General features: G+C 38.9%; 3 protein-coding genes across 5 annotated transcripts; 2 read left to right on the top strand and 1 right to left on the bottom strand.

The window, feature by feature from the left end:
- The first annotated feature begins 5,679 nt into the window (after nucleotides 1-5,679).
- On the top strand, nucleotides 5,680-27,756 carry rab11fip1b (RAB11 family interacting protein 1 (class I) b). Of its 2 annotated transcripts, XM_077243483.1 has the most exons (6): nucleotides 5,680-6,182; nucleotides 15,434-15,861; nucleotides 16,713-18,210; nucleotides 23,458-24,702; nucleotides 26,605-26,716; nucleotides 26,875-27,756. In XM_077243483.1, exons 1-6 carry the CDS (start codon nucleotides 5,833-5,835, stop codon nucleotides 27,079-27,081), a joined length of 3,840 nt encoding a protein of 1,279 aa, XP_077099598.1. In that variant the 5' UTR covers nucleotides 5,680-5,832; the 3' UTR covers nucleotides 27,082-27,756. The 2 variants fall into 2 exon arrangements, with proteins under 2 accessions (XP_077099598.1, XP_077099599.1); XM_077243484.1 differs by lacking the exon at nucleotides 23,458-24,702.
- Nucleotides 27,757-28,308: 552 nt separating this feature from the next.
- brf2 (BRF2 general transcription factor IIIB subunit) lies at nucleotides 28,309-34,437 on the top strand. Of its 2 annotated transcripts, none has more exons than XM_077243481.1 (6): nucleotides 28,309-28,479; nucleotides 28,726-28,875; nucleotides 28,966-29,025; nucleotides 31,993-32,314; nucleotides 32,395-32,572; nucleotides 33,697-34,437. In XM_077243481.1, exons 2-6 carry the CDS (start codon nucleotides 28,728-28,730, stop codon nucleotides 34,291-34,293), a joined length of 1,305 nt encoding a protein of 434 aa, XP_077099596.1. In that variant the 5' UTR covers nucleotides 28,309-28,479; nucleotides 28,726-28,727; the 3' UTR covers nucleotides 34,294-34,437. The 2 variants fall into 2 exon arrangements, with proteins under 2 accessions (XP_077099596.1, XP_077099597.1); XM_077243482.1 differs by having other exon boundaries at nucleotides 28,332-28,479; nucleotides 28,686-28,875.
- A 6,721-nt stretch (nucleotides 34,438-41,158) lies between these two features.
- prlhr2b (prolactin releasing hormone receptor 2b) lies at nucleotides 41,159-45,127 on the bottom strand. Its single transcript, XM_077242029.1, has 3 exons — nucleotides 45,049-45,127; nucleotides 43,075-43,530; nucleotides 41,159-41,868 (listed from the first exon to the last, which is right to left on the bottom strand). The coding sequence occupies exons 2-3, from the start codon at nucleotides 43,500-43,502 to the stop codon at nucleotides 41,232-41,234; spliced, it is 1,065 nt and encodes a 354-aa protein (XP_077098144.1). The 5' UTR covers nucleotides 43,503-43,530; nucleotides 45,049-45,127; the 3' UTR covers nucleotides 41,159-41,231.
- Nucleotides 45,128-63,131: the final 18,004 nt, after the last annotated feature.

Genomic DNA, 63,131 nt, shown 5'->3' with positions numbered 1-63,131 from the left:
TGTTTCTGTACTGTCGGTGGATTGTACGTCCCATTAGTTAAACCGCAGGGTCTGTCCATATTGACTTCCCTCGTCCACTTCACGAAGTGGAGCACACTTCAAAATGGCGGCAGGGATTCCCCCGAGGGTAAGTGTTTTGGGAAGTTCGCCAGTGTGTGTCTAAAAGTTGACTGGAACGCAGCCCTGCTATCAGAGTTCCTCTGAAACACTTCACCTCCCCAGCTCCTCCTGCCTAGATCTGCTACAGGATTTATGTGTCTATTTAGTATTTGTGCAGCAGCAGCATATCTTACATGCTCACAGCAGTGTGTCTGTGTGTCTGTTAGCAGCAGGAAATGTATACTTGCTACAGCAGCAGCAATAATCAACAGCAGCGGCAGTGTAGCAGATCTTGTAATACATTAACACTGCCATATTCAATAACATGCTATAACTATTTAGAGAGTTGTCATGAGAGATATCTCATTTATAGATCATAAAAGAACATTAGGATGTCTTGTTGAACTCATGCTCTCTGACTCTTGTCTCAGGGTAAGCTTTAATTATCCAGTATGGAGCACCGGTCCCGTTGACCCTGAAGAGCTCAGGAGAATAAGGAAGCAAATTCAACCTCAGCGACCCAGACGGTCCAACACTTTCAGAATACTACAGGAAGGACTAGAACGTGAGTATTTCATTTCACTCTTATCATATGATTCATTCTTGCATTAAAACCTCTCAAATAAAACATAAAATGTGCCTCATGTAATATAAATGCGCATGATTTGTGCAGGAACAACATCACAGCCATCTGGAGCGTTCCAGCACAATCAAAGGTTCCGCACTTTTGAGAGATATTTCCGTTTATTAATTTCAGAAGGTTTATTTTCCAGATATTTTCCGTTTATTAATTTCAGACCCTAAAACAGAGCACATTTTATGCTTTTTCACATTTTCTACTTTTTGTGTGTGCGTAATGTTGCTGTTTGAGCATGAAAAGCGTCTGCAAAAGCACAGTCACACCACAGGGAGTTATTCTCTATACAACACAGTGGTCCAGCCAACCAATCAGAGCACACTGCACTTTTCAGGTTGGGCTTCATAGACACGGAAGTAAGCAGAGCGTTACTGACAGACTGGGAAGAGAGGTCCTGCAACAATACAAAATATTTAAAAATGTTTTTTAAACATTCAAGCAAGAAAATTTTATTCTATTCTACTATTCTAGTAAACCCAAGACTCTAATCAAAATCAAGACTCTGAAAAAGGGCATAATATGACCTCTTTAAATTAAGCTTATATTTTTCTCAACAAGAACGAAAAGCGATAGTGTTTTGACATTTTGTCTAATTTTAAGTGTGTTTTAAGTATTCAAATACTTTTTGTGGCCAATGCATGTCTGAAATGCATAAAGATAATGTATGTTTAGCTCGTTTGATGGTGTCTCCTGATGCAGAACTGAGGACCAGAGAAGGACTCTACATGCACGTGGAGTGCTATACCTGCCGGGACTGTGATCTCTGCAGTCTCATGGAGCGAGGACACTTCTGTGTGGATGACTAGCTGTGGGAAACATTTTTGGCAGAGATGCCAGGCAGCTGATAGCCTCCACTTAAAACAATGATGACGAGCACTTGGATTCAATGGCATATTATGCACATTTCAGTATGTTCATTTGTATGTTTTAATGTTTTAGCGGTGTTGTTTTAGTACCATTGAGATGTTATTATAGTTTTTATTAACAATTTGAGTCAGTTTTAATTTTTATATTTGCCATTTAATTTTTATTTTAAAAGTTTAGTCATTGTTTTTTGTAAGTTTTGTAAGTTTTTTTTAAATGTCTTTATAATTTTTATTCATTTTTATTAGTTTTAATTTTGATTTTAGTTAAAGGGATATTTCACCCAAAAATGCAAATTCTGTCAGTATTTACTCAGCCTCATGTTGTTCCAACCCCGTAAGACCTTCGTTCATCTTCGGAACACGAATTAAGATATTTTTGATGAAATCTGAGAGCTGGATCACTCCTCCATAGATTTCTTTAGGGATTGAAACTTGCCAGCCCCGAAAAGTCATTAAAGACATCGTTAAAATAGTCCAAGTGACTACTGTGGCTCAAGCTTAAGTTTATCAAGTGACGAGAATACTTTTTGTGTGCAAAAACAAACAAAAATAACGACTTTATTTCAACTATTCATTTCCTTCTCTGTTGGCCTCTAGTCAGTTAACTTAGTTTGATTGTGTAGAGCTACATCACACGTAGGCTCACTATTGGCCGACGCTGGTCATGTGGGTGATGCGTGTGACGTACAACAACAGAAGCTTAAACCTGGTTCACACGGCAGGATAATAAGGCCGATTTTAGCCCCGATTTACCCCTTCCGACAATCTTAAGGATGCTCCAATTATCGTAAAATAATCTGATCAGATATTCCTGCCGTGTGGTGTGTGTAGAGTGCTCACGTCTGCTCGGAAGGATGTCGGGCCCGCTCCGATCTCAAATTGGGGATATCCAACATGTTGGATTATTTTGGCCCGATTTCTCCTCGTGTGTGGTGTCCCCCGGGGACAAACGAGCACGCAGCCTGTGGACTGTGGCGTGTAGCCAATCAGAAAGCGAGGTGACAAAGCGCAGAGGAAGCACCGTGAAACAAAGTCAAAACAGCCGGCGGCATGGCGCACCAGAAAGTCCGGTGGACGTCGGAGATGGATTCAGTTAAAAACAAACTACGAACTATCGCCACTGCATCCTCTTCGTCCGCCATGATTGTATACTCTGAAGTCACGTTTGATCTCGAGGGATTTTGCGAGATTTTCCGTCTGACCTGGGAATGCTCGGGAGTCAAATCGGTTCGTGTGTGATGTGTTGATTTTGCCGTGTGGCTGCGCACCACACACGGTACGACCAAAACGGTTAGACCCGTGATTTTTTATCGCCGTGTGTGGGGTCTCTCAGGTTTTGGAAAATCGGCCGACAATTTTAAAATCGTCCCGTGTGAACCAGGCTTTCAGTGTTACACTAGTGAACTGACTCGAGGCCCAGAGAGAAGGAAATGAATAGTTCAAATAAAGTTGTTATTTTTGTTGTTTTTTTGCGCAAAAAAAGTATTCTCGTCGTTTGATAAACTTAAGATTGAGCCACTGTATTCACTTGGACTATTTAAACGATGTCTTTAATGACTTTTCGGGGCTGGCAAGTTTCAATCCCTGAAGAAGCTTGTGGACTACTACGGAGGAGTGATCTAGCTCTCAGATTTCATCAAAAATATCTTAATTTGTGTTCCGAAGATGAACGAAGGTCTTACGGGGTTGGAACAACATGAGGGTGAGTAAATACTGACAGAATTTTAATTTTTGGGTGAACTGACCCTTTAAAGTCCTTTTTGTATTTTTTTTTTGCTATTAGCATTTAGCATTTTAGCTATTATAACCCTGGTTTTTAGCAAGTGTGTGTGTTTTTATGATGCTAATCAAAATACAGTTGCTCCAAAACTTTTATAATAGTGGCAAATATATAATTCATCTAAAGTTCACCTAAAATTAAAATTCTGTCTTATTCTACTCTACAGAACAATGAAAGTGGATGATAACCATGGCTATCAAGCTCAAAAAAGGACAACACACCATTAAAGCATCATAAACATGTCCTGAAATCTTCAAATCACCCTGTGCTGAAAATTAAGCTTTTGTTTATATGTCTGTGTGGTGTTTTTAATATGCTTTAAAACAAAACATATGCAAATTCAATTCAACACCATTGCTGAGTATTTTCAGTGAACCAAAGACAGTTTTAAAAACACGGTTTCTGACGTCACAAACTGCCTTGTAACCATTAACCAATCACGTCAGACGAATCTCTGAGCTGGTGTGAGTGAGTGGAGGCGGGGCTCATTTGCATATTCATAAAACCGCGTATACTAAATGAGGCATGGAGTTATACATTCAAGCTATTTAAATATTTCATTTAGGTGATCAAAGATAAATTTTAAGGGAAAAAATTATTGACTACAGGGGGACTTTAAACCATACAGTAGCTTTGTGTTTTTCATATGAGTTTTCTTTTGGGTTCCACATTATATAGAACGTTATGGTTTCAAAAATCCATTAGTAAATGATGAGAATTCAATTTTGGCTGAATTATTCCTTTATTGCATTGGTTCTTAGTCCTCTCTAGAGGGCAGTATTTTCTTATGATTTACTATTCCATTATAGTGATTCAATACATGCAGTCTGTGACTGAATGATAAAATTATGCTTTCAATTAGTCTCTGGCATCCCACGACCATAACATAGAAAAAAAGAGAGTGAGATTTCATAGATACTTTTTTTATATTATGAATGTATTTTTGCTGCTGTATTTTAGCAAACCATAGCCTGCAGTCTGGCTTCATTTTATTATGTAAAGAATACAATGATAAAGAGTTAGACGGCCGTGCCCTGTTAACTTCCACTCCCCGTGCAGAACTATGAAGGCCTTGAACGACGGGTTTCAGGAACAATACAAGCACGCATTATCCTCACGAAGGAACTGGTGTTTGTCCTCGTCATGTTTATCAAACCTGATTGACAATGAAGGTTCATCAGTAATGTATGATGGTTTTGTAGAACAATTATAAATTGTGATAAAAGTAAAGTCACATATAATTATATAATGCAGATTGCTTCAAAAGCAGCTTCAGTGATAAACAGGAAATACGTGTTGTAAAATTCGACACAACTTCAATTTCGGCTGTAAAGCAGCTGTACACAATGGTATAACTCCCACAAACAATTCTTTGTTTTGGAGGAATCTATCTCTATGTTAGGTCATTATACAACTTTATTTGAAGTAATCAGGGTTATCTCTGTTGATTTGCTCTATATATCAGAGTGCGCACTGTGATCTTTGCAGAAAAGTCTTTTAAGTTTTAAATCTCTTTTGCAATAAGAATAGAATTGATGTTCATTTGTGTTCCTTTTTTCATGAACAATGAGAACTGGTCACTGCCAGCATGACAATTTAGTATAATTGTTGCTTTATGACACTGTGTAGTTCTCCAATGTCTAAAGTTAGACAATTTAATTATACATCTCTATTAAGTGTCATAACTGAAAGAAGCATGAATTATTTTAAGCTACAAAATACAAAAGCTGTACTTGAGTGTGCAATGACAAGTTGTTGCTAAAAACAAGTTGCAAGAAGCATTAGTCATGGTTTAATTTAGGCAGTCATCTATATAAATCTTAGAAATTAGTCCATAAACCTTCCTAAGAAATCAAAATGAAAGTAGCCTATATATATATAGAGAGAAAGAGATATAGATATAAAGAAGCACAAAAATTAAGCCTTTTTCGGAGATGTTTTTTGTTGTTGTTGAGGAAATATCAAAACAAACAATACAAATTCAATACATTTCAAATGCTAGGGGGAGGTATAAACAGTATTATGGAATACTTTAAAGAATGTAGCCTACATGTTTGTAAAATTCGAATAGTTTTTTGTTTCTTCGAGGGCAATATTGACTCAATATAACGCTTTACTTCTTTTTTAAATGCACATTTATGAATGTGAAATGTACACCATCAAAATAAAAATAATAATAAAATAAGTGCGGGGTAGATTGTTTTCAGCTCTGCCCAATGAAACAATTATTCGTTAGTCACAACAGACCACGCCCACACGCAGTTGCTTCATATGAACGGGCGTGTGGGCGTGGCCTCAGAGTGACGCTCACTTTTTGCTTCACAGGATAAGTGAAACTTTTTCAGCGAAACATTAACGGACCTTTGACACAACTTCTCTTCTGGCAGGACGGCTCGCGCGCGTCCTTTTGGTTTTCGGTTCCAACGGAAACGGGTTAGGTTTTCACAGAAATGTCTCTGGCAGAGCAAAGCCAGCAGTGGTATCCCACCAGCGTCCAGGTAACGGTGCTCCAGGCGCGGGAGTTGCGGATCAAGGGGAAGAATGGCACCAACGACGCGTACGCCATCATGCAGGTGGCAAAGGATAAGTTCTCCACCTCGGTGGCCGAGAAGAGCGTCGCGCCGGTGTGGAAAGAGGAGGCCGCGTTCGACCTGCCGCTCTTTCACCCCAGTAACGCGGAACGCTGCACCCTACAGGTGTGTGTGATGCACCGGTCTCTGATGGGACCCGATAAAACACTCGGTCAGGCGACCGTCAACCTCCTGGAGCTCCAGGACAATAAATCCCGTAATAAGCCAGAGTGAGTGAACGTGACTTAACATGTATCCTGATGACTTGTGCATTCTTGAGTTCTGTTGCGTCACATGAAATGCATTACACTGAAAGATTTTATTACTATTATATATATATATATATATATATATATATATATATATATATATATATTATAGTAATAAAATCTTTGGTTCAGTGTAATGTGTATATATATAATACATTACACTGAAATATTTTATTACACACACATATGCACACACTCTCCACACATTTGGCAGAAGATATCTGATATCCTTCTGACAAACTAAGGCATTTCTCAAGTTCATGTAACTTTTCTCTGCTTCTTCTTATTAGTGTTTGAATGGTATTTCACAAGCATACTTCATTGCTGAGGGATGCCATCAAATCATCCTCATGTGGAAATAATGGGCTGAGCTTGGAGTTCTCTCATGCACTTGGTTATGGTAGACTAGACCGAAGGAAACAGGATTTTCCCCCTTAACCAGAACCGTCACAGACCTACATGTTTTCTTTTTAAGGTTATGAAAATCCTAAATGAACGCTAATCGAATGTGGAAACTCACAAGATCAACCCAATAATAACTTGTTGGATAGAAATTTCTATTTTGGGTTTATTTGTTCAGAATTTCAGTTTATCCAGTGTGATAATATGTGATTCTTGTTTGAGCATATTAGTTGTTTGATGTAAGACTCCATAGACTAGACTTGTTTGATGGAAATTCCACTGGCATTCCATTGGCAAGGTCTGGTGAAACCAACAAAAGATCTGGTCATTGTTCCATCTCGCTGTAATCCAGAGCCACACGGTGTACATTCTGCACAGACTTCATGAATAAATTAGTTTAGCTCTAGACATCCTTGTAACATCAGTCACGGAAAAACAGCAAAGGTCAGAACTGAAATTTAAAAAGTGGCACACAAATCCGTCACAGCATTCTGACCTTCTGGATTTGAAGAGCTTGCTTTAAAGAGCTTGTTTTTTCTTCACCTGCTCCCTGAATGACTTTCATTGTTTGCTTGTAAATGCATAAAGCTTTTGATTACACCTCGTCTGGTCATTTTCATTACGAGACCTAATTCAATCTCATGCACAAAGGCAGCCAGTGCAAGTCTGGCCTTCTGCCGAATAATTGTTTTACTCTATAAGTTCATCTCACTGTTGTTGAGTCAGAATGAAAACTGTTTTCTAATGAATTGGGCCACTAGAGAGCTTGGCTTCTATGCCGTCGGGTTCTTTTGAGTCTGACTGAGACGTTTCCTGTTGTGATGTGATAGTTTTAGTGTGTGATATATGTCCTGTTCTAGCGTGGACTGCTGTTCCCCTCGGGTCAGAGGAACCGGAAACACAGTCCGGTGTCTCGAAGCTGACTCGTATGAAACTGGACCTCTGTGTTTCTTGTAAACCGATCTGCCATTCTGATGCTGATTTTAAAGGATTAGATTTCCAATCTTGTGGCTGACTGACATCAACACTGTGTTATCGCTGGAAAATCTCATTTGACTATTCAAGATTTAATGCAGTTGTGCTCAATTGACAGCATTTGTGGCAGTGTCGATTACCACAAAATTAATTGATTTTACATCACATGTCCTTCCATTTCTTAAAAAAATATTAAGGTTGAATTGGGCCAATTTTTGGAGGACCTAAAAGTAGAAATGTGAATCTTTAATAAAAAAAACAACTCATTTTTGTAACCTAAATTATTTTTAAGAAATATTTTTTTGATTTTGTTGTGGTAATCAACTTTATGCTAAATTAAGCATAACTTGTATTGAAACCAGAATATTGCTTAATTTCCAAGAAGCTGATTCATTCTTTCTGCCAAAACTTTAATTTATTTCCTGTACTTCTCATTGCTGTCAATTTCACTGATCATCGTATCAGTATTTTCTTATCTACTGTTCTTAGTTCCAGCTTTTTCTTGTATCATAACATTAGAAAATGAAGGTCATTACTTCTAAAACATTTAGGCTATTTTTTTTGGTATTAGTTAACATTTATTAGTTAAGGCTCTGTCTGAGGCTGAGTCAGTTACACTGCTGTTCAAATGTTTGGAGTCAGTTGAGATGATGATTGTTTATTTATTTTTAAAGAAATGAATGACTTTATTCAGCAAGAATGCGTTAAATTGATCAATTGACAGTAAAGACATTGATAAAGTTATAAAAGAGTTCTATAATCAAATAAAAGCTGTTCTTTTGAATATTTATAACAATAATAAATGTTTCTTGAGCATCAAATCAGCATATTACTTCTGAAGAATCATGTGACTGAATGGAGTAATGATGCTGAAAATTCAGCTTTGCATCACAAGAATAAATTAATATTTAATATTAGAAAATGGTTATTTTTAATTAATATTTCACAATATTGCCGTTTTACTGTATTTCTGATCAAATAAAGGCAGCGTTGAGCATAAGAGCCTTCTTTCAAAACATTAAAATACCTTACCAACCCTAAACTTTTAAACATTAGTGTATGTGTTTTAACACCCCTCAGAACCTTGGTGTGTAACTCACACCCCTTCTGTGCACATTTAAGCTTTCACTCAGATTCCCCTGTTATATTGTGCAGTTATTTAAATAAAACTGTATTTTGGAGAAGGGCAAATATCTAACATCCCATTTTCTGATTGTTCTGTTTGTGCCCCAGTTCTCAGACTTAGACACATGTTCCCTGATAAGTTAACTCCAGTTCTGTAAGCGTGGCATAATGTCAAGGCTTGCCAACTGCTATAGACTTCAAAGTCAAGAAAGCACTTAGTTTTCTCTCTGTCATACATATAGAGGATGCTTCAGAGGATATGCCTAAAATATGCTAAAATATAAAAAATGCTAATACAGAAGCTCCTGAAAGGCATCAGCCGTTCCTTTCTGCTTGACCTTATCCACTGAGACTTTGACAGTAACACTTTCCTGATTCCAGGCAGAATGGGAGCACGTCTTCTATGACTGCTAACAAAGTTTTCGTTGTTGGCAGTCTGTTGTCTTATCTCCTTTGAATATTACAGATTCTGTCAGGACCACAATCGTCAAATACGATTGACAATTAGCATACAGTTTGGCTTGGCGGTATGGTTCTGTTCTGGGTAAGAACTACCTGCAGCCTAGCATGGATGAGAGCAGCGATAACCCCCCTTAGGGTAAACCGACTAAGTTCTCAAATGATGTTGTACATTAAAATATTGAATTATTCATGCTGGTTCTGTTCTGATTCAAAGGGGAATCAGAATGCCAAATCCTGACTGATGAGAGGAGGAGCTGGGGAGGGAGGAGGGTAATGCGCTCCTGACAAACGCAATAGCAGCTGATAATACTCAGGGCTCGAATTTCGGTGCGGGATTGCGGGTATTGCGCATCATTTTAATCATTCCCGCAGGTCTTGCGTTTATAATGCGGGATATTCCCGCCAACATTCATTCAATCTAGCATGTAGGCCTATAAGTAAATTTAACCTGACAGATTATAAGATCAAATCAGTCATTTTAAAACTTTCTGCGAGACGCAATTTCACAAACAGCGTGAGTGATTCTGCCAGTGCTGCGTCTTCTCTGTCTCTTAAAATAGGTTACACAAGGCGAGCCAATCGCGCTGCAGCTGCAGGCGGTGATTCTAGACTCTCGCGTTTCAGGAGTCGGGACATTTGATGGAAATGTCACTTGCACAATCGGGCCATTGCATAGTCACTATTGTTTATAATTTGTGCGTCTTTTTAAGTCTTACCTATTTAAACATTCAAGCGATTTTAACCCGCATAACAAACAGCTCGTGAGTAACATAACTGAGTTATTTTTCTTGAATTATAGCGCTTTAACGGTCAAAAGCACACAACGTTGTCTAAATTCCAGTCTTGGGGAGTATCCTCTCAAACTCAATCGGTTATGTCTTAAAAAAATAATACAAAAAGAAAATGCATGTGACACCATAATGAAAACAGTATGGGCCGTTCACGTTACGTCTTTTGCGCGTTCATCCTCTGCTGAAACGTCTTCGTCTTTATGGAAAACGCGGCTCATGATTGCTTAGCAACAGGGAGCCCTTTTTAAAAGAGGAGAAAGTGACGCGGACTGCGCTTTACACGCAACATGTGAACGTTGGATCCGTGCACTAGCTCTTAAAGTGAGAGTAGCCTAAAATGTGTCTGTCATTATTGTATATAAAACAACAAAAGATAGCTTTAATTGTAAGGAATCAGGATTAATAGCCTATGTATTCAAATTATACAGGACTAAAAGACTATTCCGTGTTATTTTACATTTGATTACTTTTTTCCGTTTCTAGCATTTCTGAATACTAGTGTTAGACCCAAACTTTTCTCTTTATTTCATGTATTTATTTGTGCTACTTTTTTCAATTTAATTCAGAGATTGAAATCAAGCTTCCTTTTGTTGTGTAAACTAAAAAAAATGACCCCATTGTAAAAACACAAATACAATGAGTGAGCAAACATTTAGCTAAACGTATTTTTTAAAAATTGTCTAAAAAAAACTCCCCCCTCAAATTAAAAAATCCCCCCCCATAAGAATGACCTAAAGGGGGATTTCCCACCTATTTTCCAAAACGAAATTCAGGCCCTGATACCGAAGAGCTTATATATGGATGCTGTGATAGGCTTCATATTCCTATAGGTAGATGTGGATCAGCTGAGAGTCCGCTGATGCCAGCTTGACTAACATGCGAGCTTGACCTGCCAGAACTGGCGGTACTCTTTATTTTTGTAATAAGTTAAATTGAATGTCTTTTACCTCAGCAGAAATAATTCAAGATTATGAAGACTTAAATGGGTAGGAAAACTGGGCATGTTGCCATCCAAGGCCACTTCCGCCAGTCTGCTATAGATAGGCTTACCAGAGTCAAATATTGCCTTGATTTCGTAGGAAATACTTCTTAGCACAAGTTTAGTCATAATGGTGTCGACTTGTACTGTTACCGGGTGCAGGAATTCCAATAGTAAACGTTTAGCGGGAGTGAGTTTCTTGCAGTTCCAGTGAATGATCCAGAGCATTGACGGCAGTGACTAAAGGCTGCAAAGAGTCGTAAATATGGAGAGAATTCTGCGACGGAAAAATCAGAAATTCAGTGTTTGTAGTCAACATTTCAAACTGGTGTGTTTTGCTTCATCTGGCAGACTCTTTCTGACCAATAAATTTAACGGCCCAGGTAACATGGACAACGAGTAAACCTTGTTCATTTACATACTACCAACATTTGTTTATTTTTAACCCGCTTTGTATCGTTACAACATTACACTTTAAATCTTGGTTAGTGATGTTTTGCTGGTTTGGAAATATCAATAAGTTCCTATAAAGTATCATGATTTTATGTTACATGACAAAACATGTCTGAGCAACATAGATTGTCGAATATCAACAACTAAGTGAAGCAAGGTCCCTGTGCTGCTGTGTGTGATAACAGTCCTGTCAGTCAACGTATTATCAGCACACTGGCACATACTGTATAGGAAGTCAAGCTGTAGAGAGACACACTGGAACAATGAGACATCCAGTGCTGATTCATCTGATGCTGCGTGCACTTCCTGTCTGGGCACAGCCTTTATTGAGGATCTTTCAGGGCGGAACATGAGTTTATCAAGAACTTTGCTTATTTCGTTTTTTTTATTAGCTTACCTGACACTTTCCATAAGGAGGGTACAAAATAGTCACTTCAACAAATGGTCCGTGAACCATCAGTCATATAAACAATTATATGAGCATGTTTTAATCTTCAATAAATTAGTGTTATAATTGTTTTACAACTTTATTACCACATGTTGGTTTGACAAGTGTACATTTCACATAAATTAATAAAAAAAATATTAGTTTGATCACTTTGTCCTATGCTATGGTTGAGCTTGACCATGTGACATTTGAGAATATAGAATAAGATTTAGCTGTCTAATAAAAACTATATAAAAAACAGTACAGTGCTTGAAATTAAGTTAACATTAACTGAAATTATATAAAATTTTAAAATCAATATTTTATTTCAGCTATTTGCCAAAGCAACATTTCTCTCTTTTTAAGTTGAAGTATTATAATAACTAAAACTAACTAAATACTAAAAAACCTAAAGAAACATATTTAAAAATAAAAACCTAATTCAAAGTATTAACAAACTATAATAGTATATCGATAATACTAAAATCTAAAAATTCCCAAAGAGAATTTTAAGAGGAACATTTTAAGAATATCTTTTTGTAAGGGATAAATCATGATAACCCTAACATCAAAAGTAAATATCACTTCAATGTATTATTTTAAAGTACATTTGTGTGTGTGTGTGCACATGGGTTGGGGGGCAGACTTTGAATTTTTTTTATTGAAAATAGCTTGTTTTCATGTATGGTTAATTTTTGACTAGATAATAGCTTATCTAAAAGGTCTCACAAAAAAACCCCTCTCAAACAAGGCAACACCCTGTTGCAACTTCCCTTCTGTGAACAGAACTGTAATGCAACGTGTGTGCAGTTGACAGCGATCTGAATGACATCACAGTTTGCATCAGTGCATTTCCATGGGTGTGAGGTGTTGTCCGAACATGTCGTGTCAAATGAGCACCTCCCAGATGTGCAAAGCCATTTCTCTTGTCATTGTGCAATTAGTTGGTTAAGCAACATCTATTGTTTAAGGGCATAATTGTGATTGCTTATGGTTCAGTCTCTCTAGGACTTGATTTAGCAACTTTCTGTTTACCAGACCTTTAACCACTTCTGTTTAATGCCTTGGAATTTGTGTTTTACACCATGATTTCAGTTATTCAGGTTCTTAGATTTATGTCTAGTAAAGCCAAAACTCTGCCATATCAAATATTAGATTATTTCCATGTAGTAAACATTAAAACATCCATGCTGTGATTCAGAAATGTAGTCAAGCGACATTAAAAGCCTGATGATAAAATCTTTAGCCTATTGCATATTCAATATTGCTTTGTTATCAGTACAAAATTAACCAACATTGTGACAATTTGAATGATAACTTGAAATTTGACATGCTTTTAGCTAATGTTTTTAGTTATAATATATGTAGGCCTAGGTATTGCTGTTTAGAATGATTTGTATGCAACATAAGTTAATTTAATGCAAATCAGTGTGGAAAATGAGACTTGAGTATTTTATAAAACTAAATTGGTGTAGAACTTGTATTACTTCTGCTTGGCAACAACAATCTATATTTTGATTTATGATCTAACCCTAACCCTCTGATACCCCACCCTTTTTGAGCCATTTCAAAGCAAATATATAAATATCATGGCCAAAATGTGGTTTTCAGCAATATTGTCCATTCTTACTAGCCAGTATATTATTCTCTGACGTAGATGTGCTGTGTAATGGTACTAAATGTTGTTGAGGCGAAGGCGAGCTGCAGAGATCATTTACTAATAATCCCAGGGTTAGATGCTTTATTTAGCTCCCGTGTCAGCACAGTATTATTCATCAGATAGACACAGAGTATTTAAACACACGCCCAACATGTTATTTTCTCCACAGTGTTATCATTGCATTACTCACTCTGTCCAGTGCATGTTCTGTCATCATGAACAGAAACCCATGGTTTCACAGACTAAAATGAGCTGATAACTGAAAAATATCTTCAAATACTTGGTAAAGACTATAGTCTCGTTTTGCCCACCTGTGTTGTCCAGGATATCAGATGGAGATATCCAGCTCCTGACGGGCAATACTGTGAAAATAAGGAAACAGCTGAAGCTCTGGAAGAGATTTGAGTGTAAAAGTGTTAATATTAAATTTTTTTTTTTTATTAAAAGTTATAACTCACATTGGTTGTGGTTCTTTTTATAAACCTTTACTGTTACTAGAGTATGTATTAGCCTAGAGAATGTGTGGAGAATTGTTTTGGATACTGCCGCCTGTAACCGGTAGGCGTGGTTAGCCTGGCCTCGTAAGGGCAGCAAAGCAAGTGCATTCTGGGAGTTGTTGTCTTTCAGCCACGTAAATAAAAAATACATGTTCTGCCTTTTCTCAGTCTAGAATGATTCAATTTCAAAAATAATTTCACATTTCTACTATATAAATGATCACTATTAATTACACATTCATCTTCCCAGAGCTGAAGTATCCCTTTAAAGTAGATTTTCAATAACCATCAACTGTTTTAAGTTCTGTGATCATCACCAGTTCTCCATTTCCCCCCTGGACCTCTTAGAAGAAAACAAGACAATTATCTCAGCGTTTCATTTCCAAACCCTGAAGTCAGGCACTCTGTCGTATTTTATATACCGATAATGGCTTTTTCCTATTTTGTCTAAAATGCAGTTTTTAATTTCAAAATGCACTTTCATTTGAGACCATTATACCTCTATGTAGTAGACTTTTCAAGTCATTGTCCTCCGCTAGTGTCCTTGAGTTACGATAAGACCGTCACTTGGTCATCGAACTGTAATGTGCCTTTCTGGTTTATTGCCATTGAGGAATGTCAACAATCACATGAATCTATTTACACAGACTTTGGGATTCATTTTATTGCCGAACCTTATGTCAGGCACTCTGTCATATTTTATATGGGGTTTTCCTGCAATGATTAAAGTTGTTTTTAAAGCAATACGTTTGGCTCTTACAAGGTTTTAGTGAACTGCCATTTTTCCTCGTAAATTCCTCATCTGACCCTAATATGCCAAAGTGTGTTTTCTGCCCTGAGTGTCCGTAATGTGTCATTCACAGAGCTTTCTCTAAATTGCTTTTCTAAGCCACTTACTCAATTCTCACAGCCATACGCTACTGCTTTTCCATAAAATGAGGGCTGTGTGCAGTTACAGCACCCTTGTGTCCTTTTTTTCCTCTGTTTTTTCATGGATCTAAGTTTGTTGTTTCTTACAGTCATGTTAGTTCAGTAACATGTAACATAATTTACTACAACATTCAGAATTTTTGTTTTTGTTTTGGACCCTGAAATCATTGTTCTCCCCCAGTGTCCTTCAGTTATAACAAGTTAGTGTCTAGGTCATTGAACTATAATATGCCACTCTGGTTTAGTCGCTGAGGAATGTCAACAATCATGTGAAACTATTTACTTGGACTTTGGAATCCCATAGCTTTGAGTGCACAACAACCTTGCAAAACTAGTCAGAATTGCAAAAATGACTGTAAGTGTAACTACATGGCACAACACATTCTTTTTCTATAATCTCATATTTTATCACAATCTTGCCTCTGGCTTTCTTTTTTCTTTCATGAGGGGGGTTCTCTGGGAAATGAAAAATGCTTGAAACTAAACATCCTGTGCTAATTGTTTCCAACAGATGGTTTAAATTGATGGGCAAGACGGGGAAAGCTGACAAAGACCGGGGTGAGGTGCTCCTAGATATTCAGTTCATGAGGAACAACATGACAGCCAGCATGTACGACCTCTCCGGGCAGGACAAGTCACGCTCACGGCTTGGCAAGCTTAAGGATAAGCTTAAAGGGAAAAAGAAAGATGGGATGTCGGATTCTGCTTCTGCCATTGTGCCTTCATTTGGACAGGTACTGACTGACAGCGAGGGTGAGGAAGAACCTGACGTCACACCTGGACCCAAAAAGAAGAATAAACTGAAGTCTCTCTTTGCACCCAAGCCGGGTTTGCACCGTAACATGTCCCAGTCCATGTCCACGCTTGCCACCCTGCCTGAAAAAGACTCGGCCATCAGTCTGAGCAGATCGTCTGGCCTAAATGTAGAGTCTCCTGAAGGTATCACCACAAAATGCATTTCTGCAATATTGATATATCTGCTACCATATTGTTCTTGTAGGTTGGTACAGTTTGATGGTAGCAATGCCAAGGTTATGGGTTTGATCATGAGGGTAATCATGAACTGATTAATTTATGCTCTTGTATCTGCCAAATGTAAATATTGATATCATCCATTATTAATTATACTGGTTTAGTCATGATTTGATTCCAATTTCAGCTAAATCAATTTATTCTAAAATTAAAACTATAAAGTATTTCCCCATGACATCAGGAATCAAGTCATTTTCATTTAAAATTCTGACCTATATTAATAGAGATCACCAGTCGACCGGCCATAAATTTAGTTTTATTTTGTCCGATCTCTATTCTGGACTTGCGCACAAACTGCATGCATTGGAATCATTTACTAACATCGCATTTGTGTGGAAATATTTTGAAGTCTGTAAACAGGGCGTTAGCACAGGACAGAGACGGGACACGCTGAAAACGGATGCGAAGAAGAGAGCAGACGTGCCAGCAGAGCAAATACTGTACCAGGCACAACAAGCTGTCTGTTCACAATGTTTAAAAATATAAGAAAAAAATATAATAATTGAATTGAATGCATTTTTTTCCCTCTTACCTCCATATAAAGAAGTGTTTATAAGTGCAGCACTGCTTTGTGTACAAGCGTTACCTAAAGAAACCGCTGCTGTTCCAGAAACGCCACCTACTGTCAGTGAATTTGCATTTTCATTCAGTCCGTCTGCTGTTTTTGTTTTGTGCAGGTGTCTGCAAAAATCTTTAAATTAGTGAAAAATTTCAGTGGTGGTGTTATATTATTGATTTATTTCTTTTTATCTTCAAAGGCAAAAGGAAATTTAAATTTCTGAAGCACAAGCGGACTGGAAGCTCTGACAGCAAGGTTTCCCAAGGGTCCGGCTCTCTTGGAACAGGCATGGTGCAGGGCAATGTGTGCATCAATGGCAGTCACGTCTACAAGAAAGAGCAAGAGAACAGAGCTGGTTCCACCTTCAGCCTGAACAGCTCAGGCCATGGGTCCATGGAGGACCTGCGCAGAGGTCATGACCAGAAAACCTCAGCGGACTCTATTAAAACCTCTGACCTGCAAACTCATGAGAACTCAGTGGAAGAGATGCACAGAAAACAAGCGGAACAGAGGAGACAGGAAGTGGAAGTCAGAGAAAGACTAGAGGAAGAAAGGAGACAGGCTGAAAAGGAAGAGAGGAAATGGATTGAGAGAGAACAGGAAAAAAAGAGATTAGAGAAGGAGGAAGAGAGGATACAGTTGGAAAGAGAGGAAGAGAAGAGGAAGCTAGAAAAACGGGTAGAGGAGAGGAAAAGGATTGAGAGAGAGGAAGAGAGAAAGAGGATAGAGAGGGAAGAGGAACGGAAACAGATGGAGAGAGAGGAAGAGAAGAGGAAGCTGGAGAAACAGGAAGAGGAGAGAAAAAAGAGTGAGAGAGAGGAAGAGAGAAAGAGGATAGAGAGGGAAGAGGAGCAGAAACGGATGGTGAAGGAGGAAGAGAAGAGGAAGCTAGAGAAAAAGGAAGTGGAAAGAAGGATTGAGAAAGAGGAGACAGAAAGGAAAAGGATTGAGCAGGATGAAATGATCAGAATAAAGAAGGAACAGGAAAGAATTAGAGAGTTAGAGGAAAAAAGAGGGTTTGAGGAGGAGAGGATCAAAGAGGAGAAAAGGAAGAGAATGGAGGAAGAGGAAAAGGCAAAGAAGGAAGAAGATAAACGGAGAAAAATGGAGGAAGAGGAGAGAACAATACTTGAGAATGAAAAGCTGCGAAAAAAAGGAGAGACAGGAAAGATTGAGATGGAAAGACTCACTGTAGAAGAGGAAAGACGACGGAAGGAAAAAGAAAAGGTGGAAGCAGAGGAAAAGTGGAAAAGGGAAGAGGAGAGAAGAATGATTCGGGAGAAGGAAATGAAAGAGCAAGAAAGGTTACGGCTTGAAAAAGAGAAGGTGGAGTTCGAGAAAAAGAAAATGGAAGAAAGGATGAAAGAGGAGCAGGTGAGAAAAATGGCTGAGGAAGAGAAGGAGAAGAGGAAGCTGAAAGAGAAAGAAGAAATGGAGAGAATCAGGCAAGAGAAAGAAGAAACGGAGAGACAGAGGAAAGGGAAAGAACAGCGGCCCGAGGTGAAGCCCAGGAGTGCTCGACTGAATACAAGTAAAAAAGCACCTGATGAGATTAACTTAGACTACACCCCATCCACGAATCCCTTTGGAGACCTTCTCTCATTCGACGAGAGCTCCACCAATCCCTTCGAGCAATCCACCGGTCCTCAACCTGAAGCCCTCAGTCGCTCAACTAAAGTGTCTGCGGTCAAGCCAAGGTCAGTTTGTTACTAGAAATCACAGAAGCTTGTGTCTTTAAACTACACCCTTCGGCATTATTCATGAAACACGAATAGATTTTTCATGTAAATCCTTAGTGAATTTATTCTTATATTAATTGTTGCCTAAGAATGTAGTTTTTTTAGTTTTTTTTTATAATTTACACAGAATATCTGCTTGTGTTACATGAATCAGCCCCTAAAACACATGACAATTTAGTAATTTATCTGTCCTCAGTGAAAGCAAAATGCTGTGGGAAGTGTTGAAATCAGCCAATCAGAACACTTTTTATGTTTAATATACAGCTACTGTATGTGGGGTAGATTTTGGACAAATGGGATTTTGCATAAACCGTTGTAAAATATAAATAAGAAAAATACTACACAGGGATTAAAGTTCTCCGTCGCTACGACGGATTTCCGTTAATTGCAGCGAGTCTATGACGGATTTCCGTCAATTGCAGGGTTCCCGTCTGTCCTTAATGTCTTAAATTCACTTTTCATAATGTTAAGGCCGTAAATGGGCTTTCATTTCTCAAATAGTGTGATAAATGTCTTAATTTTAGTTTGAATAGGTCTTAAATTAAGGAAAGACGAGGTGTATTCACCCTGCTGAGGGGGATGTGATAAAGCCTGGATCGGAGCGAAAGCACGTTCCTCTCTCCACTCTAACATTCTGTAATCACTTCGCTTATGGTCCAGTCCGGGTTTTCAATTCCCGCTCACGGAAAAACTGCTCCGTGTTCACTCAATTAATCTTAGTTTTGGAGAAGTGCCTGTCAGGCTACAGCTGGTTTGCTGCGGTCCGAATCCGAGCGAGTTTGTTCCCTGCGCTCCCCGCAGGGTTGGTCTGGTTTCACGTTCAACTTAATTCTATCGAACCCTGGTGCGTTTGCGTGCATATTACGTCAACGCAAACGTGCACGGCGCATGATAGAAAACAGAACGCGGGTCAATATTGGCCGTTTCTCAATACCAATAGGCTACGCAAACCTCGGACTTGCGTCCTTGATAGTTCGGACTTGGCAAGTTCGACTCGGGAGAACGAACTCCCGAGGACGCGAGTCCGGTTATTCTGCAAACGGATCCGCGCCGATCTTGGTTTCGTCACTCATCTCGCTCTGGCTACTCCGGTTATCTCTTTATGTATATTTTAGTCAACAATAAAATGAAATATGGTATAAAATACAACTCTGCCTCTTTTCATCAACAATAAAACGAAATATATACAAAACACCTCTTTTCATTTATAAATGAACATATTATCATAAACATATTAGGCCTATATGGCCACACAAATGTGGTTCAGATAACGCACATTGATTATCTTCACTCCATATATTTATAACAACACGCAATATAAAACACAACCCTGCTTCTTTTTGTTTTCATTTTAAAAATATGAAACATTATTGATCATTAAAACTGACAAACTTAACAAACAGAGACAGGGTTGTATCATTTTATTTTATTATGCATGTACACATACAAGAGAATGCATAGTAAAATATATAAAGAATATTTTATATATTTTAGAATATATAACATTACACAACCCTGTTGCTTTTTGTTAAATGTCAGTTTTAATTATCAATAATATCCATAAAAGTATAAGTAGCCTAATATGTAGGCTATAAGAAGCTATACAATGAGAAATAAAGCAAACAATTCAGTCAAACATTAGTCAGCTCTCTAATAGGCTACACAGTTAAAGTTAAATAGCCTAAATATATAAAGTTATGAAACTTCACTTTGCCCTCAGCCAAAACGATTTGCCATTAAACAAACTATATATTAATATAATTTAGCATTGTTTGGTCTTATAAGATAAATAAAAACATGCACTGAAAAGTTATGTAGATGGTTGATTATTTGTCAAGCTAAGTAATTTTTTTTCATAGATTAAAATAGCTTTTAAAATATGCAAACTGGCAATATTAAAGCGGTTTAAAACATCTCCCCTTAAAACGATATTGGTCTCGACTATTTAAATAAAGTTAAAGGAATATGACTTGGCCTGAAAAAAATTTTCAGTCAGAAGAATTTCTTTCACTTTAATCCCTGTACTACATTAAACAATTTTCAATTTAGTGACCACAAATTGACCAGTCAGTTGACTACTCAAGTCACCTTTATTTATAGTGCTTTTTACAATACAGTTTGTTTCCAGAAGAAAATGGCGTCACAGTCCAGCTTAAGTTCAGTGATGTTTAAAAAAGTTATTAATTTATTTATATATATATATATATATATATATATATATATATATATATATATATATATATATATTAGTCCTTCTCAAAAAAATAGCATATTGTGATAAAGTTCATTATTTTCCATAATTTAATGATAAAAATTAAACTTTCATATATTTTAGATTCATTGCACACCAACAGAAATATTTCAGGTCTTTTATTGTTTTAATACTGATGATTTTGGCATACAGCTCATCAAAACCCCAAATTCCTATCTCAAAAAATTAGCATATCACGAAAAAAGGGTCTCTAAACGAGCTATTAACCTAATCATCTGAATCAACTAATTAACTCTAAACACCTGCAAAAGATTCCTGAGGCTTTTAAAAACTCCCAGCCTGTTTCATTACTCAAAACTGCAATCATGGGTAGGACTGCCGACCTGACTGCTGTCCAGAAGGCCATCATTGACACCCTCAAGCAAGAGGGTAAGACACAGAAAGAAATTTCTGAACAAATAGGCTGTTCCCAGAGTGCTGTATCAAGGCACCTCAGTGGGAAGTCTGTGGGAAGGAAAAAGTGTGGCAAAAAACGCTGCACAACGAGAAGAGGTGACCGGACCCTGAGGAAGATTGTGGAGAAGGACCGATTCCAGACCTTGGGGGACCCGCTGAAGCACTGGACTGAGTCTGGAGTAGAAACATCCAGAGCCACCGTGCACAGGCGTGTGCAGGAAATGGGCTACAGGTGCCGCATTCCCCAGGTCAAGCCACTTTTGAACCAGAAACAACCAGAAGCGCCTGACCTGGGCTACAGAGAAGCAGCACTTCACTGTTGCTCAGTGGTCCAAAGTACTTTTTTTAGATGAAAGCAAATTTTGCATGTCATTCGGAAATCAAGGTGCCAGAGTCTGGAGGAAGACTGGGGAGAAGGAAATGCCAAAATGCCTGAAGTCCAGTGTCAAGTACCCACAGTCAGTGATGGTCTGCGGTGCCATGTCAGCTGCTGGTGTTGGTCCACTGTGTTTTATCAAGGGCAGGGTCAATGCAGCTAGCTATCAGGAGATTTTGGAGCACTTCATGCTTCCATCTGCTGAAAAGCTTTATGGATAAGATTTCATTTTTTAGCACGACCTGGCACCTGCTCACATTGCCAAAACCACTGGTAAATGGTTTACTGACCATGGTATTACTGTGCTCAATTGGCCTGCCAACTCTCCTGACCTGAACCCCATAGAGAATCTGTGGGATATTGTGAAGAGAAAGTTGAGAGACGCAAGACCCAACACTCTGGATGAGCTTAAGGCCGCTATCGAAGCATCCTGGGCCTCCATAACACCTCAGCAGTGCCACAGGCTGATTGCCTCCATGCATTGAAGCAGTCATTTCTGCAAAAGGATTCCCGACCAAGTATTGAGTGCATAACTGAACATAATTATTTGAAGGTTGACTTTTTTTTGTATTAAAAACACTTCTTTTATTGGTCGGATGAAATATACAAATTTTTTGAGATAGGAATTTTGGGTTTTCATGAGCTGTATGCCAAAATCATCAGTATTAAAACAATAAAAGACCTGAAATATTTCAGTTGGTGTGCAATGAATCTAAAATGTATGAAAGTTTAATTTTTATCATTACATTATGGAAAATAATGAACTTTATCACAATATGCTAATTTTTTGAGAAGTACCTGTGTGTGTGTATATATATATATATATATATATATATATGGAGTAAACCGTGATGTCATCGTCCAGCTCAGTTCAGTTCTTGTATAATAGTGTCAATGCAGGTAGATCAATATTATTGTTGAATATTAAATTAAATGATACATTTAATGTCCCCATCCCTCTAAGCATGTTTACCAATCAGAACCAAAAGGAAGCACTCCTTTTTCATGAAGTTTGTGGCTTGACAGACATCCAGCAGACTCTAACAACTCAACATCTTTGGAGCTTACTGACAGTCCATGTTTTTCATAACTCATTCATTTAGAATTTCACAGAACTGTTTCAAATCATTCTTCAAACATCTCCTTTTTACCAATTCTGCTGGAAGGCAAATCCATGACCTGTGATCATAGCTTTAAAATGAAAGGGATGGAAGTGTCTTTCAGTGTTTTTGTGGTATGATTAGACTCGAGTTCAGTGTGGTAGGGTCCATAACATCATGCTGCCATGATTAACACCGTCCTGTAAGAGCGTTTGGCATCATTATGAAATATGCAGTTGTGTGTGTGTTGTTGTGAGCGTGTCTGTTAGTGTCCTAAAAATGTCTGGCATGAGAAGCAGTTGTATTGAAACTTTTTCCAAGGATAATATAGACTTATACAACTTCTATTAGTCTTTCTCTATCATATTTTCTGAAGATGATTACCATACCGACTCAGTTGAATAACCCTTAACCAAATAAAATACAAAAACCTGAATAAACGAAATCTTTCTTACCGTGTTATCTGTTTATCTATTTATTTTCTGAGATGCTGAGATGCATTAATGCTGACAGTTATTTATAAGGTCTCTAACCCTCATTGTGTTAACTCGTGTGGTACATAATTGAGGTCTAACCTAGAGGAAACTTGAGAAATCTGTTTCCCTGGAAAACGGCTGATCAAGCAGTTCCTTTCCTCTGACTCATGCGTTTAGACTTGAGGGCTTCATAATGGTTCTGGAATGTGTAGGAGACTGGAAGTAGACAACTCGATTTGTGTGTGCCTCTTTAAATCTAAACCAGTTATCTCTAGCAGTTAAAGAAAGAATGTTCTGTCCTCAAATTTTCCTTCTGAATTTGTTTCAGAACGCTTTGTTGCTCAAATGTAATAAATGTCCATAGACTTATTCCAAACAAGTTTAGAATGACATGAGTCATTAAAAAACAGAATTAAAATTATGCCATCATTTACTCAAAGTAAATGGGGTCAGTTTTAATGTTTAATGCTTTTAGTGGTTTTGATTTCTATTAAGCAAAGTGGCTTTATCTTGCAACGTATTTAGATTTTGAGCAGATGTGTCTGACCGAGTTTAATCTTCCCTCTCATTATCCTGCTCCTTCAGTTCTTCTGTTTCTGGAAACTTCTTTTCACAAGCATCTGTGCCGAACACCAACCCATTCTTAGATGTTTCTGAGACTGACAACACTCTCTGTGTTTCCGCTAATGGCATCAGAACCGTCACAGAAAGATCAGAGAAACGACGTGCCCCAATGCCTCCCCAGAACAAGGCGCAGATGGAAAAACCAGACATTCCTCCAAGAGCACCAGCAATTCCTCAAGCCACACAAAGTTTTCAATCTAGAGCATCTGAAGAAGATGGGGACTCTTATTCCTGCAGTCTACGACAAGACAAACGTCCCACACCTTTACTACCAGATGTCTCAAAGAACAGGCAAGAAATACAAAATGAACATGCAGACCAATCTACGACGACTCTTCATATTGGAGAATGGAGAGCTACTAGATTCCAGGAAAAAGACCAAACAAACCAAGGGTGCCCAGTCTCTCAGAATGAGTCAAGGACTTTTGACGCAGACAATTTTAGGAACACCAGTTTATCACATCTTAGCCAGAGTCTTCCCAGTAACAGACAAGAAACCAACCCTTTTATATCTACCGAGGTCAAAGTAAATAAACACAACAAGGGTCCAGCTCCAAAGCCTTTATTACAGTCAACATCATGCAATAATTCTGCATCTAAACCTGAACCCAACAACCTAGCCATTCGTAACGTCTATTTGACTGAAAATGCTGTATCCCTTGTTGAAGACAGAGCTACCTTATACTCTTGCATTGATCAACTAGATGAGTCTTCAAACCAGTTTACTGGAGAGCTTGTATCTGAAAAGCCTTCCACTAAACCTGAGTCTGTGCACTCGGATGACCTTTCCTCAAGAGAAAGTAGACTTTTTGGTGTTTCCAAAAAGAGTCGGGCCCCGTTGCCGCCTGCCAATTCAGCAGCAACTGGCAACCAGAACTCAAGCCAGCAACCAGAAGCTGTACTGAAGTCAACCGGTCAACCCACCAGATCAGATCAAGACAAGTCATTAACTATTAATAGTAGTATGTCAACCTCATGTTTTACCCTATCCCATGGAAACTCTTCTCTAATCTTGAATCAAGCTCTCAAGATAAATGAAGTGCAAACTAAGACTGAACATTCTCCTCTGAGAGTGGAAGCAGGCCAAGGGTCAGGGCACTTGCCGCAGGCCAGAGTTTCACCAATTGATGTTAAGTCCATCATTGTGCAGAATAATGGAAGTGAACATGAGAGAACAGGTGATACTGCTGCCTTCAAACCCTGCAGGTGAGGCCTCCCGTAGAACTTCTAGAGACCCTTAGAAGTAGTAGCAGATGTCAAAAGTAGGTTTCTGTTAGCCATTAGTTAAAATTCAAAGTTCTTGAGAATTTAAAAGGTTTTAAAGTTTGAAGTAATGTTCGAAACAGAATTACTCTCAAGAGAATTTGTTTTTTGTTATTTTCAATTACTAAATTTCAATGGAGAGCAGACAGTAGTATTTGAATAATCTTGGCTCATGAATATTAATTATGTGAGATGATGCACACCTAGTTCTCCAAACTCACTTGTTTTTCGGTAATGCAGCCCTAGACGTTTCTAACAATATTGGAGACCTTGATTATCTTGTTCAGGTGTGTTTATTTGGGCTTGGAGCTAAAATCTGCAGGAAGTTGGCCCTGAAGCAGGATCTGGTACCCCTGTCTTGCCCGAATTGTTGCTTGTGTGTTTGATCAACACCAAGCAAAGGGTTCTGTTGGTTAAGTTGTGAATTGATGTTTTTTCTTTAAGTAACTTCAACAACTCTTATAATCAGGGTGGCCGTGGGTCCTTAAGTCGTAAAATGTCTTAAAAGTTTTCCTAATAAAAGGCCCTAAAAGTATTAAAATGTTTTAAATTCAGATTTGATGGGTCTTAAATATTTCTGGTCACATTAAGGCTAAAATTTCCCAAGTCTGACGGACCCAATGTCCGTCAAATAACCAGTGAAGCATCGAATCGTGAGAATGATTCTGATTTTATTACATAAACGGCGATTGATGTGTAATTCTGGTAGCGCTGTGCACGCTGCCTGTCTCTGTGAGAGATTTTATAGTGAGAAATCAAAACAAATGAGCATAACAGCACAAAAAAAACGTATACATTTTACCTATACAGTATGTTTCTTCTGTAAGTTTTTTTTATATTTATGACATATGATATAGTTAAGTAACATAACGGGAGCTATTTTGCTGAATATTCTCTCGATTGCAAATGTTACATTGGTTTTAGTTCAATAAACAAGTAGTTAATATTAAATTACTTAGTTAAAACTTAAATATTACATATACGTATGTAATGTGTATTTACATCACAGGTTTGGTCTTAAATTTCATTCAAAGTGTCATTAAAAAGGTCTTAATGTCTTAAATTTAACTTTTTTTATATCTGTAGACACCCTGATAATGTTCATGTAATTTCCCAAAAAGTAGAGAGGTTATTTATTATGGTGTCTGTTGAAGATTATAACAAAAGTTCATGTGACTTGTTGCCTAACTGCAAGATCTGCAAATTGGTCTACATCAGATTACACTCTGGACCCTAGATTACTCATTGTTGGGACTTCCATGCGATTCCACATAACTAGACTTTCTTAAAAACACAATGGTATAAACTTTGTATTTTCTGAGTCTGGTGAAATATATGGGATGTTTAATTTCCCAGTGTGAACCTTCTCCTTTTACATTAACTTTAAAATGGTCATTCAATCATTGAAAACCACAGTTATGAACACTTTCATCTTTGGAAATAAAGGCTTCAATTTTCACCTTTTTTTTATTTTTTTTTAATACGAAGTACATTTAAAGCAATGTTTTCCAAACCTGCACCTGTAGGCACACCAAACAATGCACATTTTGGATGTCTCTCTTATCTGACCCATATATTTCTGGTCTTGTAGTCTCTACTAACGAGCTGATGAGTTGATACAGATGTGATTGATTAGGAAGAGTTGGAAAATGTGTAGTGTATGTGTGCCTCCAGGAACAGGGTTGGGAAACTACATTAAAGCCAACAAATTCAGGGCTCAATGTATTTTTTTTTTTTTTTTTCAACAATTATCTTCTTGCAGAGTCCTCCGATTGACTGCTTTTTATTCCACCCCTGCATTCTTAGATCTGCTTGTAAGACTTACAGCTCTCCTTCTCTTGTCAGGCCGCATGCAGTGAAACCCTTGAGCACCACTGACAATCATCCAGACCTCAGAGAGACCCAAGACAATTCCAGATCTGCTACAATTCCAGGTGACATGCAAGTCAAAATGAAGGTAGTGTAAGCTTTTTTTTTCTTTTTGTTTTTCATCTACTATTGTGCAACAGTTTACCATGAATTGAACAGAAATATGATATGGTGTTTAAGATGTTCCTCTCACTTGACTTTTTTTTTTTTTAAAGATGATATTTCTGTGTTCCATCTATCTTTTAGGCCCCAGAGGCTAAAGGGACAGGGCCGTACTCCCAGTTAACCAACGAAGAACTCGTAAACTTGTTGGAAAAGCAGAAGGTGCAGCTTTCACAAAAGGACTCTAAGATAGGGGAATTGGAGCTGTATATAGACAATCTTCTAGTCCGTGTCATGGAGGAGAACCCCGGCATCTTAATGTCCTTGACGTCGATGAAGAAATCAGTTTGAGGGACAGTACTTTTGTAGTAGAGGGTTTTGTATCTAATGTGCACTATAATCACAAATATGGGATGAACAACAATAGAAGGTTGTGGGTAAATCACAGAGGCCTTTCACTAGACCACACTACTGAGCTGAAGATCAGGTTGATGTATACCTGATTTATAACATCTCACACTAAATGGTGACAACATGAATGTTATTTGGCTTTATGCAGATCCACCTAACCATGTGACTGATAACATATGATTTATTTCAAGTAATTTCAATATAAGTATTTTCCCTGTTTTTTACTGTCCACTTTTTCCATTTGAATTGCTAATATTCTTTGGTTAGTTTTCTTTTTTCATGTTATCATCTATTAAATGTTTTGGGCAAAGCATTCAATGGAAGTGATCCCCACATTTTCACTAAGTAAACAAAATTGTGCTATATACAGTTTCATATTCTTTCTGCAAAAAAAGTTATTGTTTATGAAGCTATATAATGTTTGTAGACAGCACTGTATTGATACATATTTAAGCACTTTAAAAGAATCAGGTCATCTGTAAATAATGAATATGTGATCATTTGTATGTTATGCCTTTTGTCATGTGACTTTACAGTTTTATTATTCTCTTATTCTCAGAATTTATTATTCTGCTTTTGAAATAAAGAATGCCATAGGTGTGGCCAGCCTCACAACATTGTGTCCACGTGCAGTTTTAAGAAGGCAGGTTAAGCTTTTAATTGTTATACAAAGCATTGACTGAATGTCAGATGACTGTTTGCACACAGCATTCTTGGTAATGTTTACATGCTGCTGATCCTAAGACGAAGAACCAACTACATTTATTTTAGTGTTACATTCGCAACGATAAAGTGGTTAATAATGTTACCCTAGTTTACACTTTAAATATTAATTTACTCATTGCATTTTACATTAGTTTTATTGTAATCTCAGTTATTTTATTAAACTGATATGTTGGACACTAATTTCGCATGATGGTAACTTGTTAACAATCAAATATTTCCAACTACAAAAGTATTAAAATAACATTTATTACTTCAGAAAAGCATAGAAGACAAAATGATTTACCGGTGTGTTAAGTTTGTCATATGAGATACCTCTATTAATAAATTATGATGACAGTTTTGTACTTTTTTAATATTATTTTTCGAACATGTCTAGTTACATTACATAATAAAGAAATTTTTATTGACAACAGTCTTATTTCCGCCCGGACCTATAACGTCATCAAGAAGCGCGGCGGCGTCCCATTCTAAACAAACGTACATATGTCGCAAGGAAGGATGATAGAATATAAGCCGCTCTCAGAAGTTTGTAATTTGCACAATAGGAGCAACTCATTTTGATCGTCTACCATTATAATACTCCGCCGACCATTTGAAGAGCAACTGACACCAGTAAGATCTTCAAAATCTCCAAATACTTGTATAATATTGTCTGTTTGTATTGATACGTGCGGAACAGTATGATTCTCTTTCGTTTGTTTCATATTCCATAACATTCCATGTTTGTCATTTGCTGATCAGAAACTAAGAGCTGCTAAATGCCTTTAATATGAATATAGAGATTTTGTTTTTTTCTCATATGCAATGCCTGCATCAAGAGTGTGATGGTGGACTACAGCTGATATACTTCTCATTCAGGAATGCCGAGCAGTTGCCCTGAGTGTGGCTCGTCCAGTGTGGTGGAGGATGATCTGTACTCTCAGAGGCAGTGGGTGTGTGAGGACTGTGGCTCAGTGGTCGAGGAAGGCCTTCTGACTACCTTACTGAGCGATGAGACCCAGGGCAGAGGTAACCCAGCACGGGACATTTCGATTTGAACTGATCCTTATTCACTCTGCTTGAAAGCTTCTGCTTTGACACCTGTTTCATTTTATCCAGATGTGCCCTATCATGCTTCCACGGAGGAGATCAAGAAACCGTGCAGAAATCTGATTGCTGGTAAGATCAGTAGCTCACCTTTAATCATCATTGGGTAACACTTAACAATAAGGTCCCGCTGGTTAATTCATTTACTAACAATGAGCAATACATTTTTACAGTATTTATTAATATTTGTTAATATTAGCTAATAAAAATAAAACTGTTCATTGTTAGTTAATGTTAGCTCAGGTCCATCAACTAATATTAACAGATAGAACTATAATGTGTTGGTAAATGCTGAAAAATTAACATTAGAGGTACAGGGGTTGGACAATGAAACTGAAACACTGCAGGTGAAGGTTGAACTAGCAGAGCAATAGCACAGCTGTACATAAAATATTGCAATCCACACAACATAATGGGAGACCTATCAGAGTTCAAAAGAGGATGAATTGTTGGTGTACGTCTCTCTGGCTCATCTGTGACCAGGACAGTAAGTCTTTGTGGTGTATCCAAAGCTATGGGATTCAGGTTAATGTCGGCATTTCACGACATAGGACGAACTGCATCCAACAGGAGTAAATGTGGACACAAGAGGAAGCTGTCTAAGAGAGATTTCCAGCTAATAATCTGAATTGTATCCAAAAAAAACATAAAAAAACAACTTCCCAACTCACTGCAGAATTAAACACACACCTCCACTCTCGTGTTTCCACCAAAACTGTTCATCAGGAGCTCCACAGGGTCAATATTCATTGGTGCCAACAGTGCAAATCTTGGGCTGTGGACAATGTGAAACATGTATTGTTCTCTGATGAGTCCGTCTTCACTGTCTTTCCCTCATCTGAGAGAGTTACGGTGTGGAGAATCCCAGAAGTCTTAACACCCGTACTGTTGCTGCCCAGAGTGAAACCAATACACACAGCAAGAGTACTGACAGAGGGGTTTGATGAACTGAAGTGAAGTTGAACATCTCTCATGGGCTGCACAGTCTCCAGATCTGAATATTTTTGAGTCACTTTGGGTTGTTTTGGAAGAGCAAGTTAGAAAGCGTTTTCCTCCACCAGCACATTGTGACCTGGCCTGTTCTGAAGAGGAATGGCTCAAAATCCCTCTGGCCGCTGTGAAGGACTTGTATCTGTCATTCCCAAGACAAATTGATGTTGTATTGGCCACAAAAGGAGGCCCTTCTTCACCGTACTAATAAATGATTGTGGTCTAAAACCAGGGCCCGTATTCATAAAGATTCTAAGAATCCTCTCAGAAAACTCTTAATTTAGCTTAAAATCTTTTACGAAGGAGTCTTAGCTTAAGAGTGATTCGGGACCGATCTGAGAGCAACTCTGAGTAAGGAAAAGACAAAAACTTTTATCTTAGTGAGGAGGAGGGGCTGACCCCGTTGCTATGTATGACACCATAGACATCATGTATGACACAATATTTTGAAGACTGTGATTGGTTGGTTGTCCAAGAAGGAAAAAAGAGTGATTTTAAGTATAGGGTCTATTCTAAGCCTTCACTTTGAAATTACATGCGTCATTTTTCCTATTTGACCATTCTCATACAAACACACACACACACATTATATATGTGTATATAAATCTTTTTTTTTATTTACCATACTGTTAATTTCCTATAAGGTATTTGATTGGATTAGAATGATAAAAATTGTTCCACTGTCTATTTAAGTGGTGGTTTGAATGTTGGTACAATGTAGCAAACATGGAATAAAAAAACAAGAAGGACAAGAAAGCTCAACTGGACAGAGGATCAACTGGACAGAGGAACAGTGTTTATTGTGAGCCCAGTTAGTGGATGAACACAAGGCCATCCTTAAAGTGAAATTCAGCCCGGCTGTCACAGCACAGAAGCAGAAGTGGGAGCTTATAGCGGTTAATAATAAAATATTTACAGTTCATTCCCCCTGCTTGTGCGGAAGCCTGCTATATTCATAAATGCATTTTTTTGAGCCTGCAAGGTGGGAATGTCCGGTGTAAACAAAATGAACTGCGACACAATAAGAGGTTGTGAAAGTGCTGTAATTGTTTGTGATCACTTTGCTTACAGAAGGTTGTGACAGACCCAATTCATCACTGCTGCATTGATGCATTTTCCCAGCTGCCAAATATCTTAATGTACAGTAGTGATTTAATTTCTGGCACTACGCCATTCCTGCGCTGTGTCGGAGATGTTATTGTGTCTCTAATAAAATCGGTCGCAAACATATTCCCTGCACGATCTAATCTATAGTGTCTTCTTAACTCACTGTCATCTATTGTCTGCGACACATTTCTTCTCCCTCTTCGTCTTTCTGCCATTTTCTCCTCTGCTAAAGAAACTCTTAAGCCTCTTAAAAGTCCTCGTCCGTGCTCCTAACAATTTTGACCTTAAGACCTCTTTTAAGGGTTAAGATGCTTTCTGAATTACTTTTTTCTTTACTAGGATTTCTTTAATTTTAAGAGTAAACGCCCACATTTCTAAGAATTTTCTTAGAATTTTGTCACTAGGAGCTACTCTTTGCATTAAGATTCTTTATGAATACGGGCCCAGGTGTTTCAGTTTCATTCTCCAGCCGCTGTACTTCTCACTGTTAGTTCATGTTAACTAATGCAGTGAACTAATGTTGACAAATGGAACCTTATTGTAATGTGTTACCAATTTTTTTTAATGTAAACAGTCCCTTTCTAGTGTCTTGGTGTATGTCATTTTTGTATTATTTATGTACTATTATATTACTTATACATATTTTAAATAGTTTTTATGTTTTCAGTTTTCTTAATAGTTCTTAAAATCCCTACTTTTATTTCTGTTATAGTTTTAGTAATTTTAGTACTTCAAATTTTCTCATTTAGTTGCTAAGGCACCATTTAAAAAAAAAAAAAAAAGTATTTGAAAAAAAATTCATCTAATATATATTTATTTTCAGCTTTATTTGTTACCGACAATTATTTGTAATAGTTGTAGTACAAAAGTTAAAGGGTTTGCTATTTTGTAAGGACCGTATTATGTGATTTTAATTTTTCTCTTCTTTTTCTGTCTCTCCAGGCTTCATTCGGGTGCGTGCGATGTGCCGTATCCTCAGGTTATCCAACGACATGGAATCGGAAGTAGTGAGTCTGTTTGAGCGCGCTTACAATCTCCCGAACTTCCTCCATGTGACCTTACCCAAGAAAGAAATCTTGGGAGGCTGTTGCATACTCTGCGTCTGTCGCCAGAGAAACTGGCCTGTTTCCATGGGAACCGTTGCTTACCTGTTGGGGGCGGACAATTCAGTGGTAGGAACGGTATATCAGGAGCTCATAAAGAGTCTGAACATTAAGGCCACCACTACAGGAATCACAGACCTGATGGAAAGCTTCTGCTACGAGTAAGTCTAACGCTGTCACGACTTTCACAATATTTTAGTCAATGTAAAAGTCAGTTTGTTTACTTGAAGTGTTTTTGTAGTTTCAAGCTGGGTCCTAAACAGGTGGAGGAGGTGCTTTCTGAAACCCCCCAGCGGCTGCTGGACCGGATGTCTGCTTTGATTGAATTAGCTGCCGATACCTGGATTGTGACGGGACGGCAACCGTTGCCTCTCCTCATGGGATCAGTGTATGTGGCCTGGCAGTCGCTGAATCCTTCGGTAAATCCCGTAATATTCTTATGAGTGTGTATTTCTGAAAGCGAGACATTTGTGTTCACAGAAAATTATGCAATTTGTAAGACGATGAAATCGGGACACATAAAACAACTGTGCACTACCATTCAGAAGTTTTCTTTATTTTTTTAAGAAATGAATGCTTTTATTCAGTAAGGACACTTTAAATTGATCAAAAGTTACAGTAAATACATTTGTAAGTTACAAAAGATATCAAATAAATGGGAAGTTCTTTTTATTTTAAGTAGCACAACAGTTTTCAACAGAGAATAATCAGAAATGGTTCTTAAGCAGCAAAGTCAGCATATTCGAATTATTTCTGAAGAATCATGTGACACTGATATGGAAGCCCATTTCTGTCACTTAAGGGGAAAAGAATCATGCTTTGGCAAATTATAATTATGACTTTCTAAGTTCATAATTATGAGATAAAAAGTTGAAATTGTCAATTTTGTCTCAATTTTGACTTTTTAATCTCATAATTTCAATGTCATAAATTTGACTACTTATGTCATTTCAATTTAGTTAGAAGTCATAATTTTGACTTGTCATAATTTCAATGTCACAATTTTGACATTAATCTCATAATTTCGATGTCATAATTTTAACTTTTAGTCATATCATAATTTACTTTTTAATCTCAATTTCGATTAGTCTATATCAATTATGGTTTTTTCATAATCAATTAAGTCATAATTAAAAAAAATTCTCAAAATTGCGTCTTTTTTCTTATGTGGTGGAAATGGGCTTCCTTACACTGAAGACTGGAGTAATGATGCTGAAAATTACAGAATAAATTATATTTTAAAATGTGTAAAAATTCAAAAAAGCTATTTTAAATTCAGTTTTTGATCAAATTAACACAGCCTTGGTGAGTATAAGAGACTTCTTTCAAAAATATTTTAAAAAACCAAACAACCCCACACTCGTACTCTAGTGTAAACATGCATGTATTCTATTTAAGTGAACTTTGAGTGCTGTGACGAATAGAAAGTGAATTACATTTTTTGCACAAAAAAAAGCATAAACATTACAGCGGCACTGTTTTTTGCCCTGTTTACTGCAGGGAAATGTTGATCGAATTATTCCCGATTATTAATCTTTTGCAGGCCCGCATGAAATACTCCTTCACTACGTTCTGCAAGATTGGAAAAGCACCGGAGCAGTCGTGGCGCAGAAGCCGAGATACGGCCCTGAAGCGTGTGAGCGAGCTGCTGGAGGTGTTGTGTAAACTGGGCCGAGAGCTGCCGTGGCTGAGGGGCGTCCCAGTGGAGCCCAAAACTGTGACCACGCTGGTGGAGGACATCCTGAAGCACCGCAGGGCTTTGCTCTCGAGGGCCGTTCAAAAATACCAACAACAGCTGCAAAATCAACTCTCAGAGACCCAAACCACAGAATGTGACAATGACCCATCAGGGTCGAACCGCTCTGAACCGCCTTCCTCAGAGAACTCGGACCAGGCCGGATGTGAGAATCCTGCTGATGAAGAAGCTACGGATTGTCAGCTACCATCAAGCCACTGGGGTAAAAAGCACTTGTTTTTACCCCCCTGCGTGAAGAATCGCAAGCGGCAGAGGGTGGACGTTCCACAGCTGGAAGTGACCGGAGACGAAGACATATCGGACACTGAAATTGAATCATACATTCGCTCTCCGGATGAGATTAAATTGTATCTAAAGGCTCAGAAGGAGCTAAAGCAAGCGTAATTGTCATATCGTTTACACATAATTAATTACTGCTGATTCGTTTTTCGTTACATTGATATTTATTTTTTGTTACATGCATTAAGTTAGTTGTTTTGTAAATCGTACGAGTTTTTATTAATAAAAATATTTTTGTTTGAACTGGTATATTTCTTGGTTATTTTTTATTTATTTTTGTATTGTTTTATATTGCAAAGCAATGCCATTTTATCCTGGTTTGAATCAGTAAATTAGTGCTGTTATGAATAGCTGCTTGTGCAGTAAGTAGTTAATAATCTTGCCGGAGCCTGTGATTTCATATTATTTGATTGATGCTGGATGCCTTTGACGTAAATAAAAGCCTCTATATTGTGTCCAAAACAAATAGATTTTCCTTTGCCATCGTCCATCGAATGTATTATTCCTGGAAAGTTAATTTCCGAGACCTTGATATTATTAGTGTCCAAGTCACATCTGTTCCTGCTCACGTCGTGTGTGTGTGTGATGGAATCATTAATATCAGCCGTTTTCATTCTTTCATTTGCTTGAGGCTGTGATACAGACCATTTAAATTGTCCTGCAGGTGTGTGATCCCGACTACTTGACTATAGCAGTGATTTAAAGTTCATGTTCTCATTATGTTGTCGGGCCCTTCAGGAGATATTTTCGTTTTAAGATCAATAGCTGCTTTGAATAAAAGGCTTTCTGGCAATTGGAGCTCATTCAAGGACTTGTATTCTGACGTCTAATGCATCAGACCTTGGGTTTATGTCATTGCATTAGTTAACAAAATATTAACCCAGCTGGAATTAATTTAAAAGAAAGCATGAACATTCCATAGTTAATGTGATTATCTACTACACCTGTACTTGTTCTGCTTGGACTCTTGAGCCCCATTTCTAAAGCTAAAGATTTGATCTTAGATTGAGCATACACTGAAATCAACGCCAACATTCATATTTATTAAAATGTTCTTTGATGTGGAAAAGTGCTTAGCGTCAAGTCAGGGTCTGGTTATTATGGTTTAAACGAAAATATTAACTCTCTGATGGTCTTAAAAAAAAAAGTCACACTCGTGGTCTTCGGGGTCTATTGGACCCCAGACAACAACATTTAGTTTTGTAACCGAACAATATATTTTTTTTAACAAATATAATTTTACTCGGTTCATTAATGTTTTTACTCAACATTCGTGCAGTTTTTGTAGAATTTATGATTTTTACAAAATTTCTATAAATAAATAAATAAATATTTAATTAAATAGGATTTTTACAAAAAAACAGCATTTTATGTTAAATAAACTTTATAAAAGACCCAGATTTCTAACTTTCACTGGGGATACCATGGATAATTTTACAAGGTTTAATGTAAGATTTTTGCCCATTTTTTGGAAAATACAGGTTAAAATTTGTAATAAATCACTTTAACCACTAGATGGCTATAGAGCTCCATTATATGCTATTTGAATTACTGAAATATATAGTTTCTAAAGTTGGATTCAGTTGGATTCATATCTAAATATTATAAAATCACAATTATAACAAAAATAAAATAATTTTTGTCAAAATTTTGCATTTTTTGTACTGAAAAAACACAGCACACACAAAAACAACAACAACAGTGAAGTGCCAAACCTGCAGACAGGGTTGGAGCAAACACAGGGGGTTTTTGAGGTGGTTCTTCATTTTGTATGATTTTATTTGACAAATTATAAGACTTTTTATAGCCTTACAAATGTATTTCTGTGTGTGTGTGTGTGTGTGTGTGTGTGTGTGTGTGTGTGTGTGTGTGTGTGTGTGTGTGTGTGTGTGTGTGTGTGTGTGTGTGTGTGTGTGTGTGTTCAATGCGTCTAAGTTTTACCAATTTATTTTTCTGGTGGTTCTGCATTTTAGATTATTTTATTTTACAAATGATAAGAGAACAGTTTTTATAGTCTGTATGTATTCCTGTATAAATGTATTCCTCTTTATGTGTGTGTTTGTGTGTGTGTGTGTGCGCCTGTGGTGAGCATGATAATTTTGGATTGTGGATGTTTGCATTTGCATTGTTGGAAGTGTGCCACTTTATTTCTGTCATTTCTGTCTGTGTTCTACGTTGTTTCTGATTTTGATGATGTTATTTTGTCTATTTTGATTGCGGGGTCCAATATACCCCCAAGACCACGAGTGTGACTATTTTTGTCACGCCAACATAAAAACAGATATCATAAAAAACTGTTTTTTTTTTTTTAGATCTAGAAAGTGTTGAGAGCCGTAGAAAGTTTCAAACCATTTGGACAAAGAGAAATTTTTTTTTAATTTGAGCAAAAGTCATTTGGGGTCCAATAGACCCCGGAGACCATCAGAGGTTAAGTAGTAACTGTTTTCAACATTGATAATAATAATAATAAATGTTTCTTGAGCACTAAATCAGCATATTAGAATGATTTCTGAAGGATCATGTGATTGAAGATTGTAATGATGCTGAAAATTCAGCTTTACCATCACAGGAATAAATTGCATTTTAAAATATATTCAAATAGCAAACAGTTCTTTTGAGTTTTTATTGTATTTTTGATCCAATAAATGGTGAGCATAAGAGACTTAAAAAAACATTAAAAAATCTTACCGACCCCAAACCTTTGAATGGTAGTGTACACTGAACATCCAAAAATCACCAAAACACCAATTGATTAACAGTACATCTTTATTTATTCTTGATAGCATGCAATAATTTAAACAGCTTGTTGCAGAAGCTTTGTCTTCGAAGCACAGATGAATCACTTGACTTTTTTTATTGGTTTTCCGCATGATGCATCATCAGACTTTAACATTGTTGACATGTTGCACTGCACATTCACAGAGCTCTAGTGAATTGAATGATTACAATTCCTTCTTAAGCAGGAAATTGCTAATGGAAAAGTGAATGGCAAAAAAGAAATTACTGGAGCACACAGGCTTCTGGGACTCTCAAAGTCAACATGAAAGGTTTCTGTTTTTTTTGTGCATGATTTCAAAGAAAGAGCTTTTTTTGCAATGTCATCTCGCAGTGAAATGTAATAGCTGAAGTCACCAGAGACACTTTCCCTGATGAATATCCATTGAATATCCTGTTCCACTCATAAAAACCTAACATTGCAGAAGAAAAATTGGTTGTGAATCCCATTTCATGTTGATTTCACCCTTGTGGATCCTTTGAAAACAGCCCAACAAGGTTAGAATCATTTGTTACAGCGTCAATAAATAGCAATAATGAATCAGTCGAGTTAACACAGCCGTCCTGATGGAGCATCCTTCAATTACATTAGGCTATGTCCACACTAATCAAGTGGATCCATTTGAAAATGCCGTTTTCACGTTGTAGTGTGAGATGTGAAAACTGAGGTATTTGAACACGATGTTGCATGTTTAGTCATGTGACACATATTGTACCCATACAGTAGATATCTAGATGTGGTATCTGTCAGGAGTTGTACGTTTACACGACAACGATGTACAAAAAATTGAAAAGTTTTTTTTTGAAAAAAAAGTGTTTTTTGTTTTTTTTCCGTTAAGGATGACAATGCTCTAAAAACGATAACCATTAACATAGATCCGCGAGAACGACTAAAAACGTCACTGTATTCACAAATGCACATTTTTGTAGTTAATACAGAGATGATAATGGTATGGTTTTCAAAAACTTTTACTCAACACCATTTTCAACAAGGAAAAAACATTCATTTACACGACCACAGTGTTTTAGGGGCCTGAAAACAAAAACGTTTTCCTTTTTTTGAAGTTTTTGAAAGCGTTACCGTTATCATCTCTGTAAACTACAAAAACATGAATTTGTGAAAACTGTGACATCATGCTTATGTGTTCAGTATATAGGCACCTAGTGTTTCTTTAAAAAGTGACATCGCCAGCTACTGGCCTGGAATGATTAATGCAGTCTTTTAAATCGCTTTCGTTGATCAGTGTGACTGGGGATCGTTTTGACAACGTTGTTAACTCTATGTGAAAAAACACAAAGGAAAAACGTTTCCGTTTTTAGTCGTTGTCATGTAAATGTACTTTTTACATCTGTTTTCAAAAATTTGAGTTTTCAGGCCACCTGATGTCATGTAAATGAACGGACAAAACGCATAAAAGGTTTTCAGCTTTTAGTTGAAAATGGTTTTGTGTAAACAGCCCATTAAACAGTAAGAAGCAAGAAAGCACACAAGACATGAGTAGTGAACCGCACACAAGTTAGTGAACATTAAACAACACTTCAAAATAGTAGTCAATACAATTCACGCATGAACACAAATATGGTTATACCGGCATTGTGCCTGCTTTTTCATTTTCATATATTGTTAAAATAATTTTTTACTTTGTACGATCTTCATATTGAATTCCTGCAAAGATGACAAAAGATTGCCGTCCTGTGGCAAAACATGAGGGCAACTGCGTTTTAGACCATTCATGGAATAGTGACGCACCAGTAAGTGTTGCAATATTTTGCTAGTAAAATGATTGTTCCAGCAGAAATTTTATGTAAGGTTTCTCTGTATCATTTTAAGCATTTTAGCTTTTATTACATTTTACGCATGTAATTCTAGTGTTTTCCGACATTTCAGTGTGAATGAGAAACTTTTTTTACAGTTCTTGAAAAAGGCTAGTGTGGGCGGAGAATGGTTTGAAATGGAAATGTTCAAATGTATCTATAGACGTAGCCTTAAAGGGATAGTTCACCCAAAAACATACTACTGGAGGATTTACTCACCCTCAAGTCATCCTAGGTGTATATGACATTCATAGGGGTGGGCGGTATGACCAAAATTCTGTTTCACGGTAGGACTAATTTTATTTCACGGTAACGATATATTTCACGATTTGCAGTTATTCTCGGAAAATCGACAAAAAGGGCTTTGTATCATAAATAATCCCACATACTTACCCACAAAGTACTTCACCTTGTTTGATTTTTCTTTTTCTTTTATTTGGTAAATTATTTATTTGGTAAACTATTTTGATTAAATATAGTAAACAAAACACACTTATCAACTTTTAGATGAACTGCACCCAACTGATTGATATTAAACTCATAGGTGCAATTAAACTTTTAATAGTGTTGCTGAATAATTTTTCAATCTCATGTTATTGCTTACTTCATTTATAATATCTGAATATTTTATATTGAACTATTTTATTCATAATAAATAAGTAACTTCCTTTTAATTTTGTAGGACATTTGTAATAGGCCCTACTAGAATGTTTAAATGTGTTCCCCGGTACATTTTTGCCATGTCTGCTTATTATACTGTGTTTTTATACTGTGCGAAACGATCGGTCATTTCAAAAATAAATATAAAAGTTTCTCCTGTTATAAAAGACTCTCCTGTTCGAACTCGTTCATCAAAATGAACTAATCTTTTTCGAGTCATTTCGTTAATTCAACGAACGAAATGACTCGAAAAAAGACTCGTTCAAAATGAACTAATCTTTTTCAAGTCATTTCGTTCGTTGAATTAACGAAATGACTCGAAAAAGATTAGTTCATTTTGATGAACGAGTTCGAACAGGAGAGTCACGAACGAAAAGAAAAGAGCAAGGCGAGCATTTGTGCTTATAAAGCTTAAACTTTTATATTTATTTTTGAAATGACCGATCGTTTCGCAAGATAAGACCCTTATGCATCGTCTGGTGTTGTTTAAAGCCATTTGAAGCTGCACTGAAACTGCCATTTGGACCTTGGACCGTTTGGTACACAATGAAGTCCATTATATGGAGAAAAATCCTAGAATGTTTTCATCAAAAACCTTAATTTCTTTTCGACTGAAGAAAGAAAGACATGGACATCTTGGATGACATGGGGGTGAGTAAATTATCAGCAAAAGTTTTTTAAAAAGTGAACTACTCCTTTAAGGGGCTTGTTTTGCTCTTTTTGTGATATCTGGCAACACGTCACCTGGAGCTTTAATCAAAAGAAGTTCGGAAGTGACTAGAAGGAGAGCAGCAGTATGAAAACCGAACAGCACCTACTGTTAGTGTTGATTAAGTAGTTTAAATTATGCACAACTGCGTCATTATTTTACCATAGCCCGGTGAACACACCGCGCTCCCTCTCAGTGCGTGTGCACTCGCGCGTCTTTTGCATCAGTAAAATACGATCGGTTAATTTGAGTGTCAAGTTGTAATCACGTATCGAATCAAAGGATAATTTTATCAGCTGGTTCAGTGGCCAATTGTTTGAAGTTAGAAATAACTCGCGCTGCATATTTAGTAATTTTGCCTCAGTCTCAGATACAGGATTATACAATCGCTTTAACAAGCAGGTTGTTTATTAACGTTACCACGGCAACCGCTTTCGTGTCATACTGAATGCGTTTTTCGTGTTTAAAAAGACGGAAGGATGCAGATAACTACCGGTATACATTATTTATGGTTATTTCTATTCGTTAGAAAGTTCATCAAAGTGCATCTATCCATCATAAAAGTACTCCACACAGCTCCGGGGGGTTAATAAAGGCCTTCCGAAGCGAAGCGATGCGTTTGTGTAAGAAAAATATCCATATTTAAAACTTTATAAAGTAAAATAACTAGCTTACAGCCAAACGAACATACGGATTTGACTTAAGTCTAAACCGCAACGTATGTGAGTAATGCTACATGCAGCTGATATTTAAGCTACTCACAAGTAAGTGACGTCGTAAGTAGACTGCGTATGGCTGTAAGCTAGTTATTTGACTTTATAAAGTTTTAAATATGGATATTTTTCTTACACAAATGCATCGCTTTGTTTCAGGTCTTTATTAACTAAACAAAATTTAAGAAGAAACTGGTGTGACATTATTACAAACAAATGCTAAAACAAAGTTTGTTTTGGGAGTTCGGAACAGCGAACTTCCCAGAAAAGTTTGTTCCGGCTAGTAAACACCTTTCTTGGATTTACTTTTTGTTGGCCTTTATTAAATTGCACTTCATGAGTTTTCATCTTTTCTGAAGCTCACAGTGACGTCATAGTACGACGCTCGCCGTCGCACAGTGGTTGGCGGGAATGCCAATGCGACGGTGGCAGGTGAACATCTTGCGCAGTTCTGCGCGGAAACGGTCGTGCAGCCACGCGTACAGGAACGGGTTGCAGCAGGACGAGCTCATGGCGCACAGATGACACAACAACTGGATCAACAGGAAATGGCGCTTGTTGATGAGTCGGATGTCGATGTCACGCAGCACGTTGAACACGTGGATGGGCAGCCAGCAGACGGCGAACGCCGCCACCACTAGAGACACCAGCCTGAAGATCTTCCGCTTGCGTGCCCGCTGGGCCTCGGCCTGGTCCCGCGTGCGGTGTCCGGGGGCCACGCAGTTCCGGAGTTTGACGGAGATGCAGAAGTAAGAGACACAGACGGCGGATAATGGAAGGATGTAGGTCAGTAGCAGCGTGCTGTAGGCGTACACCAACCGCTGGGTCTCCTGGCCCAACCAGAACTCCTCACAGATGGTCAGACCCTCTTCTCTGAACTCCACGTGATACGTGTGGGCCACAGCAGGGGCGACTAGCACACACGACAGCAGCCAGATCCCAGACAGCACGTAACCGCATGCCGCCATTGAGATTCGCTTCTTCAAAGGGTGAACTGTAGCGTAGTACCTGTTACAACACGCAGAGATTTCATACTATATTATAAATACATTTCAATTTTTTTATATATATTTTATAAAAATCTAAATCAAATCAAATAATTAAAAAAGCATTATGTTTTGTATAAAGAAAGAAAACTAAAATTCTTATTACTGTAATTCATCTGGACATTTTATATTTGAGTTTTTTTTTATTCCTGTTAATCTCATTAATAGAATAATAAATAAAAATCATTATTTATAATAATTTATATTAAAATATAATTTTATTTATAAAAAGAATCAATATAGTTATTTTTACAACAGTATTATGCAGTAATGTTTTTTATTATTATTTTTCTTTCAACAATAATAATGCAGTAATGTTTTTTTATTATTATTTTTTTTTCAGATATTACCCCAAAATTAAATTAAATAATAAAATAGACATGTTTTGTATAAAGACAATGAAGCCTATATTCAGAACATATATGTCCAGATGAATTACAAGTATTTGAGGGTTAAAGTGAATATATATATATATATATATATATATATATATATATATATATATATATATATATCAATACTTGTAATTCATATATATATGCACTTTAACCCTCAAATACTTGTAATTCATCTGGACATATATTTACAATCAATATAGTTATTTTGACTATAGTGAAACGCAGTAATAGATTGTTTTTTAATTTTTTTAAATCAACATAAATTAATACACTACTACAACATTTAAAAATAATACTATTAACTTAATATTATAAATTTTTAATAATTTTAATTTATTTTTTTGAGATTATAGTAAAAATATTTTTTGAATTATGGTAATGAGAAATGTGAAATTATGTTACAATGCATACATCTTAAAATAGGCTTCGTTTTTCTACAATAAAATATAATTATTTCTTTCTGTATGGGATTTATGGGGTGAAATATGACATATTTGGTGAGTTAAGAAAAGCAAGAAAAAATTCAGTTTTGTCAACAAACATCAAAGCAGTAGTGGGGAAACAGCATGGATAGTGACCTTCTCTCAAACTGCAGACTTCACTTTAGAGACCTCTAATGATCTCCAAAGATACAAAACCCTTTTCTAAAGAACCATCATTTAGTTCACATCCTTTGGACATCCTTTCATCTCAAGTGATCTGACCCACTTTAACCCCACTCAGCTTTGATATCTAGCGTCTGAGCCATTAGGTCAGGTGGCTGCACTCACCTGTCGACGGCAATGGCCGTGAGAGTGAAAACGGACACGTATACAGTGACGGGCTGGATCAAGAACACCAGGTAACACATGAACCGTCCGAACGTCCACCCGTGAGTGCTGAAGGCGTAGGCCAGCGTGAAGGGGACGCAGGTCACGCACATCAGCATGTCCGAGAAGGCCAGGTTACCGATGAAGAAGTTGGTGACGTTGTGCATCTTCCTCGTGCGGCAGATGACGTAGATCAGAAGGTAGTTGCCAAAGACGCCCACCAGCAGCACAAGAACGTAACAGGGGATGATAAGCGGCTTGAAGGTCCGCAGCAGGGCTACGTCTGCGAAGGGAAAGCTGTGAGGGGACGTGGAGTTTTGGACCACCATCACCTCGTACACGTGGCTTCCAGGAGGCTCTTCTCCACCTTCCCAGCCAGAGCTCTCCATCCTTCAGTCAACACACTTCTGTCTCCACCTGCTGGAAGAAAACACAAGGGTTTTTTAAAGGTCTCATTCAGTCATGAATATTTTGTTACATAACTGCTCATTTATGAATCAAAGTGCTTTAATGGGTCTAAAAAAAAGGTTCTCGTTCACTTTGTTCCAGCATCCCAGCATTTTAAAACATAACAGTGCCTGCAGTGATGTATTTTTCAAAAGAGTTTTTGTAATCTTCCAACATTAATCTACTCAGACAAACAAGAATGATGAATGTCAAAACTTAGCAGGTAAACGCTGCTTAAATTCAAATGTTGCACTCACGTCATCTGTGTAAATGCTACATTTGTTTAGTTTAAACTCAAATGCCAGTCATTTTGATGAATTGGCATTGTGTTCTCTGTTCTTGCTGAGTTCAGTTTTGCAAAAATAAAACTTTTGGAGTTTCATAAAATACCCCCTTTCAAACATCAATGGTGGATATGGGAAGAATTATGAGATATGTCTATTTAAATTGACAATAAATTCTTTTAGAAAGTTGAGATCTCTTTCAGTGCAACAGGCTAAACTGTTTTAAATTGAATTTTACTATTCTTCTATCATTCATTTGCATGCAGGCTGCATGATCATATTGAGAGGTTGCATGGAATATTTGTACTTTTCAAAATTCATACATTTGGAGTTCATTAACATCTCTAAAGACATTTTGAATCACAGAATTTCATCATATTCATCAGGACAGCATCTTATCATGTAATCCTCTAATGAGGACAGCAGATAAAGAGCTACTTGAATAAATATAGACTATACATGAGAATAAAGGTCATGTCATATGGATCTATATGGTCTGAGAAAGAATTAGTACCAGACAGGGTAATTATGTTATTTAAAGGAGTGAATCTGCAATGCCATAATTCCCTTACTGTCAGTGTAACAATGCTGATAATAGAACTTTCTTCAGCAGTCAGAAATAAAGTATACTTTTCTCTGGTTACAGCCATAAAGTGTTTTTTTTTTATTTACGGTATTTAATTTTTTACATTTAATCATTCTAGCACACACAAATTGCTAAATTAAACAGATGCATAGCTATGATCCATCCTTGATACCTGTAGCCAAAATGAAGATTTGATGGTGAAATTCTTTTAAAAAATCAATCCATCAATCAATCAATCAATCAATAATACAGCTATCACAACTAGGCTACACATATATTGTTAGGTTTTGCAGGGTTGTTTTTTTATTATGTTTTTTATTTCAGGGTTGAACTAAAAAGATCGTGTCCACATGCTTGAAACGAACATCCAGAGCCAGTGCTGCTTTTTTAATCAAAACCTTAGTTACTGAGATAGTCTAAGTTATAGACCTTGTGACAACTTCCCCGTGTGACAACTAGCCCCGGGATCTTCTAAATATATAAGCTATGCATACTTTAAATATCATTTGACTAAAATGTATAAGAAAATTCGATGTAGAGTCAAATTAGCAGTAGCCGAGATCAACCAGACTTCAGGATATTTGCGTTAGAAAAAACCCCCAATACATTACCTAAGACACAGTAGGCTATACTCCTGTTTCTGAGAAGTGAGTGAAAGCAGCGTTTCTCCGGTGTGGTTCTCCGAGTGTCTCTCAACATCTGATGCGCTATGGGGTTAGAATTCGGTCACAATTCTGCGCGCGCAAGATCACATTTTGAGCGCGCAAAAGGGCATTTCGCACGCGCGTGACCTGAGTTTTGAGGAGAAATTTTCGTCTCGCAGATAAGAAAATATTTTGAGCGAACTAAAATTAATTTTGCATTTAAAATAAGTGTATGGATGTGCGCAGACATTCTCTTTTGCATGTGCATAGTTTCACTTTCTTGTTCCTTTCTGATTGGCTGGCTTGAAAACCAATCACAAGACTCCCTGCATCACAGCCTGTGGAAGAGGAAAATACATGGTGGAAGATGTTTATTTTTAATTAGTTTAATGGATTGAAAACTTCAATTTAAGTTCAAGTAAACAAAAACATTCACAGCAGAGAAGTTCTGTAAAAACAACTATCATACTAAAATTTTTTTACTGTATTTTCTTATATACTATTTTAGGATGGATAGTGTTCACATTGGTATGCAGGCTTGTTCCTCTCACTGCAAAAAAAAAAGAAAGAAAAAGATTTGGGTAACAATGCAAACATATGCAAATATAACTGTAAGTGAAAATCTTGGGTGTGTGACTCACACGACTTCTATATAATTACTCTCATAATTAGATTTTTATTTTTTTGCAGAGAGGGTAACAAGCCTGCATCCCAATGTGCACACTATCTATCCTAAAATAGTATATAAGAAAATAAAGTATATTTTTTAGTATGATAGTTGTTTTACAGAACATCTCTGCTGTGAATGTTTTTGTTTAAATAATTCCAAGGATATCAAGTAGATTGATTATTATTTTAACGTTATTACATTGCATTTCTACGTTTATTTGATTGCTTTTTTATTCTAATGTGAGTGATGTACCGTTTTTACACACTTATTTCATTAAGAGGGGAAAAGTCTGTCCATCTTCATTTCTGAAAACGTGTAAAATTTGAGACCCCAGCTCGGTCACATTCATATTTCACTAATGTTAATTATATAACTTGCAGTTCAGAAAGAAGTTAGAACTACCACTTGAGGGGCAGCAAACACTGGGACATGTCATTATGTACAGTAATAGTACGATTTGATTTCTATTAAAAATAAGCTAAAAAAAAAAAAGCTTAAATTAAGCTAAAAAAACTGTGGTCGTCAAGTGGTAGACATTTGAACTTAAATCAAGCCATTAAACATAAATATCTTCCACCATGTATTTTTCCTCTTCCACAGTCGGTGATGCAGGGAGTCTTGTGATTGGTTGACAAGCTAGCCAATCAGAATTTAGCAGCTGGGTTGTGTTGAGCAAGCGAGCTGTCTGCGCTTAGAGAGCGCACGGCTGGTATGCAAGATGAAAGGAGCAAGAAAGTGAAACTTTGCATATGCGAAAGAGAACGTCTGCGCACATCCAAATACTTATTTTAAATGCAAAATTGATTTTCGTTCGCTCGAAATATTTTCTTATCTGCGAGATGAACATTTCTCCGCAAAACTCAGTTCACGCGCGTGCGAAATGCCCCTTTGCGCGCCCAAAATGTGATCTTGCGCGCGCAGAATTGTGACCGAAATCTAATCCCATAATGCGCAGCTTCTGCTCCGAGAAACAAACCACACAAATCAGAGAGACCGATCGAATGCGCTGCAGGAACAATTGCTCCACAACTGCCACTCGTTTACTCAAACAAGCCTGAACTTCTGTCACCCTGTCAGACCGTTGCGGGTGCGAATGGAAGGGTTCGGACTTGGGAGGGGTCTAATTAAAACTTGAACTTCGTCAAAGGAGGTATATAAAAAAAGTTTTAGGTAGATTTTTTTTAATAAGAATATATTGGATACACAACAACGTTTTTAAACAACGAGCCCCAGTATAATTAAGGGGTATATTAAGGCGCGAAACTCATCAAAGGAGTTCAAGGAAACAATTGGGTTTACAATTATTTTATCAATTAGAATTAGGCTACTTAACGTTTTTTAAAGGCCATGCGCCCTCCAATTTAAATAATGAGTCAATACATCATCATCCTTCTTCTTCCAATATCGTGATGGTTTTCGCGAGAAATAACATACTTACGTCATTCGCCCGCGTGCATGTCTCTTCAGTAAACAGAAAAGTTGAGGCCTGTATGGTGTGGGACCAAAATTGTCACAGAGAAAGGTTGATGGAGCAGCTAATGAATAGCTAAACTTCCAGGGAATCACCTGTTTTAAAAAAGAGTCTGCTGGCAAAACGAGAACTGACAGAACAGTACTAAAACGAGTATCAACATTGGCTTGGATTTTCGGAGATGACAAGAACTGGGGGATTTGAAATGTTTAAAAGGAACATGGAAATGGCGTTTTTATTACTAAACAAGTAAGTAAGGTATTTTATTGAGCAGATAAATTGACACGTGGCTCTCTAACAGAGATAATCGTAAGCATTTACAGGTCCTTCTCAAAAAATTAACATATTGTGATAAAGTTCATTATTTTCCATAGCTGTATGCCAAAATCATCAGTATTAAAACAATAAAATACCTGAAATATTTCAGTTGGTGTGCAATGAATCTAAAATATATGAAAGTTTACTTTTTATCATTACATTAAGGAAAATAATGAACTTTATCACAATATGCTAATTTTTTTAGAAGGACCTGTATATTAAAGGGTAGCCTTATATTATCTTCACAGTTACACCACTGTTCTTCCAAAAAAATTGATTAGGCCTATTACATTATAAATGTAGGCTACACATCACAAATGTGGACAGTTTTTTTTTAAAGGACGTTATTGTTTTGTTTAAAACATCTAAAAAAGCAGTTTAAGTAGGCTAGCTAACTGTTACCTCGGCTAGTGGTGCAAAAAGACAATTTGCGCGAGACTAACCTCGAACCCTGAACTGAAATTTACTGACAGACTTCTAAAAAGTCGCTGAAATGAAAGTCATTGAATAGGCTATTTCGTACAATGCCCTTCTGTCTGCTGTTAATCAAAAATGGTCTTTGCTATTTATCTCTTCTGCAAAGCTTTTGTGGATCTCAAGTTTTACATCTGACGTCATGTGTCAATAATCCATGGAGCTGCGGTCGATTAACACATAACGTTAAAGAGCTTTCACGTAAAACTGTCTAACACTGATTGATAGTGATCAATATGGATAGAGCTGAGCACAACGATAACCTCTTCCTCTCCTTTCGTGTAAGAAAACAGAGGTTTGGAACGACATTAGGGTGAGTAAATGCTGACAGAATTTTAATTTTGGGGTAAAGTTGAACTACTTCTTTTAGGCAGAGAAGCATTAAATAGTAACCACTGACAAAAAATATCACCAATTCAAAAAATAAAGTAAAATTGGAAAAATGCTAATTTGATACTGGAAAAATGCTAATTTGATAGTAGCCCAGAGGTCAAAATAACAAGCAAACTAATGAGCTTGTATTCATTTTCTCACACTTATGTGGTTAGTTTTAAATGATGAGCTCTACGGCCTAGGGCAAGAAATCTGCTATTGTGTGCTGCCAGTAACAAACACCTGTTAGGCAAACAACTGCTCTGATGAATAATAATGACATAAAAACACTAAAACTAAATTAAACTACCATTTAGCAGCACCATTTCTTTTTTATTTGCTCAGCTTCTGATACTTGATATGTTGCAAGTGCTTTTATCACACATTTTGTCATTTAGTGTGATTGTTTTCAGTCGTCTATGTTTTAATCAGTTTAAAGCCACAGTCTGTAACTTTTGGCGATCTAGCGGTTAATAAACAGAAATGTGTCTGTTTATGTCGACGCAGGTGCTGGGCTACTCCGCTGTGGTACGTCCCGTACCAGTCTAAAATAGTCAGAATATAAAAACTTTAATTAATGTAACGTAGGGATTCAGGATAAGACCATAACACGGTTTAGAAAATGGATTCATGATGTACTCGCTTATTATATAAATTTTGAACACAAAGTTACAGACAACAGCTTTATTTAGTTTATCTTAAATGATGGATGTTCACAGTCCATGCATCATAAAGTCAGCCTGAAAATTGTAAAAGTCTCTCTTCTGTAGCCTACTAGTGAGTGGAAACTGCTTCTCAAACAAGAAAAAAATTTAGGGTGGGATGTGATTTTGGCCTCGGAAATTGATTAGATCGTTGTGGTTTGCTATTGCTGTGATGTCATGAGTGAGAGGTTGCCCCGCCCTTGCGCCAGTAAACACATCATCAGAGAAGATATGTACGTGAAAGGGAGGGGGCAAGTAATATTGTTTAAAGATTATGTATATGAATAAAAAAAAAAAAGATTTGTATGGAGTAGGGCTGGGCGATAAAAAAAATATTTTATAGATTAACTCGAAAGTGTAGTTCCCTTTCGAGAACGGTCACTTCGTATTGCGTAGCAAATAACGCAGTGGGGAAACTCCTTTTCCTCGAAATATTGAGGCAATATTTTAAAATGCAGTGCAGCTTGTACAGCAAAACACAGCTGCGGCAACTGCACATCCAATGGCTGAGCGCCTCAGATGCACAAACCAATCAACTGACTTGGCGCCGATTACCTCAGAGCGCGCCTAAATGGGCGTGGCCTCAGCCTATAAAGATCGCTCATTTCGGCCAATATATCAGATTTACTCAACTTCAGCAACACTACACGTCCCTGATTCCTCACAGAAGCTATTCGCCATCGAACAAGCCAAGATCAGCTAGAGCAAGCCTTTGAAAACAGCAGACAGCGCCTTCGACTTACCCGGAAGCCGCTCCTCTTTTGTCGCTGCTCTCCTGTGGCCATCCGGCGAGACATCATATATCCTTTACTGCTGCTGTTGTGCTCGCGCTCAGCTTTGTAAAAGAGCAATTTTTCTAGGCGTTGTTTTAAATGCCTTATTCCACATGCACCTCTTGCAGAATTGATCTGCACGAGGACAGCGGGCACACGGAGTGCGCCAGATGCCTGGGCCCCATCCACGCGGAAGCTGCACTCTCTGCCGCGGGCTGTCCTCACTGAGAGGTTTCAGACGGTTGGCTCTCTTCTGAGACGGTGACACCGCCCTTCCTATTCTTCCTTTCCCGGCACTACTTCAGCCGTGGAAAAAGAAGCGTCGCATCCAAAGGCAGCCCGGGCTGATGGAGTTAAGCGAGCACACGCCGTCCGCGTCCCCGCTTGGCTCACTCTCTCCCTCTCAACCATCTGCGGTCCTGTTCGCTCAGGCAGACCAGCGTGTCTGGTATTCATCCCACCTGGGATGGTTGTACTCTTCTCTCTAGTAATATGGCACATAGTCTTAGAGCTGAAACATGACAATCTGGGGCTCAGGTCAGGAAGCACACAAACTGGCTAAACCGACCGTCTGCGAGCTGTCTCACGTTACCAAGGTCAGATAAAACCCACCACATAGCTGACTCCGTGTTACAAATATGTTAGACCTATCACTTCTGCCACTAAAGAATGCTTTATTAATAATTTTCCTGATCAGTTTCATCATCTCAGCATCCCAGATAGCTTAGAAGAACTCGATATTTCGACAAACTTTTAACTCTCTCTTTTCCAGCACTTTAGACACAGTTGCTCCTTTGAGCTTAAAGAAGATTAAAGAAAATATTCCAACGCCATGGTACAACGTGCACACTCAGGCCCTTAAGAGAGCAGTCAGAAAAATGGAGTGCAACTGGAAGAAAACAAAACTAGACGTATTTTGCATTTCATGGAAAGAGAGGATGATTGCATACAGAGAGGCCTTAAAAACTGCTAGATCTGCTTATTTTTCAACCCTATTAGAAGAAAATAAACAAAACCCTAGGTATTTATTTGAAACCGTGGCTAAACTAACGAAAAATAAAGCTTCAAGCTCAGATGTTTTCAAGCAGCACAGCAGTAATGACTTTATGAACTTTTTTACTTACAAGATTGATAATATCAGGGAGAAAATTATAACTATGCAACCATCTACTACAGTATCGCATCAGACAGTGCGGTGTAGTCTCACTGACGAAAAATTCGATTCATTCATTGCTATAGGAGAGGGTGAATTTTATAAACTTGTTAAATCATCTAAATTGACAACATGCATGTTAGACCCTATACAGACTAAACCATTGAAAGAGATGCTTCCAGAGGTCATAGATCCTCTTCTTAATATCATTAATTCATCTTTGTCATTAGGATACGTACCAAAAACCTTTAAGCTGGCTATGATTTTAAGCTGGCTACGCTTGTTAAAAAAATTCAACTTTATCCTACAGAATTAGTCAAATACAGGCCGATCTCGAATCTACCTTTTCTGTCAAAGATACTAGAAAAGGCAGTATCTTCACAACTATGTTCCTTTTTAGAAAGAAATGGTATCTGTGTCAAATTTCCAAACAGGATTTAGACCGTATCATAGTACTGAGACAGCTCTCATTAGAGTCACAAATCATTTGTTCTTATCATCCGATCGTAGTTGTATCTCTCTATTAGTGCTACTCGATCTTAGTGCTTCATTTGATACAATCGACCACAACATTCTTATAAGTAGACTCGAAAATTATGTTGGTATTAGTGGAATTGCACTAGCATGGTTTAAATCATACTTATCTGACCGTTATCAGTTTGTAGCAGTAAATGAAGAGATGTCTTATCGGTCAAAAGTTCAGTATGGTGGACCACAAGGCTCAGTACTAGGACCGTTGCTGTTCCCTCTGTACATGCTACCCTTAAGAGATATCATTAGGAAGCATGGCATTAGTTTTCACTGTTATGCTGATTATACTCAGCTCTATATTTCTTCACGCCCTAACGAAACTTACAAATCCACAAAATTAACGGAATGCATAGCTGATATAAAAAACTGAATGACTACTACTTGGTTCCTACTACTTAATTCTGAAAAAACAGAGATTCTAATTACTGAACAAAAAACTTCCTCACGTAATAACCTAGAATACTGTCTAACACTTGATGGCTGCTCTGTCAAGTCTTCGTCGTCAGTTAGGAACTTGAGTGCGCTCTTTGATACCAATCTTTCATTTGAAAGTCACGTGTCTAGTATCTGTAAAACTGCATTTTTTCATCTTAAAAATATATCTAAATTATGTCATATGCTCTCAATGAAAAATGCAGAACAATTGGTTCATGCGTTCATGACATCAAGGCTAGATTATTGTAATGCTCCACTGGGTGGTTGCCCTGCACGTTTAATACATAAACTACAGTTGGTCCAAAATGCAGCCGCTAGAGTTCTTACCAGAACCATGAAGTATGACCATATTAGCCCGGTTCTGTCAACACTGCATTGGCTCCCTTTTAAACATCATATAAATTTTAAAATATTGCTTATTACTTACAAAGCACTAAAAGGTTTAGCTCCCCTGTACTTGAGCAAGCTCTTAACGCATTATAGTCCTTCACGTCTATTGCGATCTCAAAATTCTGGCCAGTTGATTATACCTAGAGTATCTAAATCGACTGCTGGCGTTAGATCCTTTTCCTATTTAGCATCAAAACTTTGGAACAATCTTGCTAACAAGGTCTGGGAAGCAGACACAGTCTGTCAGTTCAAATCTAGACTAAAAACACATCTCTTTGGCTTATCATACACATAACACATTATAGACTCCTATAATTCAATGTTAGGCTGCATAGTTTAGAACAGCTGGAACCGGGATCATTTCCCATAAATCCTGATGTACTTTTTACATCATAAGGATGGCGTCTATGCTAATATTAGTCTCTCTGTTTATCCAAAGGTTTACCGCAAACCGCCGGATCCAGGCCATATCCAGAAAACTGATGAAGGACCATCGCAAGGGACACAACGACAACGCATCCCTGAAGTGCCAGCCTCATCAACCCTGTGAAGGCCTCATTGACACCAAACTCGTCTCCACAACAAACTCGTCTCCATACCGGCGTGATGACTCCGACCCCCAACCAGATGGAACTGGATAAATATTGTGAAAGTTCTGATCCCATCTGACTTCTGACCTATAATGCTGCCTGGAATCATAATTGTACACTGTTCGTTCATTGGCCAAAGGAGGACTGGCCCCCTGGGTTCTCCCAAGGTTTTTTTCTCCATTCTGTCACCTGATGGAGTTTTGGTTCCTTGCCACTGTTGCCTTTTCGCCTTTCTTCGCCTTTGCCGCCATTGCCTTTTAGCTTGCTTAGTTGGGGACATTTAATTTTGTATTTAACAATACTATTACAACATTATTTTCCTGTTATCTCTGTAAAGCTGCTTTGAAACAATCTGTATTGTAAAAAGCACTATATAAATAAAGGTGACTTGACTTGACCAGTGCCCCTCCCCACATGCGACGGGCCTCGTCTCCTATGGCAGGTCGAATCACGAACACGACAGCCTCTCCATTGCTGCGTCTGATGAATGGCCAGGCTCGGCTGACCCCGCCCTTTCACAGTCCTGTGAAGCTAGCGTGACGGCTACCGCTCCCAGGACGAATTCGGACGCCGAGATGCTCGGTCTCGACTGGACTTCGTCCGAGGATCCGCCGAGGAGTCGTTTAGACGGATGGTTTCTGCCAGGGCACCAGCAGGCCCCCAGCGACAGACCAGCGCCTTTCTTCCCTGAGGTTCATGACATTGTCACAAAGTCATGGCACGCACCATACTCGTCTCGCACGAGCTCGTCCACTTCCGCCACGCTCTCCTCTGTTGATGGCGGGGCAGAAAAAGGAAATGAGAAGTTTCTGTCGCCGCCCATCTGTGCCCAGCCACCGCTGCTGGCTGGAGATCGAGGGCGGTGCACCCCTCTAAGCCCTGCCGAAATACCTCAGCCCTCGCTGGACACGCTTTTGCCGCTTCCAGTCAGGCTGCGTCGGCTTTACACAACATGGCGGTGCTTCAAGTGTTTCAGGCCAAACTTCTCCAAACAATGGATGAGTCTCGCCTGAACCCTGAGACATTCCGTGACCTGCGCAGTGCCACAGACCTAGCGCTGCGCGCTACTAAGGCTACCGCCCAGGCCATCGACAGAGGAAAGGCTAACCTCATCGTGCTCGAGCGCCACCTCTGGCTAAACCTCACGGACATCAAGGAGGCGGACAGAACGGCGTTCCTTGAATCTCCTATCTCCAGCACCGGCCTCTTTGGATTTTGAAAGTGAAAGGATGAAAGGATTTTCCGAGAGATTCACGGAGGCACAGAATTCTTCACAGGCGATGAAGCACTTCCTGCCTAAACGCTCCAGCTCTGCCTCAAGCCGCCAAAAGAGCACTCCGCTCCCGCAGTCGGCGAAACCAGCGCCCCGGATACCTCAGCCCCGCCCTGCAGCTGATAACCGAAGCCGCTCTAGGTCTGCTAAGTGCAACCCGCCGCCCCGGCGCCAGTGTCCCCGACCACGCATTGTGTTGGATTCCGGGGCACCGAAGCCCTCCTAGCCACGGGGGGGGAAGAGAGAGGGTCTGAGTCTAGCTCTAACCGGACCTCCCTCGAAAAGAGCTCGTCAAAAACTCGCTGCTCCCTGTTCAGCTCAGGCGGCTGGAGTTTTCCGTACTGTAGTCAATGGGCCCGTTGCACTGCACGCGCCCCTACAAACAAACGGTGTTTTACAGCGACCCAAATAAAGCATAAAAATAGTATGTTTCAAACACACAACTCCCGGGTATCCGGTCCCCATTTATTAAGTGACCACACCCCCCCCCCAGTTGTCACTCTATATCTCTGTCAGGTTTGTCAACCCAACCCAAAAGAGAACATGTGCAACACAAGGGTATTAGGTTCCCCTATGCTAGGCGACCCAGCCCAAGTATATGTTCCAACTCTAGCTACAAGGGCGCTGGCCTGGCAACCCATCCCCGATGTATCAGACTGGGTTATGAACATCATAAAGCGAGGCTACTCCCCCAATTCGCTCACAGACCCCCGGGGTTTCAGGCAGTCATCGAAACCTCGATGAGAAGCAAGGTGACTCACGTGCTTCACACCGAAGTGCAAAATCTGCTAGCAAAAGGGGCGATCGAGCCAGCCCCCCTATCCCCCCCTCTGAGTCAGTCAGGGTTTTACAGCCGTTATTTTCTTGTACCTAAGAAAGTCTGCGGCATCCGCCCCATATTAGATCTGAGACATCTGAACAAAGCCCTCATGATTGGCCGGGGATAGACCTGAAAGATGCTTACTTTCACATTCAGATAACGCCCAGCCACAGGCCATTCTTGAGATTCTCCTTCGAGGAGCGGGCTTATCAATACACGGTCCTGCCGTTCAGTCTGTCCTTAGCTCCCCGTACATTCACAAAGTGCATGGACGCCGCGCTTTCTCCCCTGAGGCAACGGGGAGTGTGTGTGCTGAATTATCTCGGCGACTGACTACGCTTGGGTTTTCCAGAGGGGGGCCACTAGGAGGACTGAGCATCCGCTCTCCCTGATCCGTCTGATGACCTGAGGGATCCCTATAGTATAGGATATATTAATGTGTTAATATAGGACCTATACAGTAAAATACAAGTAGCCTACTCATATTACTACAATTAAACAACTATCACAATTTGGTGGACAGCTAAATCAACTTCATATTTAGCTCATGTAGTCTGTTTTAGCTAGGTTAGCATTATATAATTTATTAATTTATTTTGCATATGCAAAAAACTCAAAGATTGATCGGACATGCCAGATCGGTTGGCACATTCTACTGCAGAACAACCCATTATGTTGGTGTGAAATGATTAATTATAGAAATTTAGATATTAAATTTAAAGCTCCTATCTCCTCAGTCCTCCAAAGATCCCGAAAAAAAGTCTGTTGGTGCTTCAGTGACTACTTCGCTCAGAGAACCTGTCAATCACAGCTGTCAATCATGACTCCACAGCGCCATCAAATAACTAACTAAAAACAAACTTATTTTTAAAAACAAACTCTTGAAATTACATCAGCGTGATAAAGGGGGGGGGGGGGGGGGGGGTAGATTTAAATCGTAAATCGGATTTTTGTGTGAAAAAAAACATATCGCCCAGCCCTAGTATGGAGGAACTATCATTTATAATAAATACTCCAATATAAAAAAAAAATTTAATTTGATTTCATGGTGACTTTAATGTTCTACATCTTCACTGAACAGGTTTCCAAATTGTTTTTTTTTTAACAGGAAACGACCCACTGCTGTATAGCATGCTTGTAATGATAAACAAAACCCTTGAAAAGGAGCCACAAAGGCCTGACATTCAGGGAAATATATATTTTGTGTGTGTGTGTGTGTGGACATTATGTACTATATCACAACTTAGCTTGAGGGGAAAACATAATGTGGCGCATGACGTCATTAGCAAGTGGCGTTAGCACAAGATGAATTAATATCAGATTGGTCTGCTGCACTTTATCATAGGACGAGCTTTTATTCGCACAAGATAATTTTTTTAATTAATTGCACACCATTTATGGCCTCCAACATATTCAGAACAGATTCTCTAATCTATACGAGGCTGCATTATTCCATTATATTAGAGTCGTCTAAATGGCTTATAATCTTCTGGTATGTTTTTGTGTCTTATTGCACATATTATTTCCCATCTGAGGTTACTATAAAATTTTTTAGTCTACTAAGATTAGTCTACTAAGATGTCTGGCTAAACACGCTTCTACGACGTTCTCCTCACGAATGAGATTTGTTTAAAAGGCTATACATGCACAGCTTTCAAACATGTTCCTAGAAGAAGACAGGCAGATATGTTTCTGTGTTTTTGAATTCAGACTGTGATGTAGAATGCAGAAATGTCTTTCCATAATATACATGATTCATACCTGCAGTGCTACTGTATATGTGCAACCTTTTTGCATAAGAAGTTGCATGTTGCATACTTGTTATTTTTTTGTGGTGGTGATTATAGATATAGATAGAGAGGTAGATAGATAGATAGATAGATAGATAGATAGATAGATAGATAGATAGATAGATAGATAGATAGATAGATAGATAGATAGATAGATAGATAGATAGATAGATAGGTGTCTCTTTATGTGAGTACATTTTATGTATGCAAATATATTTATAGTAGTTTTAAATTGAAAGCAGAATGCTGATCTCGGAGTCTGAGTGGACTCATGATTATTCCTACCATTTAAATGAAATATTCAGAGTATAAATCTTTTGACATTTATCATCGTTATTGAATAATTGTGACTTTGGCCTTTAATTTAGATTTATTTCTTCAGGTTTCAGTGGCTCCCATATGTTCAAGCCAATTACCATCCTGCTGTCTGGCTGTTTGCCTGCATGGCATCAGCAGACGTGTGTCTATTCCGATTGTTAATGGCTTTTACTTGTCTAGTTATTGTGTAGCAGAACATTATTTTTTACGTTTTCTTTAGAAGGCATCAAAGGGTGATGCATACATTTGACATATAAAAAACATGGCATCAGTTCTGTTGTAAGAAAGTGTTTAAAGTGCACTTTTTATCTTTCCTCACAAAACACACATCCATTTTGCTTTTAGTGACCACAGCTCCCAGCTGTCCTCACTCCCTCACAACATAATTCCCTTTCTCATTACTACCACCTCTATTTTTCAGTTCACTTCCTTCCCACGTTCCTCTTCTTTTCGTCCCTCTCTTCTCTGTTCGCCAGCTCGTTGCGTCACAGTTGAGATTCCGATTAAAGGTCTCTAAAAAGCATTGAAAACATTTCTGTGAATGCTGAAATCTTAATGATATTTAATGATCATCCTTTTGCATGTTGCTATGGGAAATTATCACATTCTAGTATGAGTGGAGAATAAAATGAATGTCTTTATATGTGCTCTGAATGCCACATGGGTTTTATTATGTGTAATTTGCTCATCTGGGAAGACCATCAAAACAGATTATTTGTGAAATTGTACAGAGCATTTGTTCCCTTTCGAGGGAACTCAACACTGCGTCGAGAATCGACACTTTGGGGGGGGGGGCTCCCTTAGCGTGCGCCTCTGAAGTAAGAATGAAACTAATCCAATCCTGATTGGTGTTGCGTCGTGATGTAACATGTGACGGCATAACCGGATGCATAAAAGTGACGCTGACACACACACACATCAGCTTTAGCTCTTCAGCAAGCGCTCTCTGTGAAACTGTCTGTCTAATTTGGTGTTGTTTGTCTGTGCAAAGCTCTGTATTATGGCGAGTGAACAATACACTAAGTGTGTGCACCCCTGCCCAAGATAATATATATGCCACGGGTGGGGACACGCATCAGCTATGTGTGTGTGTATTGTTTAGGGGCGCAGCACGCACTGTCAGCTCTCGAGAGGGCTGCCTGTGCATACTGTGAAGCACTTCCTATTAGAGTGCTGCGCTCCCGCTTGGCTATATTATTTCCTGATGATGGCCAGGCTCACGATCCCTGCGGTTCGGGTCCCGCGTCCATTGAGGCGGCGCGACGGCTTAGATCGTGGAGATCGCAGAAGGATCTCGCGGATGAGAACGAGACTGCTGAGGCACCTTTTCTCTCATCATCCTTAGATTCTATGACACTCGTTCACGACGCAGAAGCCCGCGATGCGGCTTCTTCTGCCCGTGACGAGTGCCCAGTGCTCGAGCTATCTGTTTATAAGGAAGTAGATGTGCTCAGCATCGGGAACGAGCAACATGAGTCACACTCGCCGGCTTATGTTTCTGCTTATGTAGAGCTCGTGGAGGTTGTGATGCGTGCGGTGGCCAGACTAAATAAATATATAAATAAATATATTTATATATATAAAATGTATGAGCTGGCCACAAAATAAGCAGGATGATCCCCGTCAAAATGAACTAGACGAGAGATTCCTGCAGCACCGTTCACAACCTCAGAGCCGGGGCTTACTGTTTTTCCCAGATCTTAATAAAAATATAAATATATATGTGTAGATCCTGGGAAAAACCCCATTCTTTAGGTATCTCACCACATTCATTATATGTTTATTCGAATGTGGTGGGTGCGAGAGAGTCGGGTTATGGCAAGTTGCCGCAGATGGAGGAAGCTTTAGCGTGCTATCTTTCTCCTGATCCGGCATCTTCACTTTAAGCCCCGGCGCTGCCCAACAAACCGTGCAGGGACACCTCTGCACTGGTTGGCTGGGCTTATATGGTGCAGGAAATCGATGTTGCTCTTCCGCCGTTAAAAACGTTTCGGGACACATCGGTTTCCAGCGAACGCAGGCTGCACTGTCCGCCACACATTTTTGCGCGAAGAGGCTAATTGTAGGACCTCTGAGGGCTGCCCCCCTGCCCCCCCCCCGCTGTGGAACAATCGAGGTTGTTCTAGCAGCAGGTGCCCTCAGGGTAGAAGATGTTGTCACGCCGTCTTTGACGCTTCGGGCCACATCGATTTCCAGCGAACGCACTCCGTGGCGTTCGCCCCAAAAGCTTGCAACAGGGCACCGACTATGGTCACAAAATCTGTATCGACTTTTATCCTGCCGGTCCTCCGCTTCAGGAAGTCGAGAATAGTGCTCGGAAAACACCCGAGGCCAGTCTCGAGGGGCTGGTTCCCTTAGTAGATTTTGTAGAAGAATGGCAACGCCTTCCGAATATATCTCTATGGGTACAGATTGCAGTTCGGTGCCCGACCTCCCTAGTTTGCTGGGGTGGTACCGACTGCAGTGATTCCAGAATAGGGACGGGTTATGGAACAAGAGGTACAGACTCTACTGGAATTAAGGGGCCATAGAATGTGTTCCCCTACCAGACAGGGAGTCCGGGTTTTACAGCCGGTACTTTATAGTTCCAAAGAAGGATGGCGGACTGAGGCCAATTTTAGATCTAGGGCTTTTGAATCGTTCTTTGAGGAGATTCAGGTTCAAAATGCTTACTATTCCCATTATCGTGAGCCATATCAGATCCGAGGACTGGTTTGTCACGATGGATCTAAAAGACTCTTATTTCATGTCTCCATCCTTCCAGGTCACAGGAGGTTCCTGAGGTTGCTTTCGGGGGCGAAGCATACCAATATCGGGTTCTTCCGTTCGGCCTAGTACTCTCTCCCCGCACGTTCACAAAGTGTATGGATGCGGCTCTGGCTCCACTGAGGCTTCAGGGCATCCGTATACTGATTTACATCGGCGACTGGCTCATATTGGCCCAGTCTCGAGAAATGGCAGTTCGGCATCGAGATGTCGTCCTTGGCCACATTCAGAACCGGGGGTTGAGGCTCAACACTAAGAAAAATGTGTTGGACCCAGCTCAGAAGACTATTCTTCTGGGCGTGGTATAGTATTCGGTTACGATGCGGGCACGTATGTCTCCCGCTCGTATCGAATCCATCCTGGCCATGGTCTCCGGGATAAAGCTAGGCCAGGCCATCACTGTAAAGCAATTTCAAAGACTGCTGGGCCTCATAACAGCGGCATCCAACATAATTCCTTTGGTCCTGTTTCACATGAGGCCCCTTCAGTGGTGGCTCAAAGCCAAGGGTTTTTTCCCCAAGGGGAATCCGTTCCATATAATAAAGGTTACGCGCAGATGCCTTCGTTCCCTATTAATATGGAAGAAACCTTGGTTCTTGTCCCAAGGGCTAGTGGTAGGGGCGTCATGTCGCCGGGAAACTGTTTCGACAGACGCTTTCCTCGCTGGCTGGGGCGCGGTCTCGGACGGCCGCTTTGCCAGGGGTCTGTGGCAGGACCATCATCATTCTTGGCATATAAATTGCCTAGAGATGTTGGCTGTGTTCAGGGCTCTGAGGAGCTTCCTCACAGACATCAAAGGTTACCACGTCTCAGTGGTAGCTTATCTAAACCGACAAAGGACACTCAGATCGCGCCCTCTATCCAGATTAGCATCAGATCATTTTATGGCCCCAAGGGAAAATATTATCTATAAGAGCAATATATGTCCCGGGGGATCTGAATCAGGGAGCGGACATCCTGTCGAGGCAGGGGCTGAGGCCCGGGGAATGGAGACTCCATCCAGAGGTGGTGGGGTTCATATGGCAGAGGTTTGGACCAGTGGAAGTGGATCTGTTTGCGTCTCGAGGGACGTCCATCCCACTGTCCACTTTGGTTCTCCCTCACTCATCCAGCCCCGCTGGGGTTGGATGCCATGGTACAGGCCTGGCCGAGGCTTCGCCTGTACGCTTTTCCCCCCGATCGCTCTGCTCCCGGGGGTCCTGGAGAGGGTCCGTCAGGAGGGCATCAGTCTTCTTCTGATAGCCCTGTTTTGGCCAGCCCGAGTATGGTTTTCAGACTTAATTTCACCCTTGATAGCTCCGCCATGGCAGATTCCTCTGAGGAGGGGTCTGTTGTCTCAGGCGGAGGGCACTATATTCCATCCTCATCCAGAGCTGTGGAAATTGTGGGTCTGGCCTCTGAGGGGGCTCAGTACCTAGATGCTGGTCTATCATCTGGTGTGGTCGAAACCATACTTATCTCTAGGGCTCCGTCTACTAGGAGATTATATGGCCTCAAGTGAAATATTTTTCTACTTGGTGTAGAGAACTTGAGTTAGACCCAGTTAACTGCCCAATGGCTTCAGTTCTGGAGTTTCTTCAAGATTGTTTCTCTGCGAATCTCTCCCCTTCCACACGTAGGGTGTACGTGGCTGCCATTGCGGCGTTCCATGCACCACTAAATGTTGGGCCTTTAGGGAGGCACCAACTGGTCATACTATTTCTCCATGGTATTGGAGGATGAGACCGACAGTCAGGTCCAGGGTTCCTTCCTGGGACCTGGCGGTGGTTCTCGAAGGGCTATCCCTGGCTCCCTTTGAAAACCTCCAGTCGGCTTCGCCTAGGACCTCACGTTCAAGATAGCCTTTCTCTTAGCTATTTCTTTAAAGAGACTGGGAGATCTCCAAGCCCTGGCATTATCGCCAGTTTGCTTGGGGTGTGCCCCCGGCGGAGTTAAGGCCATCCTGCATCCGAGACCCAGCTATGTGCCTTAAGTGCAATTTATCATGGCTAGGTCCATGGTCCTGCAAGTATTTCATCCTCCACCTCATGTGTCGGCAGAAAAGGAGAGGTTCCTTGCTCTGCCAGTCAGAGTTCCGAGTATTACCTTGAGAGGTCCTCTTCTTGGAGGAGGTCGGACCTACTGTAGTGTGTTTTGGATCACCTATTAGGGGCTCCCGGCTATACAAACCATAAGTAGGCTGTAGGGTATGAGCGCAGAATCATGGAGTCAGCATTCCTTAACACAATAAACACACGTTAACAGGGGTTTCTAAAGCCCCAACCTATGACTCTTCCAATTCTAAATCTTCCGTTAGCGCCAGCCAGTCTGGAGGGTAGATTAGTTTGTGACACCTTTACAGCGTAATGAGTCCCCACAGCGATCCTCGCGCGATCCTGATTTGTTCGCGAGCCAACATCCAAGAAGACCGTTATCTCCAAACCCCCCCCCAGCGAGGAAGGAATGCCAGATGCGCAAATGGACAACACACACTCACACACACACACACATATATGCATCTATAACATTAAAACCCAGAAATGAGTGATTATGAAATGTATACATGATGTATTCCTGTATGTTTGAAGTTTATACTGTATCCTGTCTATCTAGGACTGTTAGTTATGTAGTTGAACCTTGCGGACTTCTATAAAGGTCTAAGAGTTTATATATATCCTTGTATGCGTAACAAACACGGAGTGATTGGTATTAAACGAAATCGCTCAACTTGCTCGAGCCAAATATATGTAAGAAGTTAATGAAAAATATAGTTTACTATGTTTTCCATCTTTGGAGTGAAAAGAGACCAAAACTAACATCACTGGTGTTCTTAGATAACGGCGTTTACGACCCAAAGGAATGTTCACAGAACTGCCACCCTCTCTGAATTCTAACCAAGGAGGAGAAATGAATCCTGTATTCATATATATACAGTATATGCTATTATATATCCACTTGAGAATTGTATGAACAATGTATCTAAGTTCCCTATTTCATGAGTTGCCTTTTTGTGGTTTGGTCTATGTTTCTCGACAACTCTAATGCGATAATGTTTAAACTTGGCCAACTAATGTTTAACCAAATCCATTTGTGGCAAGTTTGGTCTTGATAAACTCCAATCTTCATTCCCCATTTGTTAATTGACATTACATTTTGCTAAACTTGTGACACATTAGTATTATAAGAATTGTGAAGATTCTGCTCTTAAACACCCTAATTTCGTCGGTTTC

This window comes from Siphateles boraxobius, unplaced genomic scaffold (assembly GCF_051911475.1).
Source record: "Siphateles boraxobius isolate OS27281-9 unplaced genomic scaffold, OSU_SipBor_1 25, whole genome shotgun sequence".
Taxonomy (NCBI): domain Eukaryota; kingdom Metazoa; phylum Chordata; class Actinopteri; order Cypriniformes; family Leuciscidae; genus Siphateles; species Siphateles boraxobius.
This window is presented reverse-complemented; position numbering and strand designations above follow the sequence as displayed.

Bases quoted from the DNA above. Each gene is read 5' to 3' on its own strand.
- rab11fip1b (XM_077243483.1), top strand. From the start codon at position 5,833: ATGTCTCTGGCAGAGCAAAGCCAGCAGTGGTATCCCACCAGCGTCCAG. The intron at 6,183-15,433 runs GTGAGTGAACGT...TGTTTCCAACAG, and splicing joins AAATCCCGTAATAAGCCAGA to ATGGTTTAAATTGATGGGCA. The intron at 26,717-26,874 runs GTAGTGTAAGCT...TCTATCTTTTAG, and splicing joins ACATGCAAGTCAAAATGAAG to GCCCCAGAGGCTAAAGGGAC.
- brf2 (XM_077243481.1), top strand. From the start codon at position 28,728: ATGCCGAGCAGTTGCCCTGAGTGTGGCTCGTCCAGTGTGGTGGAGGAT. The intron at 32,315-32,394 runs GTAAGTCTAACG...GTGTTTTTGTAG, and splicing joins ATGGAAAGCTTCTGCTACGA to TTTCAAGCTGGGTCCTAAAC. The intron at 32,573-33,696 runs GTAAATCCCGTA...AATCTTTTGCAG, and splicing joins GGCAGTCGCTGAATCCTTCG to GCCCGCATGAAATACTCCTT.
- prlhr2b (XM_077242029.1), bottom strand. From the start codon at position 43,502: ATGGAGAGCTCTGGCTGGGAAGGTGGAGAAGAGCCTCCTGGAAGCCAC. The intron at 41,869-43,074 runs GTGAGTGCAGCC...GTGTTGTAACAG, and splicing joins ACGGCCATTGCCGTCGACAG to GTACTACGCTACAGTTCACC.